The sequence below is a fragment of the Eptatretus burgeri genome, chromosome 5 (assembly GCF_056783735.1).
Source record: "Eptatretus burgeri isolate ZD-2024b chromosome 5, Ebu_testis_v1, whole genome shotgun sequence".
NCBI classification, from domain to species: Eukaryota; Metazoa; Chordata; class Myxini; order Myxiniformes; family Myxinidae; genus Eptatretus; species Eptatretus burgeri.
The window spans coordinates 110765659-110820658 of NC_140965.1; the positions used below are offsets into that span (position 1 = coordinate 110765659).

At 48.1% G+C, this 55000-nt stretch overlaps 1 protein-coding gene across 9 annotated transcripts; it reads left to right on the forward strand.

Moving 5' to 3' along the window:
* Window positions 1-25498: 25498 nt before the first annotated feature.
* Window positions 25499-51608, forward strand: LOC147027153 (polyadenylate-binding protein 1-like). Of its 9 annotated transcripts, none has more exons than XM_085883328.1 (14): window positions 25499-25749; window positions 34668-34861; window positions 39791-39960; window positions 43069-43208; window positions 43846-43940; window positions 44071-44208; window positions 44350-44445; window positions 44536-44811; window positions 44924-45014; window positions 45401-45520; window positions 45759-45956; window positions 46788-46918; window positions 50704-50802; window positions 51276-51608. In XM_085883328.1, the coding sequence occupies exons 2-13, from the start codon at window positions 34688-34690 to the stop codon at window positions 50782-50784; spliced, it is 1710 nt and encodes a 569-aa protein (XP_085739454.1). In that variant the 5' UTR covers window positions 25499-25749; window positions 34668-34687; the 3' UTR covers window positions 50785-50802; window positions 51276-51608. The 9 variants fall into 9 exon arrangements, with proteins under 9 accessions (XP_085739454.1, XP_085739455.1, XP_085739450.1 ...); XM_085883329.1 differs by having other exon boundaries at window positions 25500-25749; window positions 39791-39906; XM_085883324.1 differs by having other exon boundaries at window positions 25504-26093.
* The last annotated feature ends 3392 nt before the right edge of the window (window positions 51609-55000 follow it).

Sequence of the window (55000 nt, forward strand, 5' to 3'; positions counted from 1 at the left end):
ATCATTCCCGGTCCACGCAAACAATATAACTTTATAATATATATATATATATATATATATATATATATATATATATATATATATATATATATATATATATATATATATATATATATATATATATATATATGTCGAGATCAGGGTTTCACAGCTGACTGAAATCAAGCAATGACTACACCAATCGTCGTAGAGAAGAGCTTAAATACGCACCAAAAGTGTACACGAGAGTAGAAAGGTACAGAATACCTACAGTATACCAGCTCAGTCAAACTCTGGCCTGCAAGCAGTTTGGTTTACTTTTTATATACTTTTCCTGCTCATCTGTTTTCATGATTTCCCCAACTTCCATCAGCTTTATATTTCCTTTCTAACATATCGTATTCTTTGAAAGTAACAACACCCCAGCAAATATTCTCTCCTGGCCTGACAAAGCATTGCTCTTTTCACAAGCAAGAAGATCTGTTATTGGTCAGGCAGATCTTTATCACAATATATATATATATATATATATATATATATATATATATACATATATATATATATATATTATCGTCTCAGTATACTGCAAGATGTTCCCTTTTGAACTATACCAAAACAGTGCTGATTTATGATTGGGCTTCTCCGAGCTCAAGGCTCAAAGAATGTTGTTGCAAGGGCCAACAAGAAAGCCAGATGTTCAGCTGCACGACAAAGAGACAGAGAGATGGAGAGACAGGGAGAGAGAGAGAGAGAGAGAGAGAGAGAGAGAGAGAGAGAGAGAGAGAGAGAGAGAGAGAGAGAGAGAGAGAGAGAGAGAGAGAGAGAGAGAGAGAGAGAGAGAGAGAGAGAGAGAGAGAGAGAGAGAGAGAGAGAGAGAGAGAGAGAGAGAGAGAGAGAGAGAGAGAGAGAGAGAGAGAGAGAGAGAGAGAGAGAGAGAGAGAGAGAGAGAGAGAGAGAGAGAGAGAGAGAGAGAGAGAGAGAGAGAGAGAGAGAGAGAGAGAGAGAGAGAGAGAGAGAGAGAGAGAGAGAGAGAGAGAGAGAGAGACAGTGAGAGAGAGTGAGAGAGGGGCAGTGAGAGCGAGAGAGAGAGAGACAGGGAGAGAGAGGGAGAGAGAGAGACAGGGAGAGAGAGAGAGAGAGAGAGAGAGAGAGAGAGAGAGAGAGAGAGAGAGAGAGAGAGACAGTGAGAGAGAGAGAGAGAGAGACAGTGAGAGAGAGAGAGAGAGAGACAGAGAGACAGACAGTGAGAGAGAGAGACAGAGAGACAGAGAGACAGAGAGACAGAGAGACAGAGAGACAGAGAGACAGAGACAGAGACAGAGACAGAGACAGAGACAGAGACAGAGAGAGAGAGAGAGAGACAGAGACAGAGAGAGAGAGAGAGAGAGAGAGAGAGAGAGAGAGAGAGAGAGAGAGAGAGAGAGAGAGAGAGAGAGAGAGAGAGAGATAGCCGACTTGCTTTGATTACCAACAGTCAAAAACGGTAGCTTACTGAGAGCATCTTAAATGCTTTGGCTTCCTCAATTAAATGCTATATTCAATTTTTTTAAGAAAAGGTAATCCTATTAAAATGGCTGCTCTCATCTTGGGAGCTGTTCAACAGCTATATATATATATATATATATATATATATATATATATATATATATATATATATATATATATATATATATATATATATATCTTCTTCTTCTTCTTCTTTCGGCTGCTCCCGTTAGGGGTCGCCACAGCGGATCATCCGTATGATCCGCAGAGTGATTTGGCCCATGTTTTACGCCGGATGCCCTTCCTGACGCAACCCTGGTCGCCTCTGACAACACAGGGATATGGTACACCTGTTTTAACCGGGGTATACACCAGCCCAGTACACTGGTACTCATTTCGCCGACCTCGGAAGGATGACAGGCTGAGTTAGATGACAGGCTCAATACATACATATATTGAGCCTGGTGTTGGCGCAGTGGTTAGGGCAGCGGCTTGGGATCCAAAAGGTCCTGAGTTCAAGCCCCGTTGGGCCACTGAATTAATACACCAGCGGGTTGACTCAGCCTGTCATCCTTCCGAGGTCGGCGAAATGAGTACCAGTATATTGGGCCGGTGTACATGTGTTGAGGAAGGATGAAAGTGACTGGGTGAGAGGAGTGTTGGAAATGAGTGTAGTCGGAAGTAGAGGACGGGAAAGACCGAGAAAAACTTGGCTAAATGTGGTGGAAGAGGAAATGTGGGCAAGGGGATTAAGAAGGGGAGATGCAGAAACAGGGTAAAGTGGAGAAGATTGTCATGGGGCCCGCACCCCTGCTTTAGCGGGGAAAATGGCCTTTAAATGCTTGTGTGTGTGTGTGTGTGTGTGTGTGTGTGTGTGTGTGTGTGTGTGTGTGTGTGTGTGTGTGTGTGTGTGTGTGTGTGTGTGTGTGTGTGTGTGTGTACTGGGCCGGTATACATCCCGGTTAAAATAGGTGTACCATATCCCTGTGTTGTCAGAGGCGACCAGGGTTGCGTCAGGAAGGGCATCTGGCGTAAAACCTGTGCCAAATCACTATGCGGATCATTCGGATGATCCGCTGTGGCGACCCCGTACGGGAGCAGCCAAAAGAAGAAGAAGAAGATATATATATATATATATATGGAAAAATATATTTTATATATATATAGTTATATATATTTTACGTAAATATATATATATATATATGTATAATATATATACTGTATATGTATATATTTATACATATATATATATATATATATATATATATATATATATATATATATATATATGTTTCTACAAGTATATACATATATATATATATATATATATATATATATATATATATATATATATATATATATATATATATATGTATATACTTGTAGAAACATATATATATATATATATATATATATATATATATATATATATATATATATATATCTATCTTTTGTATATTAAAACATGGACTCGCTGTCTATGCACAGTCCTCACTCCACCACACGCCCAGGAATACCTCTGGCGATGGCTTCCCCTTCACTCCCACCTCATGTTTATATGTGTACTGTACCTTCCACCAAATCGTGATGACTCCATCTTCACCTCACTTTCCGCAAACATGCACCAACTTCTCTCCTCTCATCCAAACCCTCTCTACCATCATGCCATTCGGCTAGGAGTGGGTACCTCTCTCACCTGCCATGATACTTCAGCAAAATACATCTGCGACTCATTGGGACTGGCTCAATCTGTCAACTTCCCGACCCGGATCTCAACCAATGTTACACCATTGCATCTGGATCTAATTTTGACAAATTTCCCTGAAAATATCTACTGTTCTTCCTCCACTCCAATCGGTTCTTCTGACCACGTACTTGTTAAAGTGGACATCTTTCTGGCTGTTATCAGAGAACCACCTCAGTGCCGTTGAGTCTGGCATTACACTCAGTCTGACTGGCAGGGTCTCCAAGCAGCCATCAAACTTCGAGACTGGTTTCCCATCGCCACTTTCTCTAACATCAACTCGTCCTGGGAATTCTTTCAAAGAAACTTGCTCCCTCTCTCATGCACAGATTTATCCCCTCTCGTCTTCAGTTGTCCAAACCCTTCCTCCCACCTATGGTTCACTGAAGCTTGTGTCGAGGCAGTTGTCCTGAAACAACTTGCTTTTGCCTCATGGAAAGCAAACCCAACTGAGGGTAATCTCAGTTCTTTCCATAAAGTTCTGAACAAGTGTGTATCTACCCTCAGTAGTCTCAGAAAACAACATCTTTCTTATCTCAAGTCTGAACTCTCAAACCTCTCTCCATCCTCCAAATCCTCATGGCGTCTAATCAAATCTGTTTCTGGTGTATGTTCCCCCCTCTATCCCCTCCCTCACCTCAAATGGCCACATTGCTGTTACCTCACGTGTAAAGGCTGAATGCCTAAACTCGGTGTTTGCTTCCACATCTTGTGTCCGAAAGCCATCGCTTTCTGCACCCACCTTACCCAGTCACACACAACTGTCCCTGGACTCAGTGTCCTTTTCTCCTGACAAGGTGGAGAGCTTGCTGTCAAACCTCGACTCAGATTCTGCAACCGGTCCAGAGGGCATCAGCCCACGTGTCCTAAAAACCTGCTCCTCTGCTCTTGCTCATCCTCTCTCTGTTCTATTCACCCTCTCATTTGCTCAAGGTCATCTGCCATCTGTTTGGAAATCAGTAAACATTACTGCACTGCATAAAAGGTGCAAAAACAGATCACTGCAACTCCAGACCAATCATCCTTCTCACAATCATCAGCAAGATTATGGAATCCATCATCACTTCAGACATTAAATCCTTCCTCTTCTCCAATGGCTTGATTTCCGATCATCACTTTGGTTTCAGACCGGGTCACTCTACCCTGCATATGCTGCTTCTGCTCTCCAAACAATGGATGGGGTACTCAATGTTGGACATGAAATCAGAGCCATATCCCAAGACATATCACGTGCTTTTTGACACAGTCTGGCACCCTGCGCTGCTCACCAAACTCTCTTCCTATGATATCCAATGCCATCTCCACTCATGGCTCACAGACTTCCTCTCCTGTCGAAACCAACGTGTGGCCCTAAATGGAGTTCTCTCATCCCCTCTTCCTGTCCAGGCTGGAGGTCCTCATATCAAGGCAGGCTTCATTCAACACCAACCACAAAACGACATCCCTTTATTAATTTGACTATCACGCTAACTAATATTACACTCATCCTGGGTTCCCTTGGATGGGATTCACTCCTCCCCCCAATCATTCGTTTGCACCATGCATTCCACATTCACTCCATATACAATCGGGCCCACTGACCCGCATTCATTCATCAATTTTACAATCACATGAAGCTCTACTCACTAAATTCCCCTAACTAACTCATGCTCCCCATCATCCCTTACTCGAATGCACGTAACATTTAATTATATTGCGAGGCTACATCCCTACTACACGTTCCATGTCTGTCTTTGTTCCCAATCTTTTCTAATCGCTATCCGAAATTCCCCGAACTCGTGTTCCCGAGCCCACCTGGAGAACTGCTCCTAATTCCCCCATGGGGCCGGTCTATCTAACGCTTTACCCTTCCCCTAACTAGTGCTCCATTGCCCTGGGCGAGGATGCTCACTATATCTTCTCTGGGCTTTGTCTACTTGTGGCAAGTCTCGTCGAGCATTTCGCCTCTGCGGGGTTGGTCACCCTAGCTCCCCCTCCTTTGGTCTGGCCAATCCATGAGGGCATAAGGTCGCCCTTATAGGATCTTAGGCGGTCCGCATGAATTATACGGGGAAGGGCCCATGGCCCCATTTTTATTTTGATGACCATGTCAGTAATTTGCGTCAGGATGACCATTGGGCCCTGCCAGGGCGAAGTGAGTTTCAGGCATTTTCCCTTCCTCCTCTGGGGGTTGAAGAACCATATCTTCATCCCCGGAGAGTACTCACTCACCTGGCTCTGGTGGTCAGACCTGCGCTTCATTTTCACACCCGCCTGATGGAGTTGGCGGTGGGCGAAGGCATGGACCCATTCCATGCCTCCTCCAAATGACGTGTGTAGCCCTCCCCTGCGGATCTATCGGGATGCTCAGGTGTCGGGCCGCATAGCAAATCGATGGGAGCCCGCAGCGCCCATCCATACATGAGCAGCCCTGGGCTGCAAGTGGTGGCTCCATGCTGACTCGTTCGGTAGGCCATTAATAAATATGGGAGATGTTCGTCCCAGTCATCCTGACGGGTGGTAGTGCCAATTGCTGAATCAGGGTTCTGTTGAACCATTCCACCATCCCATCAGATTGTGGCCTTCGGGGCGTTTTCCGGGTTTTTCGAATTGCCAGGAGACTGCACACTTCATTTTGCAATTTACTTTCAAAATTTCATCCCTGGTCGGTGTGCAGCTCCTCGGGAATCCCGTGCCGACATGTAAAACCTTCTACGACGTCCTGTGCTACAACCCCGGCTTCTTGTTTGGGAGGGCATAGGCCTCCGTCCATTTAGTGAAGTAGTCCATAATTACAAGGATGTATCGGTTACTTTGGCGAGTGGGGGGGGGGGCAGCAGTCCCAAGATTCCATGTACATTCGCTCAAGGGGCCCCAACTTGATGTAGTTGAAGCGGAGCCCTCATCCTCCGTGCCGGTCCCTTTTTTGACAGTACAGGCATCACATGATCGACACCATTCCTGTATATCGTGCCTCATATTGACCTAATTAAACCGCTGGCGGGCCCGAGATGTTGTTTTTGTTTTGCCCAAATGGCTGCTGGGGTGGGTACCGTGCACCTGGTCCAAAATTTTGGTTTTAAATTGATCGGGGACTATCACGAGCCACGAAGTTTTTTCAGAGGGGATCTCCACCCACTTATAGTACAAGAAGTTGTCTCTCATTGCCAAGGTTTTCCATTGAGCCCAGTATACCTTTCTCCATGCTCCGAAGGGGGTGACCTCCTCACTGGGTCTCTTATCTACCTGGACCCACTCATACACTGCCCCTAACATGCGATCTTCCTGCTGGGCCATGCTCCACGCCAAATTGCCGAGTTCCTCGTCCGCGGTTAGTAGCAAAACTGGGCCTACCACCTGGGCCGCAAGGACTAGGAGCTTATGGGAGGTGTCTGCCAATTGGTCCCTGTCCTCATGCTTCGTGCAGAATTTACAGTTTTCTCCCAGAAAAGGGTATTGTTGAGTGCATCACCATTCCCATGAGCCTTATCGGCTTTCTGGCCACATTAAAATCGTACTGCTGCAACTTTCCAAACCACCTGACAATTTGGCCTTCCTGTTCCTTGAACCGTAAGAGCCATTGCAAGGAGGAATGGTCAGTTCAAACCAAAAATTTCTGCCCGTACAGGTACGGGTGGAAATGGCTCACGGCAGACAGCATAGTCAATAGCTCCTTGCGAGTGACAGTAATTTTGTTCGAGCCGACTCATGACCCGACTGTAACATGTGATCACTCTTTCCACACTCCCCTGTGTCTGAAACAAGACTGCACCCAATCCTTCCTGGCTTAAGTCCGTGTCCAGGGTAAACATCCCGTCATTGGTGGGGTCTGCTAAAACGGGTGCGGATGTCAAATACCCCTTTAATTTGAGGAAGGCATTATGTCATTCATTTGTCCAATTATATTGCGATCCCTTCTCTGTTAGCCGGTGAAGGGGTTTGGCTATGTCCGCAAATTTTGCCACAAAGCACCGGTAGTAGAAGCAGAGATCCAAAAAAACCCGTACCTGTTTGATGATATGAGGGACGGACCACTCCTCTACTGCTGTAATTTTACCTGGGTCGATTATCACCCCATTCCGGTCTATCACGTGTCCGAGATAGGCCACTTCTTTCGCTAACAAAGTGCACTTCCCCGGGCTAAACTTCAACCCTGTCTGCCTGAGGCACCCAAACACCTGGTCCAAATTGACTATGGCCTGGGGAAATGTTTTAGCGTGTACTAGGACTTCATCTAGGTAAACCAGGCATGATTGCCATGGCATGCCGCCCACCACCTGCTCCCTCAATCGTTCAAAGGTGACCGGGGCATTACACAAACAAAACGGCATTACAGTGAACTGATAAAGTTCACATTACAGTGAACTGATAAAGTTCACATTACAGTGAACTGATAAAGTTCACATTACAGTGAACTGTAGAGAATGCCGTTTTCTCCTTCCCTGTCTTATCCATCTCCACCTGCCAATACCCACTCTTGAGGTCTAAAGTTGAGAACCATTTTGAGCATGAAACGGTGTTGAGGGTATTGTCAATTCTAGGCAGGGGATAGGAGTCTTTTAGTGCCACATTAAGTTGGCGATAGTCCATGCAGAAACGCGTGGTCCCATCCTTCTTTTTTTAACCAACACAACTGGTAACATCCAAGGACTTTCCAAGGGTTCAATGACACCTGCATTGAGCATCTTCTCTACCTGTTCATCAGCCTCCTCTCTCTTGCACCAGGGAGCCATCGAGCAGGCTGACGGACAGGCTGAGCCTGCCCGGTGTGGATCTGATGTTTCACTTGGCCCATACATCCAATATCCTCCGGTGACAAGAAGATGATTTCCATGTGTCGGTCAACAAGTTTGTGTAAGGCCTCCCGCTGGGCCTCCTCTAAATCTACACAACTCTGATTTACCATCTCGCAAATGGGATCGGACCAATTCCTACTATGTTCTAAAGATCCCCCCTGAGGTCGGTCTGACTCGATGTTATCGTCCCTCAGCTCTGCGACTTGTATCACTGGGGTGCAGTCTGCCACCTTCGTGCCCCATCCAATAGTGCATGGTTCCGTGCTCACAATTAATTACCCTGACGGGCACGACAGGCCCGTCAGTATTTACTAGGGTGTGGCCCACGACTAAGTCCGGGGTTGATTGCCCCACCAGTAGTTCGACCAGGCCACAGGGTCCCTGCCAGGTTGGGTGAGCCCACCACCATGCCGGAGCTATTGCTTCGGCACCCGGGGGGGATGATCACAGAGTTGGGAGCCTCCGGCTCCACCTTCTCATCCATGCTCATGCCCTCCAACGGCAACTCTTCAATACGCATCTGCATGACTCCTCGGCCCAAGTCGAATTTGCAACCACCGGTGCTTAGCACATCTAATCCTATTAGACATGGGTCGCACACCTCTGCCACCCAAACCTCTATATATATATATATTTTTAAGGGAGCCCAATTTAAGGGTCATGAAACCACACCCTATGATGGGGGGCATTGCCCCGGTAGCGAGCTGAAAACTATGATTTTGCAGACAGTGGATATCATCCCAACTGTCTACACTCGAATTAAAGACCACAGGGCTAATGATTGTGGCACTTGCTCCGGTGTCCACAACGGCGTCTACCCCTATGCTGGCAATTTTGCACCTAATTGTCAAACTGCCAGTGCCAATTTGGCCACAATAAATGACCTGTCCCAGCGGTGAGGGCTCTTTTCCATCTGGTCCTGCTAAACACGGCCCTAGATGCTCGGCACTCATTAGTTTCCCTGGGCCTGGCGAGGGGGGGGGGCTCATCCGGTCTGCTCAGGGCAGAGTTGGTGGTCCGGTAGGTTGGGGTGTCTCCTTGCGCGGGGACCGACATTCCCGTGACAGGTGGGCCACTCGACCACAGTTATCGCACTTTACCAGGTTTGGTGCATGCCTCCGATGATCCAAATCTCCCCCCCCCTATTCTCCGAATTGGGGTATTTACCAATGGCCCACCAGGTGTCCTCCGAACCATTTGCCATGGTCCTGACCCTGCCAAGCGGCAGTCGACCATGTCCCAGACAATTTCCTCCAGTTCCGCTCAGGTGTCAAGACCAGTCTCAGCTCCAGGCTCGTGACTGTCCACGGGGCCCACCTGCCGGACAGTTATTGCATGGCGTTCAGACCTTCTGTCCAGTGACTTCGCTGCCTCCCATCGGGCGGCAGTGTAAGCCACCTGCTGGAGGTTTTCCAGCCAAAATGTCATCAACAGGGCTCCGCTGTCAGTGCCCACAAGAGCCTGGATACAATAGTCCATGGCAACGTCTTCCTGGTAGAGTGCTGCAATGTTTGCATGCGCGATCCCCACTGCTCGGCGAATGTCGTAAGCCAAACCTCCCATTTTCTCATGAGGTTGTTGTTTTCACCCGCTGAGCTGAGTTTTAACAAGCTTGCTCTGCTGTTCTATTCTGAATCGATTGCTTAGGGCCAAACGGAGGCCTGCCAACATCATTGCTCCCGGGGGCATCGTGTTCAGGACCTCAGCCACCGCACTGCCGCACAGTGCCGCCTCGAGATGGATCCCACTCTCGTTCATGCTCCAGCCATTACCCCTGACCACGTGGTCAAATTGGATCAAATACGCCCTCAGGTCGGTCTTTCCTTGTACGGAGCTAGTGGCACCATCTGGCCTCCTGGGTTCCTAACCCCACTCACCAGTCCTTGAGGGACAAATGCAGGGGCAGACCCTCCGAAATCCGGCGTTGCACTACCCCCGCAGAGCCCAAGCCACTCGCCAGGACAATTCGTCACACCGTCCGGGTCGATGCACACCCCACACCATCTTGTGCACTGGTCCACATCATATTACTCGCACTCTGCACATACTCTGCACAATCATACTGGGGGCTTGTGTTAGCCCAAGAGACCCCGGACCCTCTACCCCCCCCCCTAACCTCGGCATGTACCCTTTCGCATCATGCGCCCGCTTCATCTTGAACACCCTTACCTTCACTGGACTCACCTGGTTACAGTCTGCTTCGAGGGAGCGTATTCTCTCCCTTTCTTCCTGAAGGAGGTTATCCTGACCCTTCCATCGGGTCTCAAGACATTCCACAAGCTCAATCTTAATGTCCTTTAGCTTCCCTTCTATTTGTGTTTGCTCCTCTTTTACTTTATGCAATTCATAATTTACCCGTTCCCTCTCTCTTTGTGTCTTTGTTAATTCCTCCTTTGCTCTGTGAAAACACTCCTTGGTCTCGTTCTCGTGTTTCTTTAATCACTTTCCTGTTTCCTGGTTTTTCGTCTCTACTTTCCGTCCCATCTCCTTTACCATTTTTGTCATCTCTTCGTGTCTCAATTTACACTCCTCCTTTACGGCCCCCAATTCCCATTCCATTCTCTTTCACCCCGTTCATCTCCTCACGAACTGTACTGATCTTATCCGCCATTTCCCGGTCCATGTTTTGCATCTCGCCCTTTAGCTTTTCCAGCTCTGCCTTCATTTCCTCCTTGATGCTATTGCCCATCACTTGCATATTCCCATTCATTTCATCCCTCAGTTTATTTTGTCCTGCATGTATATCCACTTTCATATCACCTATCATACGGGTCTTCATTTCCATAAAATGGTTCATTTCCAGTGGCTTTGGCGAGGCCGATCGACAACTGTTGGGTGTGGCTCCAATTGGACTCGCTATGTCCTCCGTGAGGGAAATTTGATGGTGGAGGTCCCCAAGCATTGTTGTTGTCGCGGTTGCCCCCAACGTTACCTCTGGGTATTGCTGCAGAGAACGATCTCCCTCAAAGCTGTCATTCTGAGCCATGGATTCCTCTAACATTATTGTTTCAAAACCCACGTGAACCTGCTCGTCTTAGTCCGCCATGGTCCGTACCAATAATTAAATAAAAAATTGTAACTTAACCTGCTCTTAATTTCGGGGATGCATTAAGCACACCCCAGGTTCGAATCCCACTCCAGATACCAATTTGTTGCGGACCCGGGGTCGGGGTGAGAAGACCACGAGGTGGGGTGGGGGGGAGCTATCTCGGGTTCCCACCAGACTCTCCGGTATCGCAGGTCATCACACACGGATAACTCCGTGACGCGGCGGGTCGCCGATCGACCGTGAACGCCAATAACTCAACCACGTGACCTAGGGTCCTCCGTCTAAACCGGTTAACTAATTAATGACGTGAACTAATTAGCGGGGGACATGCCCTTGGTATGCCTTGCCAAACTGGGACACCTTACCAGGTCAGATGAAGCCGAGCGACACTGCCAAGGACGTACCGGCTAGTTAAACGGATCATTGGGAATAAATTCGCGTCGAGGCTGGGATACGGACCATGCTGCATCAATGTAAGAAAAGACAAAAACGAGCTGGGAATATTTCCACATAATCATTTATTAACAGGCAGGCGAGGAAAAGTATGTGGCACAATGAATAGATTTATTGTTGCGTGTAAGCAGTGACAGTAAGGAATTTGTGAGGTGTGACAGCAAGGCAAGAAACTTACAAAGCAGACACAGAGCAGACTAAACCGATACATCTTCCACAATCTCAACTTAAAGCTCGAACTGGCATCATTACACACACACACACACACACACACACACACACACACACACACACACACACACACACACACACACACACACACACACACACACAAATACTTTGAGACCTGGGAGGGCTCCATTTCACTTTTGAGCAAAGATCGATGGTAAGATGCCATTGTAATCAGCGCGCAGACCCAAATGAATATGTGTGCTATGCATACCCCGTACAGTGTGGTGGTAATTATCACGGGGCTGTGCGTGGATCCACTATCATGCATGCAGTTATTTATCACAGTGGTGATCCTCACATGTGGCTGCCTGAGTGCGGTGCTTGCCCCGATCTGTGTCATAAATTGAAGGAAATGATTGGATATAATTATTAGATGCAGATTTGGCTGGATAAGAGCATGCCGCGCATCCTGTACAGCGTTTTTCTTTTTTATTTGTATACCTTGGTCGAGGCTCGTATGAGAGCTAACACACAACTCACAGCAAGGAGGCCTGAGACAAGAAGGGCGGGAGTGGAAGGGACAAAACAGTGGGGAACAGACACATTAGGTGAACTGTGGAAGGGAGAGGGATGGGGATGGCACGGGGAACATGGCGAAGAGAAGATGGACATTACAGGGACTTTCAGGAAGGAAAGCAGGGGAATTGAAGGAAGTGGGCTTGGGTGGATTATCGGGGGTAGAAAAGATCGAGGATTTGGATGGGGGATCAGAGGTGGTGGTGAACAGCTGTTTTGAAAGCCTGGAGGGAAGAATGCGAATGAATAGAGTGAGGAAGTTTATTCCAAAGGCGGGAAAAAAGAGGAATGAAAGAGTGAAGATGAGCAGCGATTCGTGATTTTGGTAGTTTTACCAGAAGGGGGTTGTTGGCGGACCTTGAGCGCCCTGTGGAAATGTGGTGGGGACAAATCGCAGAGAGAGCAGGGGGGGCAAGGCTGGAGAGGAGTCGGTAGAAGACAGAAAGACCACCGACCAACCTGCGGTGATTGAGTGAGAGGCCCAAAGACTCAGCTTCATTGCGGGAGATGCCGATGATCTTAAATGCCCTGGTTTCGACAGCGTGAAGCCGAGAAAGGTGGGAAGCAGGAGCACCAGCCCAGAGGGGAGAGCAGTACTCCATCAGGCTACGGACAAAAGCTTTGTAAGTGGTCAGGAGCTCAAGAGGCGCGAGGAAGGAAGTTGCATGGCGGAGGATTCCCAGTCGGCGACTGGCTTTTGAGGCGAGGTTGGAAATGTGACTTTCCCAGGAAAGGTCATGGCAGATAGTGAGACCCAGAAGCTTGAAAGAAAAGACTTCTTCCAGAGGATTGTTGAGAAACTGGATGGGGGGGTTTTCTAAACGGTCCTTTCGAAGAGACATAGTGAGAGTGTGAGATTTGTCTGGATTGAAAGACATGTTCCACGTGTTGGACCAGTTTGTGATTTTATCCAGATCTGCAGTGAGCGAAGAAGCTGCTGCTTGCCAGTCTGAGGGATGACAGATGGTATGGCAGAGGGTGGAGTCGTCGGCAAAGAGAAATAGAGGATTTTCCAGAGAGTCCGAGAGATCATTGATGAAAACCAGAAAAAGAACAGGGCCCAGAACGCTACCTTGAGGAACTCCAGCCTGCACAGGAAGAGGGGATGAAAGAACTCCATTTAGGGCCACACGTTGACTGCGACAGGAGAGGAAGTCTGCGAGCCATGAGTGGAGATGGCCTTGAATACCATGGGAAGAGAGTTTGGTGAGTAGGGCAGGGTGCCAGACTGTGTCAAAAGCACGTGATATGTCCAGGGATACGGCTCGGATTTCCTGTCTGGCATTGAGGACCTCCATCCATTGATGGGAGAGCAGAAGCAGCATATCCAGGGTAGAGTGACCTTGTCTGAAACCAAATTGATGATTGGAAATCAAGCCATTGGAGAAGAGGAAGGATTTCATGTCTGAAGCGATGATGGATTCCATAACCTTGCTGATGATTGGGAGAAGGCTGATTGGTCTGTAGTTACAGGGATCTGTTTTTGCACCTTTTTATGCAGGGCAGTGATGTTAGCAGATTTCCAAGCAGATGGCAGATGACCTTGAGCAAATGAGAGGGTGAATAGAACAGAGAGAGGGTGAGCAAGAGCAGAAGAGCAGGCTTTGAGGACACGTGGGCTGATGCCGTCTGGACCGGTTGCAGAATCTGACTCGAGGTTTGAAAGCAAGCTCTCCACCTTGTCAGGAGAAAAGGATACCGAGTCCAGGGACAGTTGGGTCCGACTGGGTAAAGTGGGTAGAGATAGTGATGGGTTTAGGACACAAGATTTAGCTGCAAAGACTGAGTTTAGACATTCAGCTTTATCACGTGTGGAATCAGCAGTGCGGCCATTTGAGGTAAGGGAGGGGATGGAGGGGGAACATACACCAGATACAGATTTGATTAAATGCCACCAGGATTTTGAGGAGGGAGAGAGGTTTGAGAGTTCAGACTTGAGATGAGAAAGATGTTGTTTTCTGGCTCTCTTGAGGGTAGATACACACTTGTTCCGAGCTTTGTGGAAAGAACTGAGATTGCCCTCAGTTGGGTTTGCTTTCCATGAGGCAAAGGCAAGTTGTTTCAGGACAACTGCCTCGCCACAAGCTTCAGTAAACCAAGGGCGGGAGGAAGGGTAAGACAACTGAACACGAGACGGGATAAATCTGTGCATGAGGGAGAGCAAGTTTCTTTGAAAGAATTCCCAGGATGAGTTGATGTTTGACAAAGTAGTGATAGGAGACCAGTCTGTAAGTTTGATGGCTGCTCGGAGACCCTGCCAGTCGGCTTGAGTGAAATGCCAGACTCGACGGCGGTGAGGTGGTTCTCTGATAACAGCCAGAGAGATGTCCACTTTGACAAGGACGTGGTCAGAAGAACCAATTGGAGCGAAGGAAGAGCAGCAGATATTGTCAGGGAAATTTGTCAAAATCAGATCCAGAAGAGATGGAGTACCATTGTTTGAGATCCGGGTCGGGAAGTTGACCGATTGAGTCAGTCCCAATGAGTCGCAGAAAGCTTTTGCTGAGGTGCCATGGCAGGTGAGAGAGGTACCCACACCGAGCCAACTGGCGTGATGACAATTGAAGTCACCACATAAGAGGAAGAGAGAGTTTGGATGAGAAGATAGAAGATGGTCCATGTTTTCAGATAGTGAGGTGTAGATGGAGTCATCACTGTTCGGTGGACGGTACAGTACACATATAAACATGAGGTGGGAGTGGAGGGGAAGCCGAAGCCAGAGGTATTCCTGTGGGAGTGGGGGAGTGAGAGCAGTGCATGGAGAGTGAGGAATAGAGTCTTTGATGAAGAGAGCAACACCTCCACCAGGACGAGGCTCAGGTCTGTCATACCATAAGAGGGAGTAGCCAGGGAGAGATACTTGGGAGTCAGACACGTCTTGGGAGAGGAAAGTTTCTGTTAGGCAGATAATGTCTGGTTTGTCAGTGGCAACCTGTATGGAAAGATCTGAAAGGTTTGAGCGAAGGCCCCGGATATTTGAGGTCCACACTTTTAATGAAGAGGTAGGGGAGGAGGCTTTGGGTGCAGGAGGTGGAGGGGGAGGGGGAGGGTAGGACAAGGGATGAGGGGGGAGGTAAGGAGGATTGCTGAAAGAGTGTGGGGTATTGCAGAATAGCGAGGGGAGGGGGCGAATGAGGAGGAGAAAAGGCTCTGTGGTGCTGGGGGAGAGGGGGGACAAGAGACAAGGAAGAAGGCAATTGAGGATTTGAGGAGGTGGAGTGAAGAGATGGAGGTGAGATGGCAGTGGAGGGAGGCAGGTTGGTGGATGAGAGGGGGGGCAACTTAGAGTAGGACGAGTGAGGGGGATGAAAGGTGGGAGAAAGGTGAGGGGGGAATTTTTGAGAGAGGTGAGAGGGAGGCTTGGAGGGAGAAGAGTGGGATGGTTGCTTTGAGAGTGAGAGTGAGGGGTGAGGGGGGTGAGTTGGCACTGAAGTTGGAAAAAAGAATGGTTGATGGAAAGCGAACATCCATGGCAAACTGTGGTTTTTAAAAGTTTTAGGTCAGAGATGCGATTTAACACAATTGTTGATGGATGCAATGAAGGCGAATTCAGAGCATGGAGAGAAGAAGCGCTGTAATAGTTGGATTTTTTTAGGCAAGGAATGAAGGAGAGCTCGAAATGAGAGCAGTCTGTTAAAATAGCAGAAGAGTAGTGCATTGTGAAACAGTAAAGAGTACCACATGTGTGAGAGAGGAAGATGAAGCATTATAAGATCGTTTTTGTTGTTAATATTAATGTATGAGAGAGTTCAACAGATTAGGTCATGGAAGTGTCGAAAAAAATCGAGAAAGAAGATGAGGAGGCAGTTAAGAGGAAGAAGAAGAAGAAGCATAATCGGGAGAAGGTGAGCGTGTTGTTGTTGGGTATATATATATTTTTTATTATTATTATTATTATTATTATTTATTTTTTTTATTTTTTTTGAGATAAGAAAGAGATTAGTTGGGAGAATGGGGGATGTTTGGAAAGTGGGAGGATGAAAATTGAAGGTAATGGGGAGGATAGAAATTGAAGGGAATGGGGAGAAAAAACAAACAAAACAAACAAAAAAAAAACGATCGAACACCGAGTGGAACCCGTAGGCCTCAAGCCTAGGCCTAGGCTTCAAACACCAGGTAAGACCGTCGACAAAAATACTCACAAAATAGCACAATTTTTGAAACAAAACCGAACTAGGAACACACAGTAACATGTAGGTGAGAAAATTAAACAGTTAAAATGGGACAAATAACAACCAGAAACTTAACTTTGAGAACGTCAGCAGGGAGCCCCGAAGGAGACCTCTCGCCGCTCCAAAACCGGAACTGGAAGTATTGGATTTAATATATGGGATTTAATATATGGTTCTACTATTCCCCAAGACATCGTATTCTTGCACCTACCGAGAACAAGGTCCCAGCACCTTCTGGAATGTCACAGGTACTTTCTCCTTTTCCAGCAACTCTATTCTCAGCTGGAAGTTCTGCAATTTGCTCCACAAGCTATTGCGCGGTGGGCACCGCAATGTTCCACAGGATTCCTCACTTACAGTTGCTTGGCTGGAGGAGTTTGGTCACGTGTGGAACCACTGTCATGACCTTTGTGGTTGGCTTGTGGCCATCTACATCATGTTGAATACAAGCAAAGTTGACTGCCACATTGGGTGGCCGGTTTTTCCATCTGGCTTAGCAGTGATGGATGGGTAGCTTGGCGCTGCAGGAGAGAGTGGCATTGGTGCCGTTTTTTGGCTGACAGTGGAGCTGTTTACCTGTAAGTACAGTGAGCTCAGCCCTTTTGAAGCAGGTTCCCCATCTTTGGATCGTACACGTGCTGTCTCCATGATGCAGGTCAGACAATGTCGTCTGGTTCCTCTCACTCAGGTTATACTAGATCCAAGTCTCCGAGTCTCCCGTCCCATGGAGGAGCAACTGTGGTGCAATGGAGAGCAAGGGCTGCACATGAGGGCACCAGCACTGTTTGAGCATATGAGTCCAGTCGTGGTGATTCCAGGAGAGAAGGAGCCGGAAGTTAAACCTGAACCAGAACCACAACCTTTGCTGATTCCAGAAACCAGCATTACAGAAGGACCCCATTAAAAAGATCTGATAGGGAGTTTATGCCAGGAGATCAGAGCGTTGATTCTATTATTCCCGTTGATTGATCCAGGGAGTTAGCTACATGCTGGTTGTGGATCGGCTGGTTGTGGCCTTGTTCCGCCCTTAGCCTGGTGCACCTAGGAGATACAGTTTTGGCTGGATCCTTTGGACTGTAGTAATCTCTGCCTGTGTTATGGCTGTGGCCACAATTCTTTCTGGAGGAGGATCGAGGCATTGATCGGAATGGGATGTGAGATCTCCAGGAATACCAGACCCTGGAGGGGGATAAAGACATCAAACGGGACAGGATGAGATAACTCGAGGATTATCAGATCCAGGAGGAGAAGGCAGGCTTCTGAAAATGGATGAAAGAACAATTGCAGGGTTGGAATGAATGATTGATATATGGAACTGAACTGCAGTCCTCCAAAAGCGAAGCCCGGAAAGTGATGAAAAATGCAAACAGAAAGAAAAGGAACCAGGAATTTGAGCAGAGAAGCTGGAGCAAGAGGTGCATGAGGCCAATACACATCTCAACTCACTCCAACTCTCATCGCAGGCAGTTGAGCAGATGAGCCCAAGGTCAGGTGATGGTGTTTGTGTTAACCATGGTGGCTGTTTGTCTGGCTTTTGTGTATCATGGACGAAAGATAAGAGTGCAGTTGCCTGCATCTGTGCATGCCCGGGAGTTAGCTACATGCTGGTTGTGGGTCGGCTGGTTTTGGCCTTGTTCTCAGCCTGGTGCACCCAGCCTGGTGCACCGTCCTCAGCCTGGTGCACCCAGGAGATACAGTTTTGGTTGGATCCATTGGACTGTGGTAATGCCTGCCTGTGTTATGGCTGTGGCCGCAGTTCTTTCTGGAGGAGGATACAGGCATTGATCGGAACTGGATGTGAGATCTCTAGGAATACCAGACCCTGGAGGGGGATAAACGTATCAAACGGGACAGGATGAGAGAACTTGAGGATTATCAAATCCGGGAGGAGAATGCAGGCTTCTGAAAATGGATCAAAGAACAATTGCAGGGTTGGAATGAATGATTGATATATGGTTTACATATAAGTGTGTGAGGAAGGTTCACCAAATCCATGTCACTAACCTGTACCGGAGAGGCAGGGCTTGTGGAAATTTGGATTAGTTAAATTGGGTTGGCTCCGCAGGTAACGTTGTGTATCGTGGCATCCACCGAGTAATGCAGTCTTTGGAAGGAGGTTGTACAAAAGTTAAAATAAATTTTTGTTGAGGTATTATCCTACATTAGATTTTTGTGTTTTTTTTGACATTTTCTACCCGCCCCAGGAATTATGAGCGAGGAACCAAGAGATTTGCAAATATTTGAATTGTTATGTTTAAAGGGTGTAAAATGTTAAGGAAAATAGGTAAGTGAGCTACAGCTCGCTTCCCACAGCCCCTTCCAATTTGTTTAATAAGTTAATTAGGTGTGAGTCAGTAAGTAGTAAGGCTGGAATGGTAACGCTTGCATTCAACCTTGCAGGAGCTACGGTTCTGGGGAGGGGGCTGTGTTACGGTTGTGGGGGTAATTGGAAGAACTTAATGGGGAATATAGCATTGTGTAGAGTGGCTTGGTACATGGACGTGTAGGAGGCATCTCGATGTACAGTAACTAAGTAGGGAACCCGTGAGCTTAAGTGCTACGTGTCACCACATGGGGGGGGGGGGGGTGGTGCGGTGTTAATTAGCTAGGGAATAAGAATAAGTTCCCCAGTATGTAATTTCCCCCTGTGACTTTTCCCTATGCGTTTATAACCAAAACCAAGAGGAGGAACAAGCAAACATGCCGAGCAGGGAGAAGCACCGCCTCCAATGGTGACGGCGGGCAAAGTCACGCCCCTGAGGCTGATGATTGATGGGTGTGACGTCAGAAGCCAGCCAAGCAGGCAGAAGCCCCCGCCTTCCCAGGTTTTGTGCGAGCAGGCCACGCCCCGGAGGTGGAGGATGGTTAGGCGTGATATCAAAAAGGAAGGGTTGGTTGTGGATTTTGAGAGGAGAGATCGGCAGAGTGCACGATGAGGCATGAGAGGAGAGTTTGGAGGAGGAACGCATTAAAGTGGAGTTGAGGGTGAGCGCACGCCCGAGGAGGATGGCACGATCCTTATATTTGTGTTGAGGCGATTTGACTCGCGTGGTGAAGAAAGACGCTGGCCTTTGGCTCTTGGTTGGGTCGGTGAGGTCGATCGGCGCATGAAGCCATTGCACTAGGTCTCTGAGTCTGGTGTGAAGTGCCGCTCATGGATTGTCTGGCGTGTGTTTGTCCAGCTACAAGAGAAGCAGCGACGCGCTATTTTGTTGTGTGCGTCTGCACGTGCCAATAGAAGTGCCTCAATTCCATGTTCCACGAAGACCAGTACATTAATGCTTGGCCGATATCGGCAACTTTTCGGTAATCGGTACATTGGAGTCAGTGTGATTACCAACTACAGTACATATTGACAACCAAAAAACCTTAAATAGCTTTAACCCTTGTTTTGAGGGAATTTGAGTGGACAAATTTAAAAAACAACAATTTATTATAAACGTTTCCAGGAGATGTGCATTGACATTATAAATTATAAACAGCTGCAGATCATCATGTGTCAGGTGTGAAAATTTGGCTCTGTAATTTAGAAAACACCTTGATACGGAAACTGACTCACAAATTGGGTGTTATCAAATGTATTTTACTTTGAAACTCACAAAGAGAAACCACATTACCTTTGTAAAGCAGGCTTGACTTATATAAAATAACCAATTGCTTTAGAAACATCCACAAGGACAGAGGAAAATGTGATCGCTTCGATGCTGCTGAGGTTAAAAGTTTAAATCTCCACCACCCATCATCATCATCATAAAATACGGGAGGAAACTTTGCCACAACGGCGCTCATAATCAAGCAGGCAGGCATGCACACCCACCCACGAAGAGTCCCTTTACATATCCAAATCTACCAACATGTACCACGTCAATGTGAACTGTCGACGTACCTCAACCTTGTAGCAACTGCCGACTGTACATCCCAATCGGGACATGAACTGCACTGCTATTGGAAAGTGGCTTAATCACTCAAGCAAGCACTCCAACAGAACCCCTGGCTTGGCAAGCGATTACCAAATGTCGTCGATAAAACTATGCACCCGAAAATGCCCAAGCAATGTCCGAATTGGACAAATGAACGTTTCTTAGGAGTCGGAACTGCTGCTGAGTTTGATTCTGGAGCTTAAATATTTCAGTAATTGTTCTTAGTTTAAGAGATTCTCGAGGTTATGACACAGGCAGAAATGAAATAAAGCCACGAATGCTGGCGTCTCCAGGCGTTTATAAGCATTGCAATATACCCAGCAATTTGCTTGACTTGTGCACTCAAGCAGGCACTCCAATAAAATGGCTAATAAGGAATGGCTGGCTTGGCAAGCGTTAGCAAGCTGATTAGTAATGGGACATACACAAAAAAATTAACATCTCCGGTTTCTTAACATTTTGAGATTTCACTCCAGATTTCAAGTTATTTAGTCCACGTGATCTGATCCTCCAAACTCAAATTATATTTCGATTCTATACTTTAATTAGTACGTGAGAGTCGGTGGTGGAAAGTTGCATCAAATAATGCATTAAATCATTCCAAGCTCCTAATTTGAAAACTATAGCACTTACAAAAGCGACATATACAGCGATTCGTAACAATGAAGATTGGGCATTCCATTATATGAGTGAAGAAACTAAAAAAAAAACATTTGAGCGCTTTATCGTTCATAAACTCTTGTGGTCTGTTCCAAGTCAGGGCATTGTTGAGCAGGCCCCCCAAAAATGGCGGATTAAGACCCCAGCAAGGGTGGGCGAGGTGACCGAGGATGCGCCTTAATAAAATATATCATTAAAATAGCCGTTAATTATCTTCAAAATGAATGTTTTAATTAACTCAAACACCCAATTTTCATGCATGCCTTGGAGTTTCCTTAGTATCCATGCAAATTTTGGGGCCGCTCGGTTTTATGATTTTGGAGTTAAGGAGATGAATGGACTGACTGACTGACTGACGGATGGAGACACATTGACATTAATGTGTAGAGATATACTATCAGAGTACCCACCCTGTGTGTGGGTCGAGTTTGTGCAATACTTGCTGAAGAAAATGCAGTCTATGTTTTGCCCGAAGACGACGGATGTTTGTGTGGTATGCACCGAAAAGGTTCTGCATGGTCTAAAGGTCTAAAGGGTACGTTCCGATAGTAGTTAGGGTCTAATGCTTGATTTTTCAAAACCGGGGGCGCAACCCCAAGTGGGGTCGCCAAGCAAATTTTGTGGGGTCACGGGCATCCGCTTGCAACGAAAAAAAATTGTCTATTTTCGATCGGTGTTCGCTTTTACGGGATGTAATATAAACGGTGCGTTCAAAGTATGGGAACCGGCGCAACATGATGCTTGGAATGGGATCCAGCCGATGCGCGGGCTCGCTGAAGGGCGGTTCATTTTGGCAGGAAATTAGTGGTTTGATCCACGGCCTCTCAGATTCAGACTCTGACTCTATCATTAACGTCTATTCACGTCTCCACATACGACTCGAGACCTTATTTGTGATGGCAGCACCCGCCACCAGCAAATCTCGAGAACGTTCTTACCAGGATAAATTTCTGGACCTTGGATTTTACTACGTGGTGGATAAAAGTGGGGCACCGAGGCCTCAGTGTGTGATTTGTTTCGAAGTGCTTTCTACGGAGTCTATGAAACAAAATAAGTTGCAGAGGCATTTGACTACAAAACATGCGCCTTATCAGGATAAGGAGAGAGCGTTCTTTGAGAGGAAACTTCTTGCACTCAAGAATACACGTGTTGACAGAGAGGGTACATGCCATCAGACCAATTCTCGGGAATTAGCGGCCTCGTATCGAGTGTCGCTCCATGTTGCCAAGACTAAAAAGCCTCACTCCATTGCGGAAGAACTCGTGCTGCCATGTGCAAAGGACATGGTATCTCTGATGGATGGGGAGGAAGCGGCGAAGAAACTGGCAGTTATACCCCTCTCTGACAACACCATCCAATGCAGAATTGAAGATACTAGTGTGGGCCCGTAGGTGTGTGCCAGTACGTGCGTGGCCGTACGTGCAAAAAAAAAAAACTGGATTGGGGCATTGTTTCAATTATATCGGACCAACCGTATCACAAATGGCCATAACTTGGGAAACACTTGGGGAAACAGCTGAAATGGATGAAGAAGAAGTATATCAAACTTTGAAAAGGCACATACCCAGGTCCCAGCGTCAATTGTGACAACATATCAAAATAAAAAAGAGTAAGCATTGTGATGTCATAGCACCGTGTCCTGTCATTGGTTGACAGATAAATCGCAGTAACTTGGGAACCGCTCGTCCGATTAATATCAAACCTTGAAAAGGCACCTCCTCAGGTCCCCAGCAATATTCCTGGCAAGTTTCAATCATATCGGACAAGTAGTTGTTGAGAAACGGCGGTCGCAGACACACATACAGACACACACACACAGAGATTGCTGGAATTATAGATAGATGAGTCTGGACATAACGGCTCAGGTCATACAGAAGATCAAGGAATCGCCGTGGCACGCCATACATTTGGACGAGTCCACTGATATCGCATCGTACGCGCAACTCATCGTCTGGGTCCGCTTCATCAAGGCTGATAACTTTGCCGATGAGCCTCTGCTCATCAAACCATTGGAGGCCACCACCAAAGGCGAGGACATTTTTGGGAAAATAGAGCAGTTTTATCATGACCATGATCTGGACTTCGGAAAGTTGCTCGGTTCTACAACAGACGGCGCGCCAGCAATGTTAGGAGTGCGTTCTGGATTCAAGGCTAAATTGCTTGAGGTGGCTCCTCAGACCTCCATGGTACACTGCATGATTCACCGAGAAGCGCTCGCCTCTCGTACTTTGCCAGAAACCTTGCAGAGCGTGCTCTCAGAAGTCGTAAAAATGGTGAATCACATCAAATCGAACGCCCTCAACACTAGGTTATTCAGGCTATTCTGCCAGGAGATGGACGCTGACCATAAGAATTTGCTATTCTACACTCAAGTCAGACGGTTATCTTGAGGAAACCTTCCTCTGTGTGTTTACGAGCTCAAAGATGAACTGAAGGAGTTCCTACGCACACAAGGGAAAACGGCATGGGTAGCGTTGCTTGAGTCGGACTCTTGGCTGTCAGAACTGTGCTATCTCGTTGACATCTTTGAACATCTCAATGTCCTCAACCGCTCCCTCCAAGGCAAAGACGCCAACGTCATGATTTTTCACGACAAAATGAGCGGATTTCTGACGACTCTAAAATTACTGGCAGACAAAGCAACTGTTAAGCGCTTCAGCCTTTTCCCCCGTCTGGTGGAGCATCTATCGACCTGCCAGTATGATACTGAGCTCGACAGTTTTTCTGGGGAGATAGCACGTCACCTTCGGTCGCTCATTGAACAGTTCGAGCACTATTTCCCTGAGCTGGATGTGCAGTCCTTCTCTGTGGTTCGGGACCCTTTCACGGCTCCGCTGGACTCGATTGCTGATGAAGATGATACAGCACAGGAAGAGCTTGTACAGCTCCAGCAGGATTCAGGAGCGCAGGCTCTTGCGTGGAGGAATTCGTTGTCGACATTCTGGTGCAAAATACTGCCGTCGTACCCGACTCTGTCACGGCGCACCATTAAGGTTCTCATGCCATATCCTTCATCATACTTTTGTGAGCAGTCGTTCTCCACCATGGTGGTGATTAAAATAAAGATCAAAAATAGCCTAGAAATGGAGCACGATATGATCCTGGCATTGTCATCTACTTCTACATGAATAGAGAAGTTGGTTTCTGAAAAACAGGCTCATCCTTCTCACTGATGTATCTAAATGTCATTCGGACTAAACTTCTGAAACATTCAACTGTACTATTTGGATACTGTCGGCTATTCTCCGTTTACTCGTCTCTGAAAACATAATGATGGTGAACAAAGTAAACAGTTAATTTTCTTGTGTCATATGAAATCTTATCTTGTATATTATGAATTGGGTTTTGAATCTTTTGGGTCGCGCGATGTAGAGAGGTTCTGAAATTGGGTCGCCACTAAAAAAAGTTTGAAAACCACTGGTCTCATGGGTCAAAAGGGTCTCGTCTCTCAAACATGTGAAAAGGGTCTAAAAAGGTCCAAGTGGTCTAAAGCTCTAAATGGTGAAGTGTCAAAGCATGGCTGAAGGGTACGTATCCCTTTGAAGAGAAAAAATAAAAAATCAATTAAATATATAAATACACAACAAGTACCTAATGGGAATGGAAACATTTTCATTGAAAAGCATTCTTTTGATGCGTTTGTTAATAATATATTTCAAGCTATGTCAATCGATACAATGATGTGCTAGAAATGGTGTTAAGGGAATCAAGGGGCTTAGGGGCTTTAAGGGTCTGTGGGGTCTAAAGGTTCTCGGGATCAAAAGGGTATAAAATGTCTTAAGGGTGAAGGTAAAATTAATGGTCTTAAAGGTAAAAGGGGTCATGGAGGTCCATTGGGTTCTTAAGGTTATTTGGGGGTCTTAAAAGTTTTAGGGGTTTTCAGGGTCTTGAGGTTTGAATTTGGGGTTTGACAGGGTCTGAGGGGTCTTTGAGAGTTTGGGGTGGGGGGGGGGGTTAAATTTAAACAAGAGACATACCGAGGGTTCACGACCGGTCCTCTTCACGGATGCACTTGCAGCACAACTTCATTCAGGTACCTATAAACATACACTTGTCATATTTACAAACCCACGAACTAACTTCACTATCTAAAGGAATTGAACCTCCCGCAATAATCCAAATAATCGTGTGGCGTGCAAACCATCGGTGATGAAATTACAATAATACCCCGCCCCCAGAAAAAAAAATTAATAATACTAATAATAAATTCATTAAACAATAAATTAATTAAACAATAAATTAATTAATTACTTAATTACTTACTAACTTAATAAATAAATAAAATAAATAAATAAATAAAAAAGTAATTAAATAAAAAAGAAAATAATAAAATTAAATAAATAAAGAAACAACAGCCAGCCAATGGGAAGGAACGTAAACATTTTCATCGAAAAGCATTCCCTCGACACGTTTGTTAATACATGTGAAGCGATGCGAATCGATAAAAATGACTCGCCGGAAATTGCGTGCGGTAAGCGGATGGATACAAGACTATATAATAACTGCGCCGGAGGGACTACTTCTCTTTAACTTTCCCGGCTGCGAGCACGAGACACGCACGTGCGTGGTTAAGGGATTCCCTCGTGAGGGGTTTTTCTTTCTCGCGCACGGCTCGTACGTCAGTATAACCTAACCCGTGCTCCCCCCCCTCAAAAAAAAATACAAAACTTTAAAAAATCGTAAAATAATAAAATAATTTTTTTTAAAAAGGAAACCTCCTACGGAACGGCTTTTTAACGGACGCAACCGCCGATCGCTGCACAAGGTGAGGGTTCATTGAGGCGGCCGTCTCTGCTAGCGCCCCCCGCGGAGTGAATAAGCTCCTGACGCGGACTCTCCGACTACGACAACACCTACATCGACCGTACGGGGCCTTGGGCCTTCCTTTTGACGCCACCATGAACCCCAGCGCACCGAGTTACCCCATGGCGTCGCTCTACGTGGGAGACTTGCATCCCGACGTGACGGAGGCCATGCTGTACGAGAAGTTCTCCCCGGCAGGGCCTGTGTTGTCGATCCGCGTGTGTCGAGACATGATGACTAGACGTTCTCTCGGATACGCTTACGTGAACTTCCAGCAACCCGCGGACGGTGAGCAGGCCGATTGCGGTGAGGAGGTGTGCGATGTGGTGGTGTAAAAACGGTGTGCAGTGGTTTGCGGTTAGTGGAGAAATTCATGCTGTTGCACTATTTGGTTGGGAGGCGTGGTTAGGTTGTGGTGGTTGGAATGGTAATCGTGAACTCTGTGGGGGTGGTGGAGCCTGAAGGTGGTGGGGTGGTGGAGCCTGAAGGTGGTGGGCTGGTGGAGCCTGAAGGTGAACGGGGCGGGAGGAGGGTGGTTGAGGCTGAAGGTGAACGGGGCGGGAGGAGCGTCGTTGAGCCTGAAGGTGAACGGGGCGGGAGGAGGGTGGTGGTGCCTAAAGGTGAACGGGGCGGGAGGAGGGTGGTGGAGCCTGAGGGTGAACGGGGCGGGAGGAGGGGTGTGGAGCCTGAAGGTGAACGGGGCGGGAGGAGGGTGGTGGAGCCTGAAGGTGAACGCGGCGGGAGGAGGGTGGTGGAGCCTGAAGGTGACCGGGGCGGGAGGAGGGTGGTGGAGCCTGAAGGTGAACGGGGCAGGAGGAGGGTGGTGGAGCCTGAAGGTGAACGGGGCGGGAGGAGGGTGGTGGAGCCTGAAGGTGAACGGGACGGGAGGAGGGTGGTGGAGCCTGAAGGTGAACGGGGCGGGAGGAGGGTGGTGGAGCCTGAAGGTGAACGGGGCGGGAGGAGGCTGGTGGAGCCTGAAGGTGTTGGGGTGGTGGAGCCTGAAGGTGAACAGGGTGGGAGGAGGCTCGTGGAGCCTGGAGATGAATGGGGCGGGAGGAGGGTGGTGGAGCCTTAAGGTGAACGGGGCGGGAGGAGGGTTGTGGAGCCTGAAGGTGAACGGGGCGGGAGGAGGGTTGTGGAGCCTGAAGGTGAACGGGGCGGTATAAGGGTGGTGGAGCCTGAAGGTGAACGGGGCGGGAGGAGGCTGGTGGAGCCTGAAGGTGGTGGGGTGGTGGAGCCTGAAGATGAACGGGGCGGGAGGAGGGCTGTGGAGCCTGAAGGTGAACGGGGCGGGAGGCGGGTGGTGGAGCCTGAAGGTGAACAGGGCGGGAGGAGGAGGGTTGTGGAGCCTGAAGGTGAACGGGGCGGAAGGAGGGTTGTGGAGCCTGAAGATGAATGGGGCGGGAGGAGGAGGGTTGTGGAGCCTGAAGGTGAACGGGGCGGGAGGAGGGTTGTGGAGCCTGAAGGTGAACGGGGCAGGAGGAGGGTGGTGGAGCCTGAAGGTGAACAGGACGGTGGAGTCTGAAGGGGGAGGGAGGGAGGGAGGAGTCTGAAGGGAGAGGGAGGGAGGAGTCTGAAGGGAGGGGAGGGAGGGAGGAGTCTGAAGGGAGGGAGGGAGGGAGGAGTCTGAAGGGAGGGAGGGAGGAGGGGTCTGAAGGGAAGGGGAGGGAGGAGGAGTCTGGAAGGGAGGGGAGTGAGGAGGAGTCTGAAGGAAGGGGGAGTGAGGAGGAGTCTGAAGGAAGGGGGAGTGAGGAGGAGTCTGAAGGAAGGGGGAGTGAGGAGGAGTCTGAAGGAAGGGGTGAGTGAGCCAGGAGTATGAAGGAAGGCGTGAGTGAGGGAGGAGTCTGAAGGAAGGGGTGAGTGAGGGAGGAGTCTGAAGGAAGGGGTGAGTGAGGAGGAGTCTGAAGGAAGGGGTGAGTGAGGAGGAGTCTGAAGGAAGGGGTGAGTGAGGAGGAGTCTGAAGGAAGGGGTGAGTGAGGGAGGAGTCTGAAGGAAGGGGTGAGTGAGGAGGAGTCTGAAGGAAGGGGTGAGTGAGGAGGAGTCTGAAGGAAGGGGTGAGTGAGGAGGAGTCTGAAGGAAGGGGTGAGTGAGGAGGAGTCTGAAGGAAGGGGTGAGTGAGGAGGAGTCTGAAGGAAGGGGTGAGTGAGGGAGGAGTCTGAAGGAAGGGGTGAGTGAGGGAGGAGTCTGAAGGAAGGGGTGAGTGAGGGAGGAGTCTGAAGGAAGGGGTGAGTGAGGGAGGAGTCTGAAGGAAGGGGTGAGTGAGGGAGGAGTCTGAAGGAAGGGGTGAGTGAGGGAGGAGTCTGAAGGAAGGGGTGAGTGAGGGAGGAGTCTGAAGGAAGGGGTGAGTGAGGGAGGAGTCTGAAGGAAGGGGTGAGTGAGGGAGGAGTCTGAAGGAAGGGGTGAGTGAGGGAGGAGTCTGAAGGAAGGGGTGAGTGAGGGAGGAGTCTGAAGGAAGGGGTGAGTGAGGGAGGAGTCTGAAGGAAGGGGTGAGTGAGGGAGGAGTCTGAAGGAAGGGGCGAGTGAGGGAGGAGTCTGAAGGAAGGGGCGAGTGAGGGAGGAGTCTGAAGGAAGGGGCGAGTGAGGGAGGAGTCTGAAGGAAGGGGCGAGTGAGGGAGGAGTCTGAAGGAAGGGGCGAGTGAGGGAGGAGTCTGAAGGAAGGGGTGTGTGAGGGAGGAGTCTGAAGGAAGGGGTGTGTGAGGGAGGAGTCTGAAGGAAGGGGTGTGTGAGGGAGGAGTCTGAAGGAAGGGGTGAGTGAGGGAGGAGTCTGAAGGAAGGGGTGAGTGAGGGAGGAGTCTGAAGGAAGGGGTGAGTGAGGGAGGAGTCTGAAGGAAGGGGTGAGTGAGGGAGGAGTCTGAAGGAAGGGGTGAGTGAGGGAGGAGTCTGAAGGAAGGGGTGAGTGAGGGAGGAGTCTGAAGGAAGGGGTGAGTGAGGGAGGAGTCTGAAGGAAGGGGTGAGTGAGGGAGGAGTCTGAAGGAAGGGGTGAGTGAGGGAGGAGTCTGAAGGAAGGGGTGAGTGAGGGAGGAGTCTGAAGGAAGGGGTGAGTGAGGGAGGAGTCTGAAGGAAGGGGTGAGTGAGGGAGGAGTCTGAAGGAAGGGGTGAGTGAGGGAGGAGTCTGAAGGAAGGGGTGAGTGAGGGAGGAGTCTGAAGGAAGGGGTGAGTGAGGGAGGAGTCTGAAGGAAGGGGTGAGTGAGGGAGGAGTCTGAAGGAAGGGGTGAGTGAGGGAGGAGTCTGAAGGAAGGGGTGAGTGAGGGAGGAGTCTGAAGGAAGGGGTGAGTGAGGGAGGAGTCTGAAGGAAGGGGTGAGTGAGGGAGGAGTCTGAAGGAAGGGGTGAGTGAGGGAGGAGTCTGAAGGAAGGGGTGAGTGAGGGAGGAGTCTGAAGGAAGGGGTGAGTGAGGGAGGAGTCTGAAGGAAGGGGTGAGTGAGGGAGGAGTCTGAAGGAAGGGGTGAGTGAGGGAGGAGTCTGAAGGAAGGGGTGAGTGAGGGAGGAGTCTGAAGGAAGGGGTGAGGGAGGGGGGGGTCTGAAGGAAGGGGGGAGGGAGGGAGGAGTCTGAAGGAAGGGGTGAGGGAGGGAGGAGTCTGAAGGAAGGGGTGAGGGAGGGAGGAGTCTGAAGGAAGGGGTGAGGGAGGGAGGAGTCTGAAGGAAGGGGTGAGGGAGGGAGGAGTCTGAAGGAAGGGGCGAGGGAGGGAGGAGTCTGAAGGAAGGGGCGAGGGAGGGAGGAGTCTGAAGGAAGGGGCGAGGGAGGGAGGAGTCTGAAGGAAGGGGGCGAGGGAGGGGAGGAGTCTGAAGGAAGAGGGGCGAGGGAGGGAGGAGTCTGAAGGAAGGGCGAGGGAGGGAGGAGTCTGAAGGAAGGGCGAGGGAGGGAGGAGTCTGAAGGAAGGGGCGAGGGAGGGAGGAGTCTGAAGGAAGGGGGGCGAGGGGAGGGAGGAGTCTGAAGGAAGGGGGCAGGAGGGAGGGAGGAGTCTGAAGGAAGGGGGCAGGAGGGAGGGAGGAGTCTGAAGGAAGGGGGCAGGAGGGAGGGAGGAGTCTGAAGGAAGGGGCAGGAGGGAGGGAGGAGTCTGAAGGAAGGGGGGCAGGAGGGAGGGAGGAGTCTGAAGGAAGGGGGCAGGAGGGAGGGAGGAGTCTGAAGGAAGGGGGCAGGAGGGAGGGAGGAGTCTGAAGGAAGGGGGCAGGAGGGAGGGAGGAGTCTGAAGGAAGGGGGCAGGAGGGAGGAGGAGTCTGAAGGAAGGGGCAGGAGGGAGGGAGGAGTCTGAAGGAAGGGGGCAGGAGGGAGGGAGGAGTCTGAAGGAAGGGGGCAGGAGGGAGGGAGGAGTCTGAAGGAAGGGGGCAGGAGGAGGGAGGAGTCTGAAGGAAGGAGGGCAGGAGGGAGGGAGGAGTCTGAAGGAAGGGGGCAGGAGGGAGGGAGGAGTCTGAAGGAAGGGGGCAGGAGGGAGGGAGGAGTCTGAAGGAAGGGGGCAGGAGGGAGGGAGGAGTCTGAAGGAAGGGGGGCAGGAGGGAGGGAGGAGTCTGAAGGAAGGGGGCAGGAGGGAGGGAGGAGTCTGAAGGAAGGGGGGCAGGAGGGAGGGAGGAGTCTGAAGGAAGGGGGCAGGAGGGAGGGAGGAGTCTGAAGGAAGGGGGCAGGAGGGATGGAGGAGTCTGAAGGAAGGGGCAGGAGGGATGGAGGAGTCTGAAGGAAGGGGGCAGGAGGGATGGAGGAGTCTGAAGGAAGGGGGCAGGAGGGATGGAGGAGTCTGAAGGAAGGGGCAGGAGGGATGGAGGAGTCTGAAGGAAGGGGGGCAGGAGGGATGGAGGAGTCTGAAGGAAGGGGCAGGAGGGATGGAGGAGTCTGAAGGAAGGGGCAGGAGGGATGGAGGAGTCTGAAGGAAGGGGCAGGAGGGATGGAGGAGTCTGAAGGAAGGGGGCAGGAGGGATGGAGGAGTCTGAAGGAAGGGGGCAGGAGGGATGGAGGAGTCTGAAGGAAGGGGGCAGGAGGGATGGAGGAGTCTGAAGGAAGGGGGCAGGAGGGATGGAGGAGTCTGAAGGAAGGGGGCAGGAGGGATGGAGGAGTCTGAAGGAAGGGGGCAGGAGGGATGGAGGAGTCTGAAGGAAGGGGGCAGGAGGGATGGAGGAGTCTGAAGGAAGGGGGCAGGAGGGATGGAGGAGTCTGAAGGAAGGGGCAGGAGGGATGGAGGAGTCTGAAGGAAGGGGCAGGAGGGATGGAGGAGTCTGAAGGAAGGGGGCAGGAGGGATGGAGGAGTCTGAAGGAAGGGGGCAGGAGGGATGGAGGAGTCTGAAGGAAGGGGGCAGGAGGGATGGAGGAGTCTGAAGGAAGGGGGCAGGAGGGATGGAGGAGTCTGAAGGAAGGGGGCAGGAGGGATGGAGGAGTCTGAAGGAAGGGGGCAGGAGGGATGGAGGAGTCTGAAGGAAGGGGGCAGGAGGGATGGAGGAGTCTGAAGGAAGGGGGCAGGAGGGATGGAGGAGTCTGAAGGAAGGGGGCAGGAGGGATGGAGGAGTCTGGAAGGAAGGGGCAGGAGGGATGGAGGAGTCTGAAGGAAGGGGCAGGAGGGATGGAGGAGTCTGAAGGAAGGGGGCAGGAGGGATGGAGGAGTCTGAAGGAAGGGGGCAGGAGGGATGGAGGAGTCTGAAGGAAGGGGGCAGGAGGGATGGAGGAGTCTGAAGGAAGGGGGCAGGAGGGATGGAGGAGTCTGAAGGAAGGGGGCAGGAGGGATGGAGGAGTCTGAAGGAAGGGGGCAGGAGGGATGGAGGAGTCTGAAGGAAGGGGGCAGGAGGGATGGAGGAGTCTGAAGGAAGGGGGCAGGAGGGATGGAGGAGTCTGAAGGAAGGGGGCAGGAGGGATGGAGGAGTCTGAAGGAAGGGGGCAGGAGGGATGGAGGAGTCTGAAGGAAGGGGGCAGGAGGGATGGAGGAGTCTGAAGGAAGGGGGGCAGGAGGGATGGAGGAGTCTGAAGGAAGGGGGCAGGAGGGATGGAGGAGTCTGAAGGAAGGGGGCAGGAGGGATGGAGGAGTCTGAAGGAAGGGGCAGGAGGGATGGAGGAGTCTGAAGGAAGGGGCAGGAGGGATGGAGGAGTCTGAAGGAAGGGGGCAGGAGGGATGGAGGAGTCTGAAGGAAGGGGGCAGGAGGGATGGAGGAGTCTGAAGGAAGGGGGCAGGAGGGATGGAGGAGTCTGAAGGAAGGGGGCAGGAGGGATGGAGGAGTCTGAAGGAAGGGGGCAGGAGGGATGGAGGAGTCTGAAGGAAGGGGGCAGGAGGGATGGAGGAGTCTGAAGGAAGGGGGCAGGAGGGATGGAGGAGTCTGAAGGAAGGGGGCAGGAGGGATGGAGGAGTCTGAAGGAAGGGGGCAGGAGGGATGGAGGAGTCTGAAGGAAGGGGGCAGGAGGGATGGAGGAGTCTGAAGGAAGGGGGCAGGAGGGATGGAGGAGTCTGAAGGAAGGGGGCAGGAGGGATGGAGGAGTCTGAAGGAAGGGGGCAGGAGGGATGGAGGAGTCTGAAGGAAGGGGGCAGGAGGGATGGAGGAGTCTGAAGGAAGGGGGCAGGAGGGATGGAGGAGTCTGAAGGAAGGGGGCAGGAGGGATGGAGGAGTCTGAAGGAAGGGGCAGGAGGGATGGAGGAGTCTGAAGGAAGGGGGCAGGAGGGATGGAGGAGTCTGAAGGAAGGGGGCAGGAGGGATGGAGGAGTCTGAAGGAAGGGGGCAGGAGGGATGGAGGAGTCTGAAGGAAGGGGGCAGGAGGGATGGAGGAGTCTGAAGGAAGGGGCAGGAGGGATGGAGGAGTCTGAAGGAAGGGGGCAGGAGGGATGGAGGAGTCTGAAGGAAGGGGGCAGGAGGGATGGAGGAGTCTGAAGGAAGGGGGCAGGAGGGATGGAGGAGTCTGAAGGAAGGGGGCAGGAGGGATGGAGGAGTCTGAAGGAAGGGGCAGGAGGGATGGAGGAGTCTGAAGGAAGGGGCAGGAGGGATGGAGGAGTCTGAATGAAGGGGGCAGGAGGGATGGAGGAGTCTGAATGAAGGGGGCAGGAGGGATGGAGGGAGTCTGAATGAAGGGGGCAGGAGGGATGGAGGAGTCTGAATGAAGGGGGCAGGAGGGATGGAGGAGTCTGAATGAAGGGGGCAGGAGGGATGGAGGAGTCTGAATGAAGGGGCAGGAGGGATGGAGGAGTCTGAATGAAGGGGCAGGAGGGATGGAGGAGTCTGAATGAAGGGGCAGGAGGGATGGAGGAGTCTGAATGAAGGGGCAGGAGGGATGGAGGAGTCTGAATGAAGGGGGCAGGAGGGATGGAGGAGTCTGAATGAAGGGGGGAAGGAGGGATGGAGGAGTCTGAATGAAGGGGAAGGAGGGATGGAGGAGTCTGAATGAAGGGGGAAGGAGGGATGGAGGAGTCTGAATGAAGGGGGAAGGAGGGATGGAGGAGTCTGAATGAAGGGGGAAGGAGGGATGGAGGAGTCTGAATGAAGGGGGGAAGGAGGGATGGAGGAGTCTGAATGAAGGGGGAAGGAGGGATGGAGGAGTCTGAATGAAGGGGAAGGAGGGATGGAGGAGTCTGAATGAAGGGGGGAAGGAGGGATGGAGGAGTCTGAATGAAGGGGGGAAGGAGGGATGGAGGAGTCTGAATGAAGGGGAAGGAGGGATGGAGGAGTCTGAATGAAGGGGAAGGAGGGATGGAGGAGTCTGAATGAAGGGGAAGGAGGGATGGAGGAGTCTGAATGAAGGGGAAGGAGGGATGGAGGAGTCTGAATGAAGGGGGAAGGAGGGATGGAGGAGTCTGAATGAAGGGGGAAGGAGGGAGGAGTCTGAATGAAGGGGAAGGGAGGGAGGGAGGAGTCTGAATGAAGGGGGGAAGGGAGGGAGGAATCTGAATGAAGGGGGAGGGAGGGAGGAATGAGTTTGGTGGGAGGTTGGGTGGAGTCTGAAGGAAGGGAGGGTGGAATCTGGAGGAAGGGAGAATTTGAAGGAAGCGGGAGGGAGGAGTCTGAAGGAAGAGGGTGGGAGGTTGGGGTCAGAAGGATGGGTGAGTGAGTGATGGAGGTTGGGTGGAGTCTGAAGGAAGGGTGAGGGAGATTGGGTGGAGTCTGAAGGGGAGGGAGGGGGATGGAGTCTGAAGGAAGGGGGAGGGTGGAGTCTGAAGGGGAGGGAGGAGGATGGGTTCTGAAGGAAGGGGGTGGGAGGAGGGTGGAGTCTGAAGGAAAGCGTGGGGAGGGAAGAAGGGGGGGGGGAGTCTGAAGGAAGGAGGAAGGGAGGGAGGAGTTTGAAGGAAGGTGGAGGGAGGGAGAATTTGGAGGAAGGGGAGGGTGGGAGGGTCTGGAAGAAGGGGGAGGGTTGGAGGGGTCTGGAGGAAGGGGAGGGTTGGAGGGGTCTGGAGGAAGGGGAGGGTTGGAGGGGTCTGGAGGAAGGGGGAGGGTTGGAGGGTTCTGGAGGAAGGGGGAGGGTTGGAGGAGTCTGAAGGAAGGGGGAGGGATGTTGGAGTCTGAAGAGAGGATGAGGGAGGTTGGGTGGAGTCTGGAGGAAGGAGGAGGGAGAATAGTGCAGTCTGATGAGGGAGATTGAAGGTTGTGATAGTTGGAGGAGGAGGAGCATTTTTGTGGTGGTGGTGTGTTCTGAGGAGAGGAAGGATGAGTGCTGGGGGTGGGGGTGGGTGAGTGGATGTCTGATGAAGGGGGGTGGACAATGTGGTTGTTAGTTTTGTGGGAGAGAGAAAAGAAGTTTGGGTGGGGGAGGACCAAGGGAAGGAGAGTCGAGAGATAATGAGAGACAGAATGTGTGTGTGCCCAGTGTGGGATTTTCAGGGCAATTTAAAAGGAAGTGATTGTTGTGGTTCACATGAAATTGCTTTTGAAACTAATGTGTCTTCGATTCTCCAAACAATCTTTGTGCATTGTCCTTGCTGTTACAGCTGAGCGAGCACTGGACACGATGAATTTTGATGTCATCAAGGGGAAGCCGATCCGTATCATGTGGTCGCAGAGAGACCCGTCTCTACGCAAATCAGGTGTGGGCAACGTGTTCATCAAAAACCTGGACAAGTCCATCGATAACAAGGCCATGTACGACACCTTTTCTGCATTTGGGAACATCCTTTCCTGCAAGGTGAGTCACATGGCTCTAAAGCTAAAGCCATCTTAATAATCGGTGGAAGTTTGAAAACGTTACGTTTCATGTTGTGCGAGTGAATTTGTCGTCGATTTAAGATCCTACATTTTACTCCCATCCTTTAACAATGCAAGGGGTGTGGAGTGTCATGGTTGACGAATGTACAAACCCAAAGGAATTTTAAATCAGGACCTGTCCAACCGTTTTCTTTGTTTTAAAGGAAGTGGATCCACTTGCACCGCTTGAAATCGCTGCGAATCGCTCGACTTGGCGCTCGAGTCATCCAAGTCATTGACGATGAATTTACGTGGGAGTCTGTTCATTTGAACACTGTCGAAGCTCAAGGAAGAGCTGTTTGTTGCACATCACTCGCGTGCATGCAGGACACAGGCGTGAAAACAAAAACCACTAGCCTGGACTTCAGACAAACGTGCCGCGAAGTGTCGTAACTTCCTGGAGCACCTGCTGGGTGCCGGCAACACCATCTTGTGACGTCACTTCTGTCTCAGTCATCGCCGGAACCATTGAGAAATTTCGCATCCCCCACCAGGGGTTGCCATCCCACGGTGTTTGTCCATGCTCGACCCGCTTGATCCCGCGCACTGATAGGGAAGCAGCACACATCGTTTTTAGGTTGCTTCTCCCAAATAAGCTCAGGGTGGGTCTCGGTGTCCGTACGTACGTCCGTTAACATTTGACTGAAACGTATTCTTCTCACTTACTACCCGCCAATATGGACCAAATTTGTTATGATTAATCGGGACGGCAAAGTCTAATGAGCTTGTGCTCCCGATCTGGATCCGCCCCCTAGAAGGGGCTGAAAAGGGGGGCTTCGCCTCAAATTCAGGTAATTTATTTTAATATCTTCTCAGAAGCTGCCGGTCCAGGTGCAGACCAAACTCTTCATGAAGCATAAGGACCATGCAATTAACTTAAGTTGTGCGCCCCATGACCATACCACTTCAGGGAGGGGGAGCTGCCCCCTTCCCACTAATCCCTCGTGTTCACCCTGCCTGTTGGGGGAAATAACCCCCACGGGGCAATTTTTTTTTTTTTTTTTGCCTTTGCTGTGACCAATTCAGGGTTAGAATCAAACTATTGGACTCTGAGCGGATGCTCCACTTAAGACATCACTGTGTCTGATATTTATAAGTGTTATGGTCGTCGGTTGTCCGTTGCAAATCCAGCAAGGCCCGTCAAAGCGACCGCAATGGTCAGCTGAGTCGGTCCCGTGCCGAATTATGGCTTTACTTTTGATTTCATACCAATGTGACAGTCAAACCAGCGAAGTGTTACATGTGCCTCGTTTCCAATTACGGCCGAGCGATCTTGAGAAGTGACCTGTGCATTCTGGGTATACGGTGTTTGATCTGGAGCCGTGGCTGAGGAGGAGGGGAGGAGTTGCTTTGGTGGTTTGGCGGCCCAATCGGTTGTGTCTCTTTGGAGACCCTCCGGTCTGGGGTACCACAGATTCTCCTTTACGGTCTTTCTTGCCCCACCCCCCCCACCCCACTTTATGGCCTCTGTTGCATTTGTCAACCATGACACTCCATGGCCTTCCCCTTTCACTAATTATTGGGTGGGATGAGCTTGTCCGAGACCTCCTTCACAGCGCTTTCAATGGTGATGTTTCGGGTGGTTTTCCCTGCCAACATTTCGCGAAGCTTTAAAAATTTTACAAACAAACACATAATGACTGATTCCAAAGGATAGAAAAGAAAACTCAGGCTTGCAGGAATGGTGGTTTTACTTTATTTATTTATTTTCCCAGATACAAATGTTCAGAGGGGAAGACTGCATCCATTACATAAGCGCTGCATTTCTAATATATTTAATTACTTTAAAACGCTTGTGCTAAACATTCACCAAGAAAATATCTTTGCTGTCTTGAACATGCCTTTAACCCTGTCGGAGTCCTCTTCCGACGACGAGAGTTTTTCCAAAATCTTGGATCCAGTCATCTCCGCCGTTTTCAGCGGAATGCTTTGCTCATGATGCAGGGAATCCAGTTTGGAATCCCGTCTGGCAAAATGTTTGTCTATTAATGTCCTGATTGTTCACGTAGTAGTTCACTTTGCTCATGTCTTCGTCCCTCATGTGGTTTATGTCCAAGTTCCTCTATAACCCTTTGATCACTTCGAAAATGTAAGTTAAATTGCGATTTGAGGCTTTGGCGGACCATCCTCCTCGTCATTAAACTCGAGGAAGCTGGGTGTGCCGTCGCGGCTCCCCGTGAAGTTGTTGAAGACTTCCCCACGAAGAGGTCAAACAATCGTTCCGACCGACGAGGAAGGTGTCCATAATGTCTGCGTCTTCCTGCAGCAGAATTTAAGCTTTACCCTGATTGTGTTTGTACAGGAAGCAGGCGTTTCACCCTGCGAGTGTGTTCTGATCAAAATTACTGGAAAAGAGGAAGAACCCTTTTTTTAAAGAATGGCGTCGAGCAATAGTTCGCATCGTATTTGTGAATGTGCAGTTGGGTTCACCGATTGTATGCCCTGCATCATGGTATGCTATCGTGAGCAACTGGTGCGGCCCGGTCGAGAGACAGACACTTTAGCCTCTTGTTAACTCTTCCGAAGACCATCACGGAGTTGATGAATGTGCAGTCTTGGGCCTAAAGCCACTTCTTTGGCATGGGAATGTCAGTCAACTGGCTGTGAAATTAGTCGAGTGCCGCATTGCGATTTGGCGGATGATTCTGCTCGTCAGATAAACGGTTTTGAGTGGTGGTTGATGCCAACGGGACCCATTCCAATGATGGTGTCTCCTGGAATGTGCTCCCTTGCCTTAAACTGCAGGGCGATCGAATTCTAACCTACGCCAAGGACGCTACAACAGTTCCAGGGGTTGTGTTTTTTTTCACATGACCATCACAATCTGTGCATGATGTGCATGGGTTCCAGGAAAAAGAAAAAAAAAATTGAACTTGATTGCAACGTTTTTCCTTTGCATCAAGGTGGGCATCCTTTGAAGGAATGTGAGGCCATTTGTTGTTTAACCCTCTATTACCGTGGCAAATAAAACGTCTCCACGAATTGGCAACACTTCCTGATTGAGGCAATTTAATTGCAGGAATGAGCCTTGCACGTCATTGTGGGTGAAAACCCCATTCTGTTAGTTATCGGGACATTACCTAATGTCATCGTAAAGGATTGATTAGGAGGTTAAAATTACCAATTACTTCAGTTGCCTCTTGTCCTTCATAACATTTTGGGAACAGTGGGGTGGTGGGGGGTGGAATTTTCTTTTCCCTCCAAAACTCTTTTGGTCCAAATTCCCATGGCTTTGTGATATCAGCTGTTCCAGGGTCAGAGGTAAATGAGACCGGGTACTCCCACCTCAATACGGGGTTAGCCGGGAAAACTGGTTGGTCCAAGTTGTTCACAAACTTGCTGGCCAAGCTTTCCGTTTAACTGCAGCCGATTTCCGTTTTCAATTTTGGAATTTGTTCAGGATCCTGTTAGTAAGTCTGACACTTCATGAAGGACACCGTGGAATGCTTGACGTACACCACCTACCCCAAGTTTGCGGGTAAGCGGGACACCGGGGAGCTTCACGTCCATCCGAGGGCGAGCACACTTTTTGTGATGAAACGCCCGGCCCGCAAAGCAATCCAGGCTAGGCACCTGAAAGGTAAATGTGATAGCTTTGTACACAACTTCTAATGGGTAACGCACACCTTGCTCTTTTCACTCGCGTCAAGCCAACATACATGTAAACATAACTTTCCAAAGTTCAAGGAAATTGTCAACTGCAAGTGTTTGGCTTCTTGTTCTTGTTCTTTTTTCATAGTAAACAAAGGCTTGTCCATCACGATTCCTGTAGCTGAAAAGGAAGTGGAGTGGAAGTCGTGTGTGACTGCTCAGCTCCCAGGGTAACCTGATAACCGAGTGCCATTGCGTACGAATGTTGTCGGTTTATTTTCAGACGATTAGTTCATTTAACCTTCCGAAACTCGAGTATCATGTACCTTGGAGACAGATGAACGAATCGGATCTTTCTCCCTTTCATTGTGTCCTCACAAACCACAATCTCCTTCGAGTTACTAATACGATTTAAAGGCAGATGCAATTAAGCTTTGATCTTCTGAAAGGGACTTGGTCACTTTTTTACCCTCTTTAAATGTGCGTGCGCTTCGGTGACTTCACCTTTGTGAACGACTGCATGTTCTCCCTTATTTTTCGGCTCCTCGAGTGACTTTCCCCTGCATTTATCTTGGTGGCGTCAGTGGTGTGTGGAACCCGACGTCGTTGGCGTCGTGCATCGAGAGTGAGATCCTGGGATGACGACAACGTCCCGGTTTGGTTTGTGAAGCCGCTCGCTCTCAACATCTGAAACGAGACCCGTCAAACATGTTGATTGAAATTCCTGGAACGTGACTCATTATTGTACACTATACAGAAGTTTGTGTTTTTACGTGCTGGGAACAAAACTTCCTTTTTTTTTGCCTGCACAGTCAAAGATAAACTCGTGCTTGAGTCCCGTCTCCCCTTTTTATTATATATTGCGTCGCATTTTTATTCGTCTAAGAGTTGCTGGGTTTCCAGTAATGCGGAAGTTGATGGATTTTATCAGCGAGAAGCTGATGAAGAGCTCTTTTATAATGGTATGGGAAAAATTAGACGCGACTGACATTTCGAGTGTTTGCTTGCAGAGGAGTTTATACATGTCACGTTGAGTACAAGGACGTTGAGAGACTGTTCACGTCTCCATGAATTTGAATTTGTAACATGGACATAGACGAATGTACAGTGCATGAGATTTGAACTGGTATTCCTGTGTCGATGAGCTGTGTGCTCATATAGGAATGCCAAACGGGCAACTCCACAAGGCTGTCCTTGATGTTGTATTAACATTTTGTTTTGTTGTCGTCGTCGTCGTCTTGATAGGTCATGTACAAGTCTGACCTTCCCATCTCCACAGGTGGTTTGTGACGAAAATGGTTCTCGTGGCTACGGCTTTGTTCACTTCGAGACTCAAGAGGCTGCCGACTGTGCCATCGACAAGATGAATGGCATGCTGCTGAACGACCGCAAGGTGTACGTAGGCAAACATCACCCAAATCCCCCTTCTCCTCTCCGTTCTCCATTTCGGTGGGTGTTGATCATTGTACATTTGGGTGTTTGGAACAGTTTTGAGCAAATAATTATTAGCTGGCAGGAAAAAGAAAACAAAAAAACTTTTGCTGCACTCGCAAGTGTGTGATTTCTAAGTACAGTCCCGATTTGATTCTGGCTCGATTGGGAAATGATAGAGTGAAGCAAATAACTGTTTATGAGTCTTCATTTTTACTTTCATGAAATATAACTTTGAGTCGGTGAAAGAAAAAATCGATATCGACTTGTGCCGTTCGTGAACTGCACTTGCACCTCCGGTGGAATGGAGTGGTTGACTATGTTGGTGGTTAATATTTTTGGTACTCAAAATAGCCCAAAGCACTCGAGTGCGATGACCCATTATTTAATCGTGTACGTTGATTGACGAGCCACTTGCACTTCCAAGTTGTAGTGGGTCGCCTGCCATGAGGCTCAAGCGAGCCGTTTGGGCTCGACTTGAATTGCTAATCACGCCAGGATCAGAAAATCCAGTTTTTATTTATTTTTTTTATTTTTTATTTTTTTTGTTGTTAAATGAACGAAGGAAAAATGGTTTTCTCGTGCTGGTCTTATTTATTTTATTTTCCAGGACTGCTTCATTTGTGATTATATTTATTGATTTGCTTTCAGGTATTTCTTTGAAATGGTCTGGTCATCCAGGCATCTTTGCCAAGTTGTTAACCTATGAAATCACCTTGATTGGTTTCCATTTACTTTTCATGTTTGGTCTCGACTCCACAGACAAACCTTACTTGTTCCTCAAATCATTAAAAAAAAAATTTGTTTTATTCAGCGCTCCAGCCAACCCCTACCCCCCTCCCACCTCTTTTGTCCACCTTCCTCGATCACACGCATTGTTTTAATGGCACGCGCACGAAGCGAAAAGTGGGGCTTAAACAATTGGCTCACTTTGTCTGTCTGTTTACAAACGTTGGTCAACTTGATTTCAATTGAATGTTTTCTTTTGAACATGAATCGGAAAATCAACCCGCAGTTTAACAGTAATTCGGCCCCGAGTTTGTCCCAACCGTGCATGCGCATGGAGGGGTGAGATAATATTTTTAGTCTGGCAGTGAAACAAAGTTGAAAATCATTCCAAACAAACTTGCTGGTTTTAAGGATGGTGTCAATGGGCACGGATAACGAATGTGTAACGTTAAATAAGGTGGTGTAAAAAAAATAATAATAATAAACTGCATCAACCGCAGTAGACTTCCGATAAAAAAATTTTTGTTTTTTTCTACGGCCTTTAAAATCTCTTATTACAGCGCGTGCACTGTATACAGTTGCGCCGAGTTTGAAATGTACCCGACCCGCCGGCGTCTACCACGTCTCCCACGTCTCCGGTGTCCCCCGTCCCCCCCCCCCCACGTGCCTCAAGACAGCCAATGACGGCCGTCCGGTAGATGCAGTGCGTAACCTCGACGGAAATACCCGAGTATTTCAATGGAAATTTGTGAAACTAATGTACTATATATGTGAAAACCATTTAATTTATTTGTTGAAAGAAAAAACGAAGAAATGCGCCCCTCATATACGAACGAACGAAAGACGTCATTTCCACCCACCATGGCATTTCGCGCCGATCGCCGAAAACTAAGTTCTTCTTATTTCAATTTAATTTCACTTGACTACTGAAGAACAAAAATCCCCTTTATGGCACTTTCAAAACCCTTCCCAATAGCAGTACTTGGACAAATATTACTGCATTTTACATCCTCAAGACTCGAGTCTAGACCAATCAAATGTGCCGCTCGTAGACCTCGTCCATGTCCTTGTTTCTCGAGACTGCGTGGAGGTAAGGTGTTCGATGAACTCTCTACTTTGTATTCTGAAATTCTTTACTCACCTGGTTAAAAAAAAAACATTTTATTTGTACCACGGTGGATCAGCACTCACATAAACTTGTTTTGTTGCTTTATTAATTTGTTTTTTTTATTTAAAACACTTTTAAACCAAGGAGGAAACTGTGAGGTATTGAACCACACAAATGTGTTCCTCATATTTTGACATTTTTGAACCACGACGTCTCAGGTAGAAAATCCGACTCACCTGTGTGCGGTCGCCTCCCTCGTCTCTACTTTCTGTGAGAGTACAAGCTTAGTGTGCATCTCTTGTACACCAAGTGATCAAAGTTTGACAAACACCAAATTGGCAGCAACTTCTCAAACTTTACCACAACCTTCATCACCCATGATGTAGCAAAGTTTCTTCACGGCATTAAAAAAAAAAAAAATCAGAGTCTAAGGGGGGTCAACGGAGAGAGTTTATGGGGGGTTGGAGTTGCCCCTCCCCTCCCCCACAGGATGTATTTGCTTTTTTCTCAGAAATGACTCAGACAATTCTGATGAAACTTGAGCACAACTTTCATCACCTGAAATCTACCAAAGTTTCTTTACGGTGTTAGAAAAAGCAGGGTTTTATGGGAGGTGGCGTCGTTGCTCCCAAAAATACGTATTTGCTTTCTTCTCAAATTCTAGACACAAATTTGATTTCGCTTGACCACAACCTTCATCACCCATGATGTTGCAAAGTTTTTTTTTTCATAGCATTCAAAATATCCATAGGTATTTACTTTTCTGTTGCATATTCTGTGGGTTATCCATGCCCGCCAGTGGTTCCCTGGTTATTTTATCCAGCCACTACCAGGTGAGCACCCAGGAGTACTTCCCCTATTTTATTTTGTTTTGTTGAATAATTATCGCCGCCTTTTGAGTTGATTGCCGTTGCTGACTTGGCTATGTCCGCTCGTCCATGCATGCTCAGACGGGGAAGGTTTCTTTGATTCCTTTCAGTTGGATAAAGTTCGCAATCGGGATGAGTCTTTGAAATGATGCTCATGCAAAGCAAGTCGAATGTCACATTGATGTAGTCTGCGATTAATGATGCATCGCCGAAATCTGCAGTTGCGTGCAGGTATTTTGTTTTGAAAGAATGATTTGATCTTCAGTGAAAGTTGCTTTTGTTGCACTTCTTTTGCACACGAGGTAAATCTGTTCCCCTTCGAGGGGAGTTGGTGTTTGGGATTGGGGGAGGAAAAGTGGCTCGTGTGCAGATTATTGGTGATGCGAGACCGTTCTCAACATGGCTTTCTTTGGCACGCAGGTTCGTCGGCCGATTCAAGTCTCGTAAGGAGCGAGAGGTAGAAATGGGAGCCAAGGCAAAAGAGTTCACCAACGTCTACATTAAGAACTTCGGAGAAGACATGAACGAGGAACGGTTGCGAGAGACCTTTGGCAAATTTGGTGGGTTCTTGTTTTGTTTTCCGATTGTGCAAATATTTTGAGGGTTCAGAATTGACCAGAGATTGGCATTTGTTGAAATGAACTACTCTCTCAAGACTGTGGTTTATGGTTGTTGTTTTTTTGTGGTGGCGTGACACCACTCTCTTGCCGGTTTTAAGGTGTCGCAAATTTTCTACAGACTATCAGTTTGTGATGCTTTTAACCTTGTCCTCGTGCTGATTTCCGATAATCTTGATATTCGAGCTTTGTTTAATTGTTCCCACAAGCGCAAGGTTTTCTTGACCATCCTTTTTCCTTGTGACCATGGTTTTTCTCATTTTGGTTCTTGGATCGTTAACATTGTCTTGTTTTTTTTCCTGAAAATGAAAATGTTTCCCGCTTTGTTTGTTTTTTGGATTTTATTTTTGCATGAACCTTTCACTTTGGTAGAAATGGAATTTTTCGATCTTCAGTACTTGACGTGTTTTGACACCAAAACGTCTTGTGTTTTTGTGTATCTTCGATAAATATCACCGTCACGATGCCAAGCATGTGATTCTCTTTCTCCATGTGAAACGTCTTGGTTGTTGGGGTGTTGTCGTAGTTCACCAGCTGTTACTTCAACTTGTGATTGTGTTCTTTTTTCTCACGCCGTCAGGTAAAACCCTGAGCGTACGGGTGATGACAGACGAGCTGGGGAAGTCTCGTGGGTTTGGCTTCGTAAGCTTCGACCGGCACGAGGATGCGCAACGGGTACGCCACACATGGGGTGTCAATGCAGCCTGCTGACGGTTGCGGCATGGCATGCCACACTTTTCCTTGTGAGATGAATGCGACACCAAGTTTTAAATGGAGGTTTTGTGGTGTTTTTCTTTGCTGGCAGGCGGTGAATGACATGAACGGCAAAGAGTTCAACGGCAGGTTGGTGTTCGTTGGAAGAGCGCAGAAGAAGAGCGAGCGCCAGGCCGAGCTGAAACGCAAGTTTGAAATGCTGAAGCAAGAGAGAATCAGTCGGTATCACGTGAGTTGAGACTTGACCCTTTACCGCGCATTTTTCTTTGAGCTCCCACCCCCCCCCCGCCCATGACTCCACAACGACTGTGCTGATGCCACGGAAAGGCTTTATTCCATATGTGATGTGAAAATGGCACTGAATTTGCAGGGAGTGAACCTTTACGTCAAAAATTTGGATGACAACATCGACGATGAGCGGCTGCGAAAGGAATTTGCTCCGTACGGCAACATAACGAGCACCAAGGTATAAAGCGGTGGCAGTCAGATGTTTTGTTGCACCGTGTGCGCACATACATAATGCATCCGTTTCAAAATTTCCTTGATCTTGCTCAAGGTCATGGCGGAGGAAGGCCGCAGCAAAGGCTTTGGCTTCGTCTGCTTTTCGTCCCCGGAAGAGGCCACAAAGGCGGTCACGGAGATGAACGGGCGCATCGTTGGCTCCAAGCCATTGTACGTGGCACTGGCACAGCGGAAGGAGGAGCGCAAGGCACATCTGACATCGCAGTACATGCAGCGTATGGCAGGCATGCGTCCCATTCCACCGAGCACCATTATCGGGCAGTACCAGCCGACAGCTGGTGGCGGTTACTTCCTCTCCGCTGTACCCCAGGTGGGAAATTTGGGGTCTTGGAATCGGCAATTAAATTCCGATTTAATTGAAATTATGGAATTTCGTTAAAATATGTTTCCACTCTGTCTCCATCATCCCCTTTTTGGTGCAGGCACAAAGCCGTCCACCGTATTTTGCACCAAATCAAATGGCTCAGATGCGGCCCAGCCAGCGTTGGCCACGGCCGCAAGTGTGCCCTCAAGGTAAGCCTTGCCACACAGTGACTTTATGGGAACACTCGGTGGTGGGTACAACTTTCCGTTCACACTTGGGGTTGTTGTAATTTGATCCAGTCACGTGAGTGTAAGGTGTGTGGTTTTTTTTTTTTTTGGTGAGCATCAATACTGCTCAGGTATGTGCAACAGTTGCAGGTTTTTCTGCCACCTCTGATTTTATTTTATTTTATTTTTTCCTGAATTCCAATTTGTCATGTTATTTTGGCTTCGTCCCCTCAGTATTTCTCGACCATCTCGATTCCTTTCCAAGATATACTCAATGGGCATACATTGAAATTTTTACTTCACGAATGTTCCCTTCGCTTTGTGCACCTTCGTGCTGGGATTATGGAGGCGATGTTGTGCCGTTGCAGGTGGATTCCAGAACGTGCCCAACATCAGGCAGCAATCTTCTCGCCCGCCGACCATCCGCACCATGTCACCGATTACCAACACGCAGATTGTACGTGCCATACCTGCAGGCCAGAGGGTTGGTGAGTGTGTTGTTGGTATTTTCCATTCTTCGGACCAGAAAATAACAGTCCCACATGTTGCCTTGTATTAATTGTTGTTGGGGTTGTGGTTGTGTTTTTTGGGGGGTTGTTTGGAAGGCAGGTGGAACCGGTTGATTTGCTTGCAAATTAAAAGTTTTCGGGGTTTTTTTTAGAAAGTTTGACGCACTACGTTCCAAGCTCTTGTACCCAACAAACCGTCTCCTCCCTGTATTTGCAGCCGCCACTCAGACAATGGGGCCTCGGTCAATTGGGGGTGTGGCGCAACGTCCCATGACTACCTACAAATATGGCCCTCCGGTGCGAGTTCCACAAGGTGTTGGGTCTGGATCGCAGGCGGTGCACGTCCAGGGACAAGAGCCACTAACTCCAACTATGTTGGCAGCTGCTCCTCCACAGGAGCAAAAACAGATGTTGGGTACAGGATTCACTGCAGTATTTTCTTCAATTTGTTGCTTTTTTGAGGATGTGATGTCAAATGAAAAGCTTTTGATGTGCAGGAAGCTCTTCCTTCATTTTATACCTCGGGAGCATCTGCTTGGAGAATGGTAGGTCTGTGGTTTGATTGTCACCCTGGCGGAGCCTTCTGAAAAGCTTTGCAAATGGTATGTGCTGTTTCCTCGTTTGACGCTCAGCACTTGTATGATGGTGCACAGATAAATGTCACCTTAAAGAAGACAAAAAGTGCTGCCACCCAGCGTGCACCAGGAAGTTACTTCCCTCAAGGTCAACGGTTGTGTTCGTCGCATGTTTTAAAGTCCCGTGTCATTTGATGTCTGTCCATGTGTGAGTGACCTATGTGCAATGGCTCTTCCATGAGCATTCGACCCTGTCCAAAATATAGCACCAATTTTTGTTTCTTCACGCTTTGTATAGCAGCAAATTAAAATCTTGTATCAAGCTTGTGGATGACAATTCAGGGGTGGCATCTTGTATGCACTTTAAATCGCCCTTGAAGGATCTCGTCGGGTATTCGAGTATGGCGTGTCATCCGGCCTGACTGGTTGTGTCGCAGTTGCACATCGATTTTCTCTTCCACGTGTGGAAAACATACCACATCTCCCATGAAGTGTCCAGATTCGGTTTAACAATGACAAAATCTTCTTCGAGAGCGCCACTCCTGGTTGAGGTGTGGTTGGGTTGTTGAGGTATTTTGGTGACATGTATGTGATGTCTTTTCAATGTTTTTTTTTTGTGTTTTTGGAGTGTTGTGGTGTTTAACTTGGAATTGTGGATGTCCTTCATGCAGGTGAGAGGCTGTTTCCGTTGATACAGTCCATGCATCCTTCTTTGGCTGGTAAAATCACAGGTATGCTCCTGGAGATTGATAATTCAGAACTGTTGCACATGCTGGAGTCGCCCGAGTCTCTGCGCTCAAAGGTGAGCCCTCCAAGTTTTTTTTTTGGTTTTTTTTTTTTTCTTTTTAATCAGCCATCTTTAGTAAACCCTCTTGTTCCCTGGGCCATTTCTCTCCACATCCATGCTTGAAGGGTTGTCCGGTGCATTATGTACCCAGAAAGGGGAGCCTAAGAGATTGTGTAGTTTTATTGTATGAAGTACAACTAACATAACCTGGTGTTGGCTTCGTGGTTAGGGTGGTGGCTTGGGATCCTAGAGTCCTGAGTTCAAGCCCCGTTGGCCACTGAATTAACACCATGGGGTTGACTCAGCGTGTCATCATTCCGAGGTCAGCAAAATGAGTACCAGTGTAGCAGCCAAAAGGCTGCACACGAAGAGAAGGGGTACCAAAACAACGGTTTTATTAAATCTGGTATTGGTGTAGTGCAGGCATAATGGGGCGAATGGCCTCCTGCACATAAAAAATTCCTTGTAATACGTGGATGGCTCCTCGCCATGCGTCATGGATTTTCTTGCAATTCACATTTTCCTGAAGTGAAACGCCTGTTCTTTGTTCGACACAGTCACATCCCAAAGGTCACAGACTTTGTAATCACAGCATCCTTGCATTTCGGTGGAGGGGGCAGGGCAGGATCTGGTATTTAAAAAAAAAAAGAAAATTCTCACAGACTTCGTTCTTCGAAAAGTGGCGCCGACGTCCCGAGGTGTACGCGAGCCCAAGATGTGCTGAATCCCACAATGCAAGGCAGGGGATTAATTGAACAAATATGAGGGGTTTGGGAGAAATTATTGAGGGAGAGCGTTTAACAATGGAAACAAGCCGGTAGGCGACGATGGATTTGCGAGGATCGAAGCGCTGGATATGATGTTTTTTATTCTGACCGATCCACCGACGAAGATTCATTGCCAAGACGTATTGGTTCACATATAATTGTTCCTCTACCTGGCAAGATTTTTCCTATTGCGTATTTTGCCAACTGGCACTCCTCATAAAAAAATGACGTTAAATAGACACCCTATTTTTGAAGGACTACCATTTGAAAAATAATCGGTTTGCTGGTTTGTGCTATGGAGCCTCACGTTGCGCACACACGCACACACACACACACACGCACACGCACACGCACACGCACACGCACACGCACACGCACACACACACGCACACACACACACACACACACACACACACACACACACACACACACACACACACACACGCGCGCGCGCGCGGAAAACCCGATAAACTTCTCTCAATGCTCTTGTTTGACCACACCTCCTGAGCCACACAATATTTTTCATAAGCCACGCCCACTTTAAATAATAAATAATTGGAGGTGGTGTGTGAGTCTTGATCGTTTTTGATAAATAAATAATTGAAGGTGGTGTGGGTGGAGAATCGTTTTCGGTAAATAAATAATTGAAGGTGGTGTAGGTGGAGAATCGTTTTCTGTAAATAAATAAATAATTGGAGGTGGTGTGTGGGTGGGGAATCATTTTTGGTAAATAAATAATTGGAGGTGGTGTGGGTGGAGAATCGTTTTTGGTAAATAAATAAATAATTGAAGGTGGTGTGTGGGTGGGGAGTCGTTTTCAGTAAATAAATAAATAATTGGAGGTGGGGTGTGGGTCGTGGAATCGTTTTCAGTAAATAAATAATTGAAGGTGGTGTGTGGATCGTGGAATTGTTTTCGGTAAGTAAATAAATGATTGAAGGTGGTGTGTGGATCGTGGAATTGTTTTCGGTAAGTAAATAAATGATTGAAGGTGGTGTTTGGGTGGAGAATTGTTTACGGAAAATAAATAAATAATTGGAGGCGAGTGTGGGTCGTGGAATCGTTTTCTGTAAATAACTAATTAATTGGAGGTGGTGTGTGGGTGGGGAATCGTTTTCGGTAAATAAATAAACATATTATTAGAAATGCCGGTGATTCCATTTATTTTGGATCCTTTTCACTTTGGTCAATAACGTTTGGATCGAGAAGAGATCGAAGGTGGAACGACGGGTGTAGTTCCTTAGAAACACTGTATACACACCTTAAATGATGGTAAATAGACACCCGATTTTTGAAGGACTAACATTTGAAAAATAAAACCTCAATCAAAAATCGGCGCGAGTAAAATTTTCTAAATATCTCAGTGTTTAATTCCGAAGTCTCGTTTCTCTACATTCAACTGAAGGACAAGTATTGAAAATACTGCACGCGGTTTTTCGGCCGTTGTGCAGCAAAGGGTGATTGCTCGGCAACGAAATTCAAACTCGCACATTCCCAGTATATATTCCACCTTTTGGCAAAGTTTCATCGAAATTGGTTCGCTGGTTCGTGCTGTGGAGCCTCGCGTTGCAGACACACATGCACACATATACACACACACATACACACATACACACACACATACACACACACATACACACACACACACACACACACACACACACACACACACACACACACACACACACACACACACACACACACACACACACACACAGCCGGAAAACCCGACAATAAGGGATATCATATATATATATATATATATATATATATATATATATATATATATATATATATATATATATATATATATATATATATATATATATATACATACATATATAATCCAATAAATGACAAACCATCTCCGGTAAGATTTGTCATGTTAATTATTGGAATTTTCCGTTAAAAATACAAAGCACCAACTTTAAAGGATGAAAAATGCCCTTTACATACAAAAACAAAAATGCTGGGTTTGTACATCCCACATGTAGCGAGGTGCTCGCTCAGGTATTGCAATCTTTCACAAAGTTATCCTGCCAGTGCCTCGACGTGTTCCCTTGATATCTTGAGGTCCGGAATGGTTTGGCTTGTATTTTTGCTGCAAAGAAAATGGTGCAGGTCACCATGACAATCTAATGGCATACCAGCAATTTCCGTTGCTGGATTATAGTGCTGTCTCGCCAGATTAATTTGTCATGCCAACGAATGCATATGTTTGAGTCGCTAAGTCCCCATGAAAATGTTTTCTAAACAGTGGTTGTAAGTTGCAAGGTGCATTGGTAATCACACCTACATTCCTTGCGGTTTGTTTGTCATCCTGGTGAAGGCTTCAAGTCATTTGCTCAATCGATTGTCTTGTTCCGTTTGATTGGTGTTATTTGTGATGATCCTTGCCGGGTATGGTGTCCGCTGTAGGTGACGTAAATAATCGTGTACCGTCATTTGGTGCTTGTCAGTCGTTCATCCCATCCCATCCTGTCCCCGTCTCGTGTTTATCTCGACCTTTTATGCAGGCAGGGAGTGGGTTTACGGCAGTCCCCAAACCCATCATGGAACTTAAAAATGAACAGAGGTCAGTGGATTTGAGCTTGCCACAGCCCTGGACACCTCTCGTGGCCCGATGCAGTGAGCAAGTCGCGTGAAATCTTGCTCTCGTGAACAAATAAACTTATCCGAGGGGCATTTCGTGCCCATCAAATTTTCATTCGACCCTGAGGCCGACATTTGCCACAGCAAGATTCATTTGTTACGTGAAGAGGGATTGGTTGAGGATCATCTTCCAGCAATTGAGGCTCAGGCTGCTCTGCCCATACAATTGCTCTAATTGGTTGTACAAGGCTGTTGTTGCACAGCATACATTTGAATGTGTCCCAGAGATGAATCGTTGCCTTTGTGGGCATTGACGCAGTCCCTTGATTGGTACACTGAAGCACGAGTACATGTCAACCTTGGATATTGCAATTGCATGGTTGCGGTTATCTTTTGAAAAAAGACGTCTATTAATTGTGTGTACTCTGGCCCATTGTTCAGGTGGAGGAGGCCGTTGCGGTGCTGCAGGCCCACCAAGCCAAGGAAGCTGCCCAGAAGGCGGCCAGTGTCCAGGTGCAGTGAGAAAGCAGTCGATAACAGGTAGGTCGTCCTGCTTCGTTTCCGCGTCCACAATCTAAAACTAAATGTTCCGAGCTGTATTTGGAGAGATCTCGCGATCATAGACTCGTTCGGTTGACAATGTCTCCAGTCCGTTTCTTTCCCCTCAGTTGATCAATTTAATTGCGCACCAATAATGTGCTGGGTTGTGCAAAAAGCATTTGCTGGTAGTCCCACTGTTGAGGCCTTGTGGAATACAGCATCCAAGCTTTGTATTTGAAAGCTTATTTTTGCCTTGCTGATGGCATGACATGCGTCTTAAGACCCAAGCTTTGCAACAGCGGTTCGAACACTCCCCTTCCGGGATGGGTTGCAGTTGTGAAGACTTCTCCCTCGTCCGCTGTAGTCTTCGGTTTTATTTTTCTTGAACGTAGAAACGGAATGCCTTTAAAATTATTGCATTCGGTCGTGGATCGATTAGAATCAGTAAGTTGACTTGATCTTCTGTTTTTCAGGTTTTGCTGAAATGGAGGAGGAAAGAGCCATCGGAGGTTTTGGTCGGGGACTTTGACTCGATGCACGGGCAAAAGAGCTTTCACAAAGCAAAATGAAAAAGTGAAAATAAAAATCGGAAAAAAAATTAAAACTCAAAAAAGGTTAAACCTTGAAAAACGCAAGGAGTGTTTTGAGCTGCGGATCCTTTCATTGCCATCAAATGAAATGGCAACAGCAACTTTAATTTAATTTCTTTGGAACTTGAATGCACGCGGTGAGACTGCAGAATGGTTCAGTTGTATCCGCTGGAATTTCCTCAACGAATGCCAATAAAATTGTTCTTTCAACCACAAGTGTTTACTTGATGGCGAGCCGATGCTGACGACAAGGTTAAGACTTTTGCCCACTTTTGGTGTTCGCTTTTCATTGCGACTTATTTTGTGGCAATTGGTTTAATACCGATCACAAACGTACGTCGACTTGGCATAACTATACGAAAGGCTATTATGGCAGTTTTTTTTTTTTTTTTTTTTTTTTTTTTTTTTTCTTCTCCACTTTTCTTATTTTGTGTTGAAACGATTTCCTGCTTCCTTCCCCTATCTCGTGATCATGGGGTAATGGAGGTGAAGATGGGCTTTCTCTTGTCTTGTCTATGTAATGGTGTGGTTTTCATCCATAACCACTCCTTCGTCAAGCTCTGTGTTTAAGGAAGAGGTTAGAAGATTATCAGTGATTAGAACTTTAGGAAAGGTTTGATAAATTAATCTCGTACGAATTTGAACTTGTATACTTGTTCATTACCCTCGCCAGAGGAGAGATGTATTGCATTTGTGTCCATTTTTGTTTGGCTGCACACAATGTGCGAACGTTGGCCACAAGTGACACCAAATGGTAGGCAGTAGTACAAGACCTTTTTCTTTTTTTCAAACGAGTACCGGTGGGGTATGCTTACACCTTTTTGTTGGCATATGAACCGTGCTTCCTCATCGTCTCGGGTCACTCAACTGCATTTATATTTTCGTTTATGAATTTCTGATTCTGTGATTTCTCAGGGTAGTACTACTGTTCTGACTTGGAGCGTTAAAAGTGGTGCTCGGAACCATATTGCACTCTTCGTGTTGGGATCGCTGGTCTTTCAGTCTCAAACTATAACTACCGTGCTGGTGTTGATCTCTTTCTTGCAAACAAACATCCTTCATTTTCAGTCCTCACTTTACATTCTCTTTTATTCCTATTTAAGGTCTGGCTTCGATCAGGACTCGAGTCTGACTGGAGCCTTCAACATTAAAATATATATTTCTATATACATTTCTATATATATATATATTAGATGTACATCTATAAAATACCTGTCCATGATAAAAACCACACAAAACCAAAGGCCACTCCAGGTGAGGGTATGCAATCTTTTCTTGTTACTTCCTGAGTCTGTCACTGCCAGGTTGCAATTATATACCAACTGATAGAGCTAGAACCGAAAAACTAAAACTAAATGTGGTTGTACTATGATGTGACTTAATCAAAAGAAAGACAATTACTTTACAATCATTACCACTCCTGTTTGCATGCAATCAGGCTATCTGGATAAATCTCAATGCCTTTCAAAAATATTATAGTTGACCACACAAATATCTATCTAATGCCATGGATGAGAATTTTTAGCTAGTCCTAATTTTTTTTTCTCCAGTTTCTGCGTAAACGAAAATTCACAGAAAATAAGAATATTATGGGACGGGGGTCGGTAGCGAGAACGACCACTAGGTGGGGGAGGTTTGCGTCTCCCACAAAACTCCCTGGAATTGTAAGCCGTCGCTCGGATAACTCCGCGAGCCGGCGGGTTGGCTAACCGACCGTGGTCGCCAATATCTCAACCTCATAGCGTCAGGTCTATTTGTCTATAACCAATTTACCTAATTAACTACACGATTTCAACTACTGGGGAAACCACGCCCTCGGCACATCTTGCTCGAACCGGGTCACTCTACCGACTGCGGTAGAGTTCCAACTCTGGTTCGGGTGCAGCCGAGCGGAAACTGCCAAAGCCGTGCCGGCTAGAATGAACGGATTATCGGGTATAAAAACCTGCCTAAACTCAGTTCCGGAACATGCTGGACCAATGCAAGAAGGGACGGAAACTAACTGGGAACATTTCTAACAAGTTTTATTTGCAATAAAGGAAGACACAAAGCTAGACAACGCGAATATGCAAGAAGTATTTACAATGATCCAAAAACACTTATTCAGTTCTACTTCAGGACGGGCCCACACGCAGACACACACAAAATGAAAAGAAACCCAGAGTCTTTATTGGACCTTCGCAGCCGTGGAGAGAGACAAGCTGGGGGCCAGAGTTCGGTGGTGTACCTGACCGTTGGAGGAAGGGCATGCTCCGTGATGCGGCACCTGACAGTGGTCGCTGGTTTGGTCCCCAGTCGCACGTGTGGGACTCGTTCGTGGTGGAGCTTGGGTGGTGAATGGCCGGGGTCCATGGAGGGGGGTCGGGGTCGCTCTTCCCTTCCTCGTGGAGGGCCAGCAGAGACGTTCGCCGCCTCGACGCCCACCAAAAACTTCAAAAACTTTTGAAAGACTCCAAGACCTCAAAAAGACCCTCCAAAACCTCAAAAAGACCACCTGTCTCAGAGAGTGCTCAGGAATTTATGGACCTCCCTCAGCGGGGATGGGTCTTTGAACACACCTCGCTGTCCGCCTCTGATTGGATAGGTCCTACGGCCCACCTTTCCGGGGCGGAGCCTTGGCCCCTGCCGGGAAACCCCAGCCACTCCTCCACGCGGGCTCACACTCAACGAGTAACAGTATCAACGCTGCAACAGCCCCTGCTGGGAAACCCCAGCCAGTCTTCCACATGGGTTCATACTTTCCGAGTAACAGTATCAATGTTGCACAGGCCGCCGTGCAAGAGTTACAACGTTTGAGGAAGGAACGTTGGTGGAAGCGGTAAGGAACGGCTGCAAGACGCTGCCTTGGCAAGTCGGAGTGCTTGTCGACAGCGGGTGGGTAGTGGATCGTGATGGGGAATGGAATGGTTGTTGGTTGTTTGTTGGATGTAAAGATTTAATAACCTAACTAAAAAGAAATCTCAAAGCACGCCTTTGATTCTCCCACTCGACAAAAGGAAAGGGATCTGACTACACACATATTTAACGATATAACTAACTTTTGGGACATCTGTATGTTGAATGCAAATGGTTTCCAGATCCGTAACAATATTCACTCGTAGGGGCTGCATTGAAACATTATTCCACAAAAAGATGAGTATAAAATAAAATTAACAGCATCCTTGAACTTCTGTTTATCAAAACAATGAAAACTTGAGTATTTTTTAGATCCTCGTGAAGGATATAAGTTTTACTCACGTTGTTCTTCATCTTCTTCTGGTGGACTTTTTTGTTTCATCGAAACTTCCTGAAACTTGGCATATACATATATATATATATATATATATATATATATATATATATATATATATATATATATATATATATATATATATATATATATATATATATATATATATATTGTTGTGGTTGGCCAGGTTCGCAAACCACCATTCGGGTCCCTTGGGTGGGATGTCTCGGTGGGTATGTGTGGTTGGGCCCAAACCCGTTGTCTGGAGGGAATGGATGTCATTCATGAGGGCTGCGACTCTTCAGGATGGCCGTTTTTCTTTTGCTATCTTTGTTTTGGACCAACCGCCATTGTTGCCACCGCCGGCCACGTCTCAACA

Excerpts from the sequence above, each read along its gene's own strand:
- LOC147027153 (XM_085883324.1), top strand. The coding sequence starts at position 25,883 with ATGAACCCCAGCGCACCGAGTTACCCCATGGCGTCGCTCTACGTGGGA. Across the intron at positions 34,862-39,790 it reads GGAACATCCTTTCCTGCAAG|GTGGTTTGTGACGAAAATGG; the intron begins GTGAGTCACATG and ends CCATCTCCACAG. Across the intron at positions 44,446-44,535 it reads GCAACATAACGAGCACCAAG|GTCATGGCGGAGGAAGGCCG; the intron begins GTATAAAGCGGT and ends ATCTTGCTCAAG.